We start from the raw sequence: 72,089 nt of genomic DNA on the forward strand, positions 1-72,089 counted from the left end.
TGGGCCTGGGGTGGCTGGAGTCGATGGCGGCGAGCTCAGTTGTGGCCGCCGGAGTTCGGGCGTGGGTGCGGGCAGCGTTGCGGTGTGCGAGCAAGCGAGCTGGGGCGCTAGTGGTGGCCTACGTGATGCGGTGAATACGTTGGTCGCATGCCCGAGACCAAATGGTCACCGGAGCATCACCGGTGGTGAGCGTGGGCGGTGGCGTGTTCGGTTGCAGGCGAGGCGATGGCTACGGCACACGAGGGGAAAAACGGAGAGGGGGAGCAGGAGCAGGGGCTCACGGCGGATCCAGCAGAGGCGATGGCGAGGCCGGGGAGAGGCTGGAGCTCGCGAATCCCCGACGAGTCCGCCGGCGGTCAGAGGTTGAAGACGAGGCTGGGGACGACGCTGCAGGGCTTCCGGAGGGGCCTGGATCCATGGAGAGGGAGAGCGGGTGGAAGCGGAGCTCCTGAGCTCAGCGGCAGGGCGAGGGGAGCTCGGTGGACGCGGCGGCAGTGGACGGCGGCGACGGGTCGCTCGGGAAGAGAGCAGAGAGGGGAGGGGCGAGAGCTGCGAGGAGGGGAGAAGTGCAGAGGGTCGAGGGGAGTGCGTGGCGACGTCCAGAGCGTCCGGGCGTCGAGGGGGAGAGGCAGGCAGGGTGGTGGCGTGGCGAGCTCGGCGGCGTCGCGGTGTCCCTTCTCTGTGCCTGCCTGGTGAGGAAGAAGCAGCTGGCTGGCATGGGCCAGCACCGTGTTGGGCCTGCCAGGTGGGCCGGCCAGGTAAGTGGCCCAGGTAGGTGTCTTCTCTCTCTCTTTCTTTTATTTTCTGTTTTCTATTTTCTATCTTTGTTTCTTGATTTAGTAAAAATACTAAACCTTATCTAAAAAACCTGAAATAAATTGTGGGAAATGTTGAAATGGTTTTCAACAGCCCTCAACCATTATCAGAATTATTTGGGCAAATAAAATATTTATTACATTTAAATGCCCAAATTCAAATACTTTATGATTTAATTCAAAAATCCAAAGTGGCCTAGAAAAAAATGTGCACCATTTTTGGCAGGGGTTCTAGACCAATTCAAAAATGATGAACTTTTCCAAAGGTACTTTGGGTTCATTGAAAATGATTTTTTTTGAACCTAGTTGATTTCATTAGCTGCTAGGGTTTATCAGCCCCCATTTCAAGTTTCATAAAATTTAAACATGATGCATGGATGCTAAAGCAAAAACAAGCAAGGCCTGAACTGGGGATGTGACAACTCACCCCCACTAAACAAGAATCTCGTCTCGAGATTCAAGCGTAGGGTAAGATGAAGGGGAAACGCAAACTAGTATAATCTTCACGATCCAGGGTGCACTTCATAAGAGTGTTGATTTGATCACCATCATTGTCTCGAAGTCTTGCTCTGAGAACTCCAACTAACATGACAAGAAGAGGGAAGGAAAACTCTAGAAGAATTAATCTTCTCGAAGATCGAACAACTCAGGATCAACTCATGGGATGAGACATAGCAGCATCCCCGAGCTGAGACACGAAGCACACATCTAGAGGGATGGAGTGGAACAGATGACGAGGGTTCACTAGGTAGACAACAATTCCACACCTAAGAGGGTGGTGAACGGTTGTCAACATAGCGAGGAGTTGAGTTGCCATGATACCATAACGAGACACCTTAGGGATGGTGACTCGTAGATATATCCCCTTAGGTGGCAAAAAGAATTACCTTTGATTCAGAGATCATTGAAACTCTTTATACCAGCCTAAGGCAATTCTCGAGCAACCATTTGGAGGGGTTCGGTAGAATGGCATACCCGGATTAGAATGGATGATGTGGATTACCTTGTTGAAAACAACACAAGGGATGATTTTAGTAACTAGGGAGAAGCTCAACAGTAGAGAGTGAGTCCATTGTTTGAAAGGTTGTAGCATAACCGAGGAAACTGAGAGCGCTATGCAATTAATGCCGACGATCAAACCTAGCACTTGCGTGTGCTCTCAAGAACTTGAGCATTTCCATATTCATCAAGGTTTTACCAACATCCGTGTCAAGGATCCTGGCAACACAACATGCTACCATGATGGATAGAGATGGACGATGCAGATGCATAGGAAGATAACAGCTTCTCAGATTTCACCTTAGCGAGGCCAAGGAAACAAAATCTGGATGATCGACCGAGAGACATTTAGCACTCCGCCTCTAATGTTCTCCTTGATGTGCTAGCGTAATCCATAGATAATTATGGTTTGATATCTAGAACACCAAGTAAAAGGTCGGACTTCGGGAACACAAAATACATAAGGAATAACTACGGAGGTAAATCCTGCGAAATCCTTATGGGAAGGTGGCCAACTTCTTCAATCAAGATACTGCAATAGTAGGTCTTCCGGCTGGGTGTATTGGCCACGACTTCCACTTTACCGGTTATCAAGAGACCAATATTATAGTTCATGAGAAATGTTCCAACCATCATATCTGCCTGAGATTCAGATCTGGTTGGTGTCAGAATATTCCATACTCATCAAGTCTAGAAAGAAAAATGAAAGTTTGCAACACAAATCGACGAGATGATGTTGTGAGATTCTCAGGAAATGAACTACGATAACAAGCTCCAAAACATGAGTTGGTTCTGCTACATACATGTGAACACGTTGTCCAAGACAAGCATGACCACGTAGTAGTCTTATAATGAAACACTACCGAGTTCAGGTGGGGAACCATCATCAAGGATTTCCAAGTCTTTACGCGCGCTAGACTTCTTTTCCTTGAACAAATCAATCAGTGGCTTGGCGTGCTAGGGACACATATAGAATGGAGGTAGCGAGCCTATCAAACCATAGCATACTTCGCACATGCATGACTGACTTGCGATGATTCCAGAGGAAGCAACACTCACTTTCTCTAATTCACGGCGGCAACTTGCATTAAATGCACATGATCTAGAGGAAGTCACTTCTTTCATCCGAACATATGCTTCATGAACGAAGCACGAAAGCATTGCTCACAAAGTTTCCAACACTAGCTGGATGTTCAACACGAATCATGGGAAAGATAAAAATGTTGCTGATGGGCTCAATAACAATTCATCCAGGTTTCCATATAAATGGAATTCCACGATTATGTGAACAAGGTGGTAGTATTGGTCAGACCAAAAGATATAATGGTGTATGCTCAAGGGATCAACCACGAGTAAGACAACATTACGAATATCATTGGTTCTAACTTGATTTGACGATGGCCCACACTCAAATCAAGGTTTGGACAAGACGATAGGTTCAACAGCTGATCACGAGGACCAATCAATGAAGAAATCATCTTTCTACGACAAACACACATACACAAGATATCCCTTTGGAAATGAACTAGGTTAGACAAGCTTTTATCATACAACTCTCCAAGTTGTTGTTTGGTGTGACTAACTAGCTCAGGGGTATCCAACACAGATTCTTGGAGAAAGGGTGGTTTACAGAAAACCCAACTTGATCACGAACTCAACATAGCGGTCAGGTGACGACCTGGTGATACTTCCGAGAAGATATTCAGAAAATCACGAACCACCGATATGTCACTAGGCTCGAGAACAATCTTGCTTTTCAGGGCAAGATGAAATGATCAAATAAGCAAGGGATTGGCACAATCCTAACCCATTGATCGAAGTGTGCACCAGAAATATGGACTAGGTAGCACGATCAATCTTAGAATGACGATTCCATAACCAACACGCTAAGAATGAGAGTATTGTCCATTAACTACCAAGCAACCAAGTTGCTAGGAGTATAAATTTCACACATCACGATTCAGTTGTCGGCGTTCCGGTTATAATAACACGGGAACCAAGGAATGAATATCGATGGCGAGAAGTATCACTGTATCAAGAGTTCATCGGACGGTGTGCAATTCCCATGATAACCTTAATATAAAGATGGTGATACTCCAAGGTAGAACAGAACAAAAGCTGGATTAGTATTTGATCTGCGGAACACAACTGCTTTGACCCAATCCTGGATATGGATGAGGTACTGGAGTTTGTTTCTCCTAGTTATTCCGGAATAGAATGGCTTGACGGACCACAAGAGTAGTGGCATCGATGAACACAGATGCATAAGTACTCCTGACTATCAATTGATAGATGAGGTCAGAAGACAACTAAAGAGGGACAACCCAAAGGAACATATGTTTTTCTGAGTTGTGGATGCATGGATTAGTATGCCGAACAAATTCAGCATATTTCTTCCGGATAACCCATGCTGAAGAGGAAGGACTGGCAGAGTATCAACATAGAATCGAGAACTCATCGAGAGCATTCTTGTTGTGATCTCTTGGTTCAAGGAACTTCTGCCATAAGCGGTTCATAGTATTTGGAAGAAGGAAATACCATGTACCTCGAGGACTAACGCAAAGGTTACTAGTATCCTAAAGGAACTAGCAATCACTATCACGGGTTCAAAACCCAGAAGTAGAATACCTACTAACTAGTTGGCATCACAGGATGCTTTCGAGAATGATGGCCAGAATCATCACACTGGAAACACGAACATGGCTAGATTACTAGATGATCCCCTAAGACACCTAGGGTCATAATACTAGATCCAACATATATGTCAAGGCAATAAAGTACCTCAACTCATTGATTTGTGTGATTAAACTGACCAAAGGCACATCGGGAATAGGTGGAAGGGATTTGCAAATGCATCAGACTATTTAGACACCTGGGATGACTCGGACAACATAACGGCTGTAAATGCTCAAAAAGATTTGGGACATGGTACAAAAATGGTGGCATAACCACTTAGAAGCACAATATCAAGATTCCGGGATCAACAGTTAACATACAGAAGTAGTAGGAACTGGACTGAGGCTTAAATCCAACAATCTTATAGGTCTACGGATTAGTAACACGTGATCCTGATAGAAAGAAGAGATAGCCTAGTTCCTTAACCCCGTAGGAAAGATAAGATGACTCGGCTCAGAAGGCATAAGGTATAAGGAGTAAAAAGAGCCTTACGTTTCATCCCACAATCAATTCCCTTATATAACTAAAGAATTTCTAGACTCAACTTCGACCAGTTGGCTTGGTAATCCTACAGGCAGTCAGGCTCTGATACCAAAGCTGTCAGGACCCCGATCCTAAGTCACACCGATCTAGCATGTAACACATCATATCACTTTGCGGCCTCACGCACGGTATTCCCACGGGTGCCACCTTACCTGGCCCGGGACCGTTTGCGCCTTTTGGCTCACGTATATGATAGTGCCGCTAGCATCCATATGACAAGGAACCCGGGCTGACATGGCTAGTCGTAAACCCAAAGTGGCACTAACTTACAGGGACAGGCATCCATGACCCAACATCGAACGTGTCGGTCATCAGCGAGTGAATCCAGGCTGTAGCACTGGGCTAGCAGGACTCCGGTGAACCGGGCTGTAGCGGGCTAACAGGACTCCGGAATTCATCGCGTGACATTTCCCCGAAGGGACAGACACAGGAACGAAGAAGGACACATGCCGGCCAGCCTAAGTGTTCCGGAGCAGTAGCAAGCTACCATGGCTCAGTGGAAACACTAGGAGACATTTCCCGGTAAGAGAGGCTACTAAGGATAAACAACTAGATAGTCAGATCCCACACATACCAAGCATTTCAATAACATACACACAATATGCTCGATATGTGCAAATACAACATGGCATCACAACATGACTCTACAACTCAAGTATTTATTCAATAGGCTCCGAGGAGCGAGATATTACAATCATGGGTCTCATGACCCAACAATCAGAGCATACAAGTCAAAGCACAAACGGAAGCTTAACATGTCTGAGTACAGACATCTACAAATGAAAAAGGCTGAGAAGCCTGACTATCTACCAGATCCTGCCGAGGGCACAAGATCGTAGCTGAGGTAACAAGCTAAACGTCGAAGTCCACGTGGAACTACTAGCGAGACTGAAGTCTCTCTGCAAAAACATAAATTAAGCAACGTGAGTACAAATGTACCCAGCAAGACTTACATCAGATCTAACTACATATGCATCATTATCAACAAAGGGGTGGTGGGGTTTAACTGCAGCAAGCCAGCTTTGACTCGGTGGCTATCCTGAACTACGACTGCAAGTAACTCTTTTGAGGTGGCGCACACGAGTCCACATATTCACCATATCAATACACCACTATGGATCCGCTCCCGTCTCCCTACGAGAACGCCATCCATAGCACTCACGCTTATCTTGCGTATTTTAGAGTATCCACTTTCACTTGTCTATGAACTGTACAGGCAACCCAGAAGTCCTTTACCGCGGACACGGCTATTCGAATAGATCATATTAACCCTGCAGGGGTGTACTTCTTCACACACGCTCTCACCACTTACCGCCGTTTACACGACATGTACTCGGCAACCTTCAAGCGGAAGCCCAGCGAGGGTGTCGGCCACGACCTGACTAACCACACAAGTCTCTCGTCCAGGTTTATCGCCTATTCGGGTTCCATCCGCAAGGAGATCCGGCCGGGGTGTCGCTCACGGCCCCAAACGATGTGTGCAGGGTTCCCAAGCCCACCATCCGGGTGCCACTTGGTACACCGGGCCACTGTGCCTAGTCTGTCCCAAGCCCACCTGTACCGGGTGCCACTTGGTAGACTACTAACACTACCTACAAACACCAGAAACTAGTTGCAACTCCTGGACAGAGATCGAGTTGATTAATAAGTCGAGAGGGGCACTTAAGCGATCCCAATGTGTGGTAGTAACTGGTCATGGATCACAAACACAGAACTCAGTTCCTGAGGACGGCTGCAATGAGACAACCCACCATGTACTCCTACATGGCCTCTCACCGCTACCTTTACCAAATCGTGTTCACACACTTAGCTCACACACAGTAGGACATGTTCACACACCTCTGATTCATCCCCGATGAATCAGACCTGACTCAACTCTAAGCAGTAGCAGGCATGACAAACAAGCATGAATGAGTAGGCACAATCAGGGCTCAAACAACTCCTACTCATGCTAGTGGGTTTCATCTATTTACTGTGGCAATGACAGGTCATGCAGAGGATAAAGGGGTTCAGCTACCGCGGCAAGTAACAAATGTGTCGTTGTTGTCCTAATGCAGTAAAAGAGAGCAGGAGCGAGAGAGTGGGATTTTATCGGAATGAACAAGGGGGTTTTGCTTGCCTGGCACTTCTGAAGATAATATAGTTCTTCATCGGTGTCATCGATCACATCGTCGGTACACGTCTACTGAGAGGGGACAAGCACCGACAAACAAAGAAGAAACACAATCAATGCAATGCAACAATACGATGCATGAATGTGACATGGCAATATGCTATGGTTTGTGCTAATGCAACTAAAACCAGATTAAATGAAGTTGGTTTGAATCCCAGATTCAAATTCAAACTCCACATGTGGTTATTTAAATGCCATTTAATTGAATTGTCCTAAACAGTAGTCATAAGTTGTTCTAACATGCATGAAAATAGTACAGATGGAAAGATTGGATTTTTCTGATCATTTTTCATATATAATTTATTTCATTCTGAGTTACGGTTGATTTTATATGAATTTTAGAAGTTTTTGACATTTTTTGAAAATAATAAATCATTTAAGATTTATTTAAATTCCAGAAAGGAATTATTGCATCAGCATGACCTCATAGTGACGTCAGCAGGTCAACGCGCGGCCCAGGTCAAACCTGACCAGTGGGTCCCGCGTGTCAGTGTCATTAGTCTAACTAATTAAATTAGTACTAACCCTAGATTAATTAGCAGTGCTAGGACCCACCTGTCATTGACCCGGGTGGTCAAACTGGGCCCCACCCGTGGTCAAATAGGGTCAGTGGGGTCAAACTCGCCGGCGACTCGACGCCGGCGAGGCCCGAGACGGCGGCGCGGCTCGGAAATCGCCCACAGGGAACCATTCAACGCGCCGTTGGGCTCTACGGAAAGCTGGCGCAACGGCGCATCCGTTGGCAGCCGTGGTTGGGCCTGGGGTGGCTGGAGTCGACAGCGGCGAGCTCGGTTGCGGCCGCCGGAGTTCGGGCGTGGGTGCGGGCAGCGTTGCGGTGTGCGAGCAAGCGAGCTGGGGCGCTAGTGGTGGCCTACGTGATGCGGTGAATACATTGGTCGCATGCCCGAGACCAAATGGTCACCGGAGCATCACCGGTGGCAAGCGCGGGCGGCGGCGCATTCGGTTGCAGGCGACGCGATGGCTACGGCACACGAGGGAAAAAACGGAGAGGGGGAGCAGGAGCAGGGGCTCACGGCGGATCCACCAGAGGCGACAGCGAGGCCGGGGAGAGGCTGGAGCTCGCGAATCCCCGACGAGTCCGCTGGCAGTCAGAGGTTGAAGACGAGGTTGGGGACGACGCTGCAGGGCTTCCGGAGGGGCCTGGATCCGTGGAGAGGGAGAGCGGGTCGAAGCGGAGCTCCTGAGCTCAGCGGCAGGGCGAGGGGAGCTCGGTGGACACGGCGGCAGTGGACGGCGGCGACGGGTCGCTCGGGAAGAGAGCAGAGAGGGGAGGGGCGAGAGCTGCGAGGAGGGGAGAAGTGCAGAGGGTCGAGGGGAGTGCATGGCGACATCCAGAGCGTCCGGGCATCGAGGGGGAGAGGCAGGCAGGGTGGTGGCCTGGCGAGCTCGGCGGCGTCGCGGTGTCCCTCCTCTGTGCCTGCCTGGTGAGGAAGAAGCAGCTGGCTGGCATGGGCCAGCACAGTGCTGGGCCTGCCAGGTGGGCCGGCCAGGTAAGTGGCCCAGGTAGGTGTCTTCTCTCTCTCTTTCTTTTATTTTCTGTTTTCTATTTTCTATCTTTGTTTCTGGATTTAGTAAAAATACTAAACCTTATCTAAAAATCCTGAAATAAATTGTGGGAAATGTTGAAATGGTTTTCAACAGCCCTCAACCATTATCAGAATTATTTGGGCAAATAAAATATTTATAACATTTAAATGCCCAAATTCAAATACTTTATGATTTAATTCAAAAATCCAAAGTGGCCTAGAAAAAAATGTGCACCATTTTTGGCAGGGGTTCTAGACCAATTCAAAAATGATGAACTTTTCCAAAGGCATTTTGGGTTCATTGAAAATGATTTTTTTTGAACCTAGTTGATTTCATTAGCTGCTAGGGTTTATCAGCCCCCATTTCAAGTTTCATAAAATTTAAACATGATGCATGGATGCTAAAGCAAAAACAAGCAAGGCCTGAACTGGGGATGTGACACATTGGCTTGGTCAGCCTTTACCTGACCAACTACCTAATACTACGCAGGCTCATCAAACAGCGCTTTTGAGCTTTCTTGAGGATTTGGCCCGAACTGTTCAGCAGATTCCCACGCGTTACACACCCGTTTGCCAGTTTGTTCTCAACTATTCCGATTCCAGCAAATGGAGGCTGTTAGGTCAAAGCCGTAGCGCGCGCCCTGTAGTTTTGAAGCAGGGCGAGACAACTTTAGCTAGGAGCCTCTTTTCCTTCTGCCCAGCTCCCCGAAAACAACGTTCGACTTGCATGTGTTAAGCATATATCTAGCGTTCCTTCTGAGCCAGGATCAAACTCAGATTTTGACTATGATTAGGCAGGGACAGGATTCGAACCTGCAGTCTTCAGGTCATGAGCCTGATGAGTTGACCAATTCCTCTACCCCGCTTCTTCCCCTGATCTTTCTTTCCCTCTTCCCATAAACATTGATTCTCTCTCCTAACCACTCTTAAATATGTGAAATACACGGAATCGATCCAAAACTACAAGCAAGGGAATCAACTCTTATTGCCGTAAAGGAAAAATAACCCCTTTCCTTTATATATATACAAGGAACAAGTAGCCTTCGCCACCTATTCCTGAATTAAGGGAGCGCGAGAAATATTTCTCTATGTCAATTCAAAACAAAACAAACGGACGACTGAATCAAAAGTCTACTAGAGAGAAGATTGGCTCGAACGTCAACTACAGATTGCTCTATCCAACCAGCATAAAGTCTACCGTTTGTTATGATATTGTTTTGCTCATATTGTTTTATTGCCCGGGCATTGCTGTGGAAGAGTGAAATGAAAAACTCTTCTTGAAGAAGAGGACTCTTCTGCTTGATCTTTTCATATGGTGAGGGAACAGGTTTTATGCGTTCTTTGAGAAAATGGGGAAACAAACTGCTGATACAGAAATCTTTCACTTTTACTGCCGAAGGCACAAGAGAGACTATAGCTAGGAAGGATAAGCAAAGGAATCCAGATTCAATCGATTGTTTGAAGCCAAGGTCTCGAGCTAGTCCATCTTTCTATACGAATTTCTTTAAAGAATACTTCTCTTATGATATGATCTACTACGAGAGTGTCAAGCGGTGATGGAAGTTGAGTAACTGTCTTGGAAATAGGTAAGTCGGGCACATATTCTAGTTCCGATTCTAGGCTATCTATAGAAGAATGGAGTGTTATAAATTCTACTATTTAATTGGTGCAGAGGTAAGCAAGTCAGTCTCGGGTGGGAAGTAAGCACTATCAACTCAGGCGGGTCTTCAGTCCAAAGAAAAAGAAAGCGGTGGTCTGTACTTGAAAATAGGACTCTACTTTTTGATTGAAATAGGACTGTACTAGCATCTGCAAAAGGCAAAGCATGACCTATCGTGTAGTACTTCGGGTGTCGATCCACAGGGAAAAAAGGGGAGAACTGGTTGGTTTGCACAAGTTCAAATATCTTGGCCTAACCTAATTTGTAGAAACCTGCGGCCTAAATTAAAGACTAATTATAAACTAAAGAAAATAGAAATCGCCTAAGGCGCGTGCGGCCAAGGTCTTCCATAGGAGCTCGAAGGAAGAGGTTCTGAATAACTATACAATTTATAAGATGCAGTGGATTAGCTAGACATTGAAAAGCTGCCACTCTGAGGGAATTTGTTTGCATAAGCTACAGGTGCTATAAAGCAATCATGTACTGAGTACAAAGCTATTCCATTACAGTGAGCAGTATCAAATACGTAACAAGCAATAGAAGCATCCTGGCAGGTGTATAGAACTAGCAAAGTGGTTTAGGAAAGGGCATATGAATAGGCAGTTTGGCAAGTGAGTAGTTTAGGTCCTTTAGACCAAAGAAAAGGCCGGGAGCATTTAGGTAGGCCTATCACTCAACCGGCGGCAGCCGATCGACTTATACTAACCGCGTTCGCATAGCTACTCAATGACTCATTAGATCCACGAATTTCCCCATCTGCGCAGGGCTTCCGCAAGGTTCTCGGCCCTTCTTCCGTGCATTAACTCAATGGCCGTCTATGGATTCTATGGTTCAGGTGGACGTGGTCAAGTGTTTCGATAGCATAGACCATCGGTTACTACTTGAACATTTGTCTAAGCTCTTAGGTACAGATAACGCTCCTCTCATTGACCTCATCAGTTGCTTTCTCAAGACACCGAGACTTTCTAAGAAAGGGAATGACTACTCAAACAGTGAAGTCGGCCTTCCACAAGGATCACCGATCTCGCCTGTTTTGATTCAATCATTCCTTCATCAACTCGACTTGCAATTCGATGCTATGGCCCAAGAGGAGAATGGGGATTCTACCAAGTACGTCTATTTCGCTCGCTACACAGACGATATACTATTCGGCATTCCTATCGTAGGTGTTGGCGTCATGTCTAAAGTCTTCTTTCGAAGGCTGCAAGAAGTTCTTGACCGTATGTCCAGTAAGCTATGCTTGAAATTAACGTCTATTGTACTGCAACGTTGGAGGGATCCCGCGGTCGAGGAGGGCAAAGATAGGTTTGCAAACCAGATTATTGGCGGTTACATTCAGACACATGAAATGCTAGATGTTATATGCAGCAAGGTCAAAACTGGGCTTTTATTTGTCCCTATAGAAAGATTATTCACCAAGCGCCAGGAAAGCTTTAGCTTTGCCATAGAGTGACAGTCGGGGGGGGAGCAGGAGAGAGGGAAAGAGGCAAATGAGAAAGAAGAAGGAGCAGGGTCGAGTGAAAGAATTGGTACATTGGGTTCCCCCCTGAGGGAGTCCTGGATTAGGGGGTGTCCGGATAGCCGGACTACCGTCATCAGCCGAACTATCATCGGCCGGACTATCATCATTGACCGGACTCCAAGACTATGAAGATACAAGATTGAAGACTTCGTCCCGTGTCCGGATGGGACTTTCCTTGGCGTGGAAGGCAAGCTTGGCGATACGGATACATAGATTTCCTACCATTGTAACCGACTCTATGTAACCCTAGCCCTCTCCGGTGTCTATATAAACCGGATGGCTCTAGTCCGTAGGACAACAACAACAACCATTACAATCATACCATAGGCTAGCTTCTAGGGTTTAGCCTCCTTGATCTCGTGGTAGATCCACTCTTGTAAACATCCACAATATCAATATCAATCAAGCAGGACGTAGGGTTTTACCTCCATCAAGAGGGCCCGAACCTGGGTAAAACATCGTGTCCCTTGTCTCCCGTTACCATCCGCCTAGACGCACAGTTCAGGACCCCCTACCCGAGATCCGCCGGTTTTGACACCGACATTGGTGCTTTCATTGAGAGTTCCTCTGTGTCGTCACCGATAGGCTTGATGGCCTCTTCAATCGACAACGACGCAGTCCTGGGTGAGACTTTTCTTCCCGGACAGATCTTCGTATTCGGCGGCTTCGCACTGCGGGCCAACTCACTTGGCCATCTGGAGCAGATCGAAAGCTACGCCCCTGGCCGTCAGGTCAGGTTTGGAAGCCTAAACTTCACGGCCGATATCCGCGGGGACTTGATCTTCGATGGATCTGAGCCACAACCGAGCGTGCCGTGCTGTCACGATGGGCACGACCTAACTCTGCCGCCGGACAGCACCTTGGAGGCCGCACACGAATCCGCTCCGACCCATAGTCCGGAGCCAATCGCTCAGATCGAGGACGGATGGCTGGACACCGCCTCGGGAGCTGCAACTTCTACGGCGATGGAGCTGAACACTTACCTTGTCCCGCATAAAGCTCATGACTCCAAGGTGTCGGACTCTCTGCCGGACTCCGAACCTCCTGCGCCCCTTCCAGTCGAATCCGATTGGGCGCCGATCATGGAATTCACCGCTGCGGACATCTTTCAGCACTCACCCTTCGATGATATCTTAAATTCGCTGAAGCATCTCTCGCTATCCGGAGAGCCCTGGCCGAACTACGGCCAGGATGGTTGGGACGCGGACGACGAAGAAATTCAGAGCCCACCCACCACCCACTTCGTAGCCACCGTCGACGATCTAACCGACGTACTCGACTACGACCCCGAAGACATCGACGGTATGGACGACGATGCCGGAGACTATCAAGAACCAGTGCCTACAATACACTGGAAGACCACCTCGTCATACGACATATACATGGTGGACACCCCAAAAGATGGGGACGGCGAAGAAGCAACGGAGGCCGATTCCTTAAAGAAACAGCCCAAGCGCCGACGTCAGCGGCGCCGCTCTAAATCCCGCCACAGCAAGAATGGAGATTCCGGCACAGGAGATAATAACACCCCAGAAAGTGCCGAAGACAACCCCTTCCAGCACGATCCAGCGCAGGAGGAGGCAGAAGCAAGCCCTCACGAGAGGGCGGCAGACGAAGAGGTCGAGGATGATAATTACTTACCTCCCTCCGGAGATGAGGCAAGCCTCGACGACGACGAATTCGTCGTGCCTGAGGATCCCGTCGAACAAGAGCGTTTCAGACGCAGGCTAATGGCCACGGCAAACAGCCTAAAGAAAAAGCAGCAACAGCTTCAAGCTGATCAAGACCTACTGGCCGACAGATGGACCGAGGTCCTCGCGGCCGAAGAGTATGAACTCAAATGCCCCTCCAAAAGTTACCCAAAACGCAAGTTGCTCCCCCGACTAGAGGAGAAAGCGTACAAACCTGCATCACCAACACACAATACGACAGACCGGCCACCTCGTGGCCGCGACAGAGAGGCATGCAAGCCCTCCACCAAAACCGTACCCCGGCATCGCTCAAAAAGCATGAAGCCACGGGGAACGGGCCAGACTTGCGGAATATATTGGAGGACAAGGCAAGACAATCCAGATCTATCTATGGATCACGTGGGTGCCCCAAGACACATGACGAATACCGTCGCGCCGGATACAACTACTCCGGCCGGGCCGAACACAGCAGACAATGCCCTCTCGAGCTACATCGCGATATTGCTCAATACAGAGGCGCCGCGCACCCACTATGCTTCACTGACGAAGTAATGGATCATCAAATCCCTGAAGGCTTTAAACCCATTAATATCGAATCCTACGATGGCACAACAGACCCCGCGGTTTGGATTGAGGATTATCTCCTCCATATACATATGGCCCGCGGCGACGATCTTCACGCCATCAAATATCTCCCGCTCAAGCTTAAAGGACCAGCTCGGCATTGGCTTAACAGCCTGCCCGCAGAGTCAATTGGATGCTGGGAAGACCGGGAAGCCGCATTCCTCGACAACTTCCAGGGCACGTATGTGCGACCACCGGACGCAGATGACCTAAGCCACATAATCCAGCAGCCAGACGAATCGGCCAGGCAATTCTGGACACGATTCTTAACAAAGAAAAATCAAATCGTCGACTGTCCGGATGCAGAGGCCCTCGCTGCCTTCAAACATAACATCCGCGACGAGTGGCTGGCCCGGCACCTAGGACAGGAAAAGCCGAAATCCATGGCAGCCCTCACATCACTCATGACCCGCTTCTGTGCGGGAGAGGATAGCTGGCTAGCTCACAGCAACAACCTCAGCAAAAACGCTGGCAGTCCGGATACCAAGGACCGCAATGGCAGGTCGCGTCGAAACAAAAACAAACGCCGCATTAACAGCGACAGCAATGAGGATACGGCAGTCAACGCCGGATTCCGAGGCTCCAAGCTCGGTCAACGGAAGAAGCCATTCAAAAGAAGCACTCCGGGCCCGTCCAATTTGGACCGAATACTCGACTGCTCCTGTCAAATACATGGAACCCCCGAAAAGCCAGCTAACCACACCAACAGAGATTGTTAGGTATTCAAGCAGGCAGGCAAATTAATCGCCAAAAACAATGACAAGGGGCTACACAGCGATGACGAGGAAGAGACCCGGCCACCGAACAACAGAGGACAAAAGGGATTCCCCCCTCAAGTTCAGACGGTAAACATGATATACGCAACGCATATACCCAAGAGGGAGCGGAAGCGTGCACTAAGGGACGTATACACGATGGAGCCAGTCGCCCCAAAATTCAACCCATGGTCCTCTTGCCCGATCACTTTCGATCGAAGAGACCATCCGACCAGTATCCTCCATGGCGGATTCGCCGCATTGGTCTTAGACCCAATCGTCGATGGATTTCACCTCACGAGAGTCCTGATGGACGGCGGCAGTAGCCTGAACCTGCTTTATCAGGATACAGTGTGCAAGATGGGCATAGACCCTTCAAGGATGAAACCTACAAAGACAACCTTCAAAGGCGTCATACCAGGTGTCGAGGCCAGTTGTACAGGCTCAGTTACACTGGAAGTGGTCTTCGGATCCCCGGATAATTTCCGAAGCGAGGAGTTAATCTTTGACATAGTCCCATTCCGCAGTGACTATCACGCTCTGCTCGGACGAACCGCGTTCGCAAAATTCAACGCGGTGCCGCATTATGCATACCTTAAGCTCAAGAAGCCAGGCCCTCGTGGAGTCATCACGGTCAATGGAAACACGGAACGCTCCCTCCGAACGGAGGAACATACAGCGGCTCTTGCGGCAGAAGTACAGAGCAGCCTTTTAAGGCAATTTTCGAGTCCGGCCGTTCAACGACCGGACACGGCCAAACGCGCCCGGAGCAACATCAACCAAGACCACCTGGCACGTTCCGAGCACGCGTAGCAAGGCGGCCTCAACCCCAGCCCTCGCACAATTGTAAGACAAACTCTCTGCGTACATAATTACGCCCTGGACATACCATGGGCATAGGGGGAGAGGCACAACCACAACAGACCCAGAGTGCGGTTCGACCACACCAGGGGCTCCCAAGTGTGTCGCTCTTTTTATCTTTTATTTCTCTCTTTTTTATACAGAACTCTGTCCGGCGGCAAACCTGCCGAACTCATGATGCAACAGCCAGGGAGGGACAAAGGCTGCGATGAACACTCAGGTGGTCTCCATTACGAGCATTAAATTTGTTAAATACACCATTCCGCGGCCTACCCCTGGAGGGAGACGCCTTTAATTCGTCAAATCCCTTGCTTTCCGCACTATTTGTATCATTCCGCACTCATAGCATATCTTCTCGAATAAAATGCAGCACTTTTTGCCCATAATTGCATTACCTTATATATATATATATATGTTCATTTACGACATGTTGCATCCGTACATTTTGGTACGGCCAAATACACCAGGGGCTTATGTTCCCCGCATTATGGTGTGATAAAGTCCGAACACTTTCACAAGTGTGGCACCCCGAACTTATAGCATTATATGAATCGGCTCCGAATCATGTCTTGGGTCAATAGTTGGGTTTGCCTGGCTCCCATGTTTGGCACCTTACGTTCCGTTCTATCGGCTAAGGTAGCACTGGGTGAACCACTGCGATTGCGCCCCGGTTGAGCCGGGTTAACGCCTCAGTGGAGAAAGCTAAAATTGACTGTCATGATAAGGCGAGAGATTGGTCGCTGTTCGAGAGGTCTTTTCGGGTCCTTAAAGACCTACGCCGCTTCGAGCGAAGTACCGGATAATGTCCGACGAAGGCGTGGATAGCGCCCCGAATTCGGTCTTCCAAATACTAGGGGCTTCGCAGAAATTTAAAAATTATAGAATTCTATGGCTAAGTGAGAGTGTTCAAGCACTATAAGTCCGGTTGCTTTGTTCGTTGTGTTGAGCGCCTCCCTAGATGGACCCAAAAATGGGAACAAGAGGGCTCAAGTTTATCCCGAACACCCCAGCACTCGTGGCATGGGGGCTGAAGCCGACGACTTGCCATCTCTCAGATTTAATAAACGGCCGCACAGAAGGTAATATTTTAAATTAACAAGCGTTGCTTAGCGCATATGAACAAAGTTTTCAGCGCACAGGATAACACATTGCGAATTTACTCAATAATTACATCCCTGGGGCACACATCCGCAATCTTGCGGGCACCCTTCAGGACAGTCTTATAGTACATCTTGGGCGTACGATATTCCTTGCCCGCTGGTGGCGCGTCAGTGATTAGCTTCTCCGCATCCAGCTTGCCCCAATGCACCTTTGCGCGGGCAAGGGCCCGATGAGCACCTTCAATACAGGCGGAGCGCTTGATAACCTCCACCCAGGGGCACGCATCCACCAACCGTCGCACGAGGCCGAAATAGCTCCCAGGCATGGCCTCTCCAGGCCACAGCCGGACTATGAGGCCCTTCATGGCCTGCTCGGCCACCTTGTGGAGCTCGACCAGCTGCTTCAGCTGGTCGCTAGGGGGCACCGGATGGCCGGCCTCAGCATACTGAGACCAGAAGACCTTCTCCGTTGAGCTCCCCTCCTCGGCTCGGTAGAATGCGGCGGCATTAGACATGCTGCGAGGCAGATCTGCAAACGCCCCTGGAGAGCTTCGAATTTGGGTAAGTAACACGTAATTTACATTCACATGCTTGCTTTGCATGAAAAATGCCTTACCCGCCGCTATCTTCCTCACCAACTCAATCTCCTGAAGGGACTTATGGGCATCGCCTTGGCAGTTTTGGCACTTTCGAGAGCCGAGGCAAGCTCGGACTCTCGAGTCTTTGAGTCACGCTCCAAACTCTCATGCTTTTCCATGAGAGCCTGGAGCTCTTGCCGAACCACCGCCACCCGCGCCTCCTGCTTTTCTCGCTCTGCCCGTTCCGCGGCCGCATTGCGTTCGGCCGCGGACACGGCCTCCTTCAGGGTCGCCACCTCGTTCGTGGCCCCTGCAGTACCCATGTTATCCTTGTTATTTTATGTTGCAACCTAAATCCTTTTCTGTAAGGTACAAGTTCAAAGTGGTGTTACTCACCTTCTTTGTCCTGGAGCTGCTTCTTGGCGCGGCCGAGCTCTTGCTCGGACCGCTCGAGCTCCTGCTTCAAAGCACCGACCTCCGCAGTCAGTGCGGCAGAGGTCAGCAGCGCAGCCTGCAACCCATATTGACATAATTTTTTAGCAACCCTGCGTATATCTTCTTTTTTTTCAGATCCTCAGTCCGACTTTTCTTTCCGAACACCGAACCGAGCATCAGGGGCTACTGTCTATGCGGTATTACATTGCATATTTTTAACTTTTTACCTCAAAGCCTGATAGAAGGCTACTGCAGGCTTCGGTCAGCCCGCTCTTGGCAAGCTATACCTTCTGAATCACCGCACTCATAATAGTGCGGTGTTCTTCCTTGATGGAAGCGCTCTGCAGCGCCTCCAACAAATTGTCCGACGCCTCCGGTTGGACGGAAGCTGCCGGCGTCACAGTCTTGCCCTTCATGCGAAGGGGCCGCCGGCCGGACTCCGGAACCACTGCGGGTTCTGATGTGGAGTCCGGCGCAAAGTCCGGGAGGCCGCCTTGTGGCGCCTCCGGAGCCTCCCCCTGATGGGTCCCTTCTTGGGATCCCACCTCGACATCCTCGGTGTCGCGAGGGGTGGAGGCGGTCGGGATGGAGTCTACATCCGACGGAGCCAACGACCCGCTCAATGAAGCGGGGAGATCATCACTGGCCGGACTACAGGCAGCATGCGGCATCAGAATGACACTATGTGACGCAGAAAAAGAAATTATAAATCATTCAGGAATCCGGATACTTACGATCTCGCCGGAGGCCTGGCCCTTGAAGGCCATTCTTCCTCGCCAACGTTGATGTTGGCGGAGCTGTCCGGGGGAATAGTCCTTCCCCTCTTGGACCCTTCGGCCTCCCCTGTTGGGGAAGCCTTCCTCTTCCTCTCTCCCTCCTCTGGGAGAGAGTCCTCTTTCTCCTCCTCGTTTTTGGGGGAGGAGTCCGCCCCAGAGTCGTCGGACACCTGAAAACGGGAACTCTTTCGAGCACCCGTGGCCTCCTTCTTGGCCTTCTTCTCCGGCACCACGTGCGGTGCCGGAACCACCAGCCTCGCTAGATGGGCATCTACTGGGTTTTCTGGCATAGGAGCCGGGCAGATAATCTGCTCCGCCTTCCTCATCCAGTCCTGTCAAAGGAAAAGGGGAAATTAAAACCCGCATAGAGTCAAACTATGAAAAGCAAGTGTCCCGTAAAGGGGTAGAATCACTTACCTCATCGGCTTGGCGCTGCGAGCGAAATCCGCGATCTTCAGTCGCGGATGCGGGGGCTTCGGCACCCTTGAATAGCACCCTCCAGGCGCCTTCGTACGTCGTGTCGAAGAGCCCGCTCAGCGCCTGGTGCTGTTCCGGATTGAACTCCCACAGATTGAATGCCCGCTCCTGGCATGGGAGAATCCGGCAGACGAGCATGACTTGGACCATGTTAACCAGCCTGAGCTTCTTCACCAGCTTCTGGATACAGGCTTGGAGTCCCGTCGGCTCCTCCGAACTACCCCACAGCAAGCCCTTCTCTTTCCAGGAGGTGAGCTGCGTGGGGATACCAGATCTGAACTCGGGGGCCACCGCCCACGTAGGGTCGCGCGGCTTGGTGATATAGAACCACCCCGATTGCCACCCCTTGACAGATTCCACGAAGGCCCCTTCGAACCAAAGGACATTGGGCATCTTGCCCAACATGGCACCTCCGCACTCCGCTTGAGTGCCCTTCACTACCTTCGGCTTGACATTGAAGGTCTTGAGCCACAAGCCGAAGTGGGGCTGGATGCAGAGGAAGGCCTCGCACACGATGATAAACGCCGAGATGTTGAGGATGAAGTTCGGCGCCAGATCATGGAAATCCAGGCCGTAGTAGAACATGAGCCCCCGGACAAAGGGGTGAAGTGGAAATCCCAGTCCGTGGAGGAAGTGGGGAAGAAAAACGACCCTCTCATGGGACCTGGGGGTGGGGATGAGCTGCCCCTCGTCGGGCAGCCGGTGCGCAATGTCGCCAGACAGGTAGCCGGCGCTGTGCAGTCTTTCGATGTGCTCCTCCGTAACGGAGGAGGTCATCCACTTGCCTCCCGCTCCATACATGACTGGGAAGGTTGAGATGAGATGTGCTGGCTTGGGCGCTGGAGCTCGAGTGCGCGGAGATGGATAAGCAAAGGAGGAAGAAGGCATAGGTGAAAAGGTGAATCCTTATCCCTTATATGGGCGGGCAAAGTCTACGCGTCCCCCACCGGCCTGGTAAAACTCGCTTATCCCCCAAGCATCACCATCAATGGAGCGGTTGGGTTACCCATGTCCGTATTGATGAGAATCCCGGATTAAGGGGGAACACGATCTCTGCTTCGACAAGACGTGCCAAGGAAACCGCTTCGCTAAATGCGCTGAGGAGGTAGAGTAAAAAATGATTCAAGTAATGGCTTGGTAGTGGCGTCACGTCATGCCGCAAAAAACGTCAGCAGATTGAACTTGTGTATATATTATTCTCTCTACGATGGAATGTGGAATTTATTTTGCAGAGCCAGACACTATCCTGGTGTTCACAATCTTCTATCATTCGGAGGAGGAACCCGCCTTGCAATGCCAAGCAATATACGTGTCGGACTTATCGTCATTGAAGCCTGGTTCAGGGGCTACTGAGGGAGTCCTGGATTAGGGGGTGTCCGGATAGCCAGACTACCGTCATCAACCGAACTATCATCGGCCGGACTATCATCATTGACCAGACTCCAAGACTATGAAGATACAAGATTGAAGACTTCGTCCCGTGTCCGGATGGGACTTTCCTTTGCGTGGAAGGCAAGCTTGGCGATACGGATGCGTAGATCTCCTACCATTGTAACCGACTCTATGTAACCCTAGCCCTCTCCGGTGTCTATATAAACCGGATGGGTCTAGTCCGTAGGACAACAACAACAACCATTACAATCATACCATAGGCTAGCTTCTAGGGTTTAGCCTCCCTGATCTCGTGGTAGATCCACTCTTGTAAACATCCACAATATCAATATCAATCAAGCAGGACGTAGGGTTTTACCTCCATCAAGAGGGCCCGAACCTGGGTAAAACATCATGTCCCTTGTCTCCTGTTACCATCCGCCTAGACGCACAGTTCGGGACCCCCTACCCGAGATCCACCGGTTTTGACACCGACACCCCCACCAAGCGGAGCCAAAGGAAAGACAAGGGTTGAGGTAATCGCTATGAGTGTTCAGGCTATTCCGCTTATGCTCACGGATGCGGATAAGAAGCTATCAAAAGGGGATGATAGCAGCCACCCATATGGGCAGCTAGAAAGAGAACGAGGAAATGTGAATCACGATCCTTATTCGGTAGAGGAGTCGGGGGACATTGGTTCGAATCCAATTCGTGAATATCAGAAAGCATTGTTTCTCATTGAACTATATATGACACGCGCACACGAGGAAGGGATAAATTGATTGCGTTGCAGTCATTTTCCATCAGATTCTTACGGATGTAGTGCAAAGTAAATGTTTCAGTCAAAAGTAAGTTGCCGACTATGATGAATACCAGCCCGATCTGTAGCTGATCTTTGATCCCGAGCTTGAGCTTCTCTTTGATGTCGGGTGAATTGAATTTCATATATGGAGAAATGTGTCGCTAGTCCAAGTCCGCTATAGAATTGTTTGTCTATCACTTCGGCAACGAAGGTCATTTCTTTAGAAGGTCGATACTGGTAGTTGCTTGCGGTGTCTGAACAAGTTTCAAAAAAACTACTGTGTCTGCATTTTCCTAAAGATTGTTGTGAGGCTGATAGTGATATCTTTCCAATAACTGACTCAGCAGGTTCAATTGAGGTATCATTCGATTGAGATTTCGAACCGTGTAGTGGTTAGGATCCTCTTATTGCCGTCAAGGGCTATTTTGGTCGATTCCAGCCAGAGAGTTATGAATAGAAATAGCAGACCTGATTCGAGACAACAGGAAGTTCCCGTTTGCAGATATACATTCCTCAGGTTCAGGCTATTCGTGGAGTCGATCACCACCACTTGAGATAGACGATCAACTTCATTAAAGAAGCAGTCATCTCTATACAGGAAGCAGCATGTTTTCTATGGTCCTATGAAAAGGTTCCAGTGGGTTTCTCTTGCTGAATGGTGGTAAAACACCAGCTTTCATTCCTCACTGCAAGCTACTCCTTTTGCTGCTTTTTCTCACTCTTTGCCTGGGCCAACGATAGATTAGTCTCTGGGTCAGTCAAGTGATAAATTGGCGAGATTAGTTAAGGAAACTGGGACTTCTGATTGTTCACGAGGGATGGCTGAATAACCTACTTTGCTTTCCATTTAGGGTAATAGGATGCCACTACTTGACCTTGCTTGCCCAGACACAAGATAACCTATAGTTTGGGTACTGCCCTTCGTGGTGCTTGCTTTCCTATAATCTGTAAAGCTTTAGCTTTCAGAGAAGAGATTTCAGTATCCGATTGCTTTTCTGACTGGAATTCTCTAGTTCACTTCACTTCTACGCAATGTTATTTCTTGATTCAAAGTACTTATTTTCTGATTGGAATTTCGATCTCTTGGTAACAGGTTTCGCTTCTGCTGAGGACAAATTGAACAAGCTACTTCTCAAGTCCGGGTGGGCTTTTGAATTCAGAGAAGGGAATTCCAGTTCTGATTCTAGTCTTTGTGCTCTGTTCAGTTCAGTTCAAGATGGGAAAGTATTGCTTGTTTCCTAGAATCCTAAAAGGGGTGCTTGTTTTCCTCGTCCGGGCTCTCCTCTCCCCTTTCTGTCCCAACCTTCATTCCTGCTTTTCCGCCGATTCACTAATTGAAATAGTTCAGATCCAGCACTTATATCCCTTTTATATATATATATAGAATCAGGTATCTGCTTTCCATGGTTCCTGATTTCGGTATCTTTCTTGTCTGCACTTGATGAAATCCCTTTCTTTTCTTCTTGGCATACAGATTGGATTATTGTTGATCCAATCGGAACTCTTGAATTGAGGGGTGGCCGTGAAAGAATCACTGTTTTGATGATATGAATGAAAACAAGAGATTTCATTCTTCATCGCATATTTCAAGACTAGGGTACCTGCATTCTAGGTCTAGGACTTGTTGCTTCGGATCAGTTCCCTTTAGAAGCAGTTTTCCTCTTCTTCAATCTTGAATCCCGAAGGGGAGGCTCTAGTTGCCAAGTAAGAAAAGATCTCGGTAGTTCAATTCATGCATGTGAAAGCTTATCTGCCAGATACAGATGATATTTGCCACTACTTGACCGAAATTGGGACTTGAGGAGGAATGAAATTCTAAGGGAAACCAATCAACTAATTGAAATAGTGATATCGGTATCGGAACTCTGGAGAAGGGCCCGGCCTAAGCGCCCTCTTGAGACTTGGACTCGAAAGAGGGAAAGATTAGTGGGTCAATAACCAAGTTCCCCGATTGGATTCCAGTATCTGATCAAGCCGAAGTAAGCAAGTTCCGGATTCGAGTTTCCTTTTCTGACTTGAATTCAAGTAGGATTCCACATCCACTCGGTATTCTAGCTGTACCAAGTCTTTTTCTTCACTCTTTAGAGGGAAAGTATGCTTTGGATTTGCTCAGTGATACAGGTATGCTTGCCAACCCTGCTGCATTGTCTTGATCTCTCCCTGGGATTCGGAACTTGGATCTGGGAAAGGAGGCTTAAGAATAATATGACTCCATATTAGTAGTAGTATGTTGCACTAGACTCATATGATTACGAAGCGATAGAAGTTATCGAAAGCAAAAAGGATAGGGGCAAGAAAAGGGTTTGAAAGTTCATTCTCACCCCTACAAACTTTCTTTTCTTCTTGGCGTACAGAATTCTCTGCCTTTAGTCACCCTTAGCGCGAACCATCTTCTTTTCGAAGGACGGAGTCGAGACTCCTATCTATTCGTAACACTTGCACGATGAACTATTCGTCCCACTATCTCCCTTTCCATGAGACCTACTATACCCCTTTTCTACCTATACCTGGCTAGACTCGTGTACCTCGATTTACGTACATTCACCTAATTTACTAACGTTATTGCCTGCAATCGAGCAAATACCAATAAGACATTGATCTCTAAGGAGCTGTTACGAAGTGTCGCAGTCGCTGCTAACGGTAGGATTTTCTATCACGTTTTTTTTCATTAACGTGCTTGCACCCACTAGTTTACTGCTTGCTTTAGCTTAGCTTTCCCGAAACCATCAACTCTAGCTTTTTGAGCAGGTTTTTACCAATCTGGTATCCGCTGCTGATCCATATTCTCAGATACCCGCTTTCTTTACGACAGTATAGTATCCTGTATGCTGACAAGATCCATGAAGTAAAAAGGAGGGATATGGACTCCATCCTATAAACTCAATATATAGAGGCTACTCCGGAAACAGGAAGAAACCACACTCAGCATACAACACCGACTCGTCTTAGACAGGCTTTTCTAAATACTCAATTAGACTATTATGTACTTGACTTGCTAGGAATTGGATGAAACTATTAATGCATCCCATTATCTATTTCTTCATTCAGCTATGAGAGCTAGAAATTGATAGAATTTATCCATTCTACTTCCTCCACTTCTTTAAAAGCTTCTCCAATCACACTTATTACAATCTCACACACTTCTTCTTCTTCCTGACCTTGAGCGCAGCGCTGAAAATCCAGTATAGATTTCGTGATATATCAGGTATAGTGGTTTGAACCAGCTCATGCTTCAGTCCAAGTGTTTGCCGTACGCCTTCCTTAAAGGGCTTAGTTTAATCAGTAGTGGTCCTATCACGGGTGTCACATTCATTTTGACCTATCCGGGAGACCCTATTTGATTAAGAGATCCATGCGATGCCAGAATCCGTCACTAAAGCACCGTATTGAGAAATAGATACCCAGCTGAGGAGTAGATGAGGGGCAGTGAAATCCATCTAAAGAATGCCGTGGAAATGCTACTTGTTGAATATCAAAAATATAGGATATCGAAAGGTGATGCGAGCGCTAGCTCATCTTAGAAGTGAGGTGAAAGATTTCTTTGATTTCGCGATCGATCCTATTTTGCTGGTGAGAAAGCAGAAAGGATTGGAAAAAGTACCAACTTCTTGTAATTCTGTATGCCAGCTCCTATCATATGTGCTAAGAGGGCGTTAAGCGGCCTGGGACTCTTATTTATGATCTTGTTTAGGATTGGAAGAGCGGAAAAGCTAAGGTACATCAGCATGGGTTCTATTCTCGTCTTTCAAGTACCTACCCTGGTATCACCTATGTAGATTGGTGGGGCTTTAGGACGGACTCCAAAGTTGACTGTTGAATCTCAGTATGTATGGCCAAGGCTCACTCATTCAACCCGCGAGAAAAGCGAGTCTTGAACGAAGGAAGAATAGTTGCAGGATCCTGGGTTCGGTATGATCGTTCTTCCAATTCATACTAGCTACGATCTTTCCCTGCTTAGAGGATCCAGCAGTAAGGGACCTACCTATGGCCAGTAAAGAACCCACCTATGGCTGGCTCCTCGGACAGCTTTCGGAGCTTCTGCTTCACCGGTGTAACACAAGTGGTTCCTGGGCTTTAACTAACTAAGTGCTGGCAGTGATTTTAGGTTGGTTTCATGGTTTCTTCATTCTTGTACCCTGTGTTAAGCATATAGCTAGCGTTTCTGGTGAACTTCACTTCACACCTAAAAAATCCCGATTGGAAAGAGAGAAACTTGACACGCTATAGTGACAGGCGAGGGCGAGCGAACCCCGTTAGCTACAATTCTATATCTTCTTTTTTGACCCCTTTGATTTGCCTTATCACTACAGCCACGGATTGAGCGAAAGCCGCCCAAATGAAGATCAGATCACGAAATCATTCTACGATCGATCGAGTTATTCTCTATATCTTTATATAAAATAAGAAGACAGAGAGACTCGGCTTCAAGATGGAGATTGACCATCTGCACCTGCTCATTCAATTATTCTATTCCGAGAAATCCGGACTACAATCTTCAGACAGAGGGTCCCTTCGATAAACTACTTGTCTCATTGGGAATACCCTCTTATGGAGAGCTAGATTCCGTAGTGGAGTTGACTTAGCTAAATTAGCAACTTATCGATCTGCTGTAGCTTTTCAAATCCACTCTAACCGAACTATGTTAATTATGGAATACCGCCTATCCTTAGAAAATAAGATTGTCCTTGTACTTGCTCTCTCATTCCTGGGAGTCCTTCAAGGGTATCAGATCTTGCTTGAAACAGGTTTTTCTTTCGCGCTTCCCCTAGCGCAGGCAGTAGTTTGATAGCGAGTTCACCTTCCTAGTAACGTTTGCTCATTTCATTCATTCTCATTCAAATCTACTTCTAAGGCATGTGAAGTACCAGTTGTGGACAGATCCCTTGGCAGAGTATCAACTTGAGATTCTTCTTTCACCCTCCAGGAGTTCGGTTCTTTTCTTTCTATATCAGAATACGACGTAGAGGCTGAGCCTGCCGATTGATCAGACTAGCCAACTAAGGGGCCATTCACTTCTATAGAAAAATAGGTGTACTGCGCGAAAGCTTCTCTTTATGAAAACCCCTCTGAGTCGTCTATAGCCGCCAAATCCCTTTTGATTCTGTTGTCAGAGGTGCCTTTCAATTTCATTGACCTTGGTACTGCATTTCATAGATACCTTCGCTATTACAGTAACGCAATTCTCCACTGAACCCATTGACCTAGGTACCGAGTCTGTTATGCGTACGTCTTTTCGGACTCTTTATTTGTTTGTGGACAACAAAAATGCAAACATGAGAAAAGGGGATCATTCCATTTTGAACACACCCATCTATCTCATCTGACCTCTCCGAATTCCCGAGTAACAAACCATGGGCTATAGATGGTTGGGACATATCATCATCTGGAGGGAGTGGTCTTAATACCAATGTCTTTCTTTAACCTTTGGGAGGTCGAACCACTGAACCTATTTCTTTGACCTTGGGACCGATAGATAAGAAGGCAAGGCAGAAGAACCAATTGAATCGCGGAGAACAGGTAGCTCCGGCATGTGAACTTGTCGAACCATTCAACTATACTGTATATCGATTGGCCACATCAGCGCGTTTCACCTCGGAACTTGTACTTGGAATAGAGCCAGCCTTGAGATCTGCCACATCTTCCTTCAAGTCAGAGAGTTGAGATAGAACAGCTTTGCCTTTGACCGGTTTGCTGCTTTCCTTTATACACAAGCCCCTATTATTAAGGTATGGAGGTTTTTTCTGGAATGACCAAAGAACAAGAGAAGTTCAATGAGGTGCAAACACAAGAATTAAAGCAACGAGGACAAGTGCTAGGATAGGATCCCGAAGGATGGCATGCCTATTCAGCAACGTGCAGAAAGGATGGCTTCACACAAGAATCTTGATGAACCAGGTATGTCTTCTACTAACATATATGCTATTTGCAATTCCATTGATTCTCTAGTCTAGTAAAATCTGCTGTAGATAGTGGTCTAGTGTTGGGCAGTACACAGGAGGAAATTGACAGGTCTATAAATTCTATTAAAGCAAGAGAACTTGCTCAAGCATTGCTTTATGAAGCTGCTCAGAAAAAGAAGTTAGCTGCTCATGAGAAGGAGCAGTCTTCTAGTGTCGAGTTAAGCTCTGATTCAGAGAATGAGGATATTACTCAGATTGTTGAAGAGTTAGATAATCACAGTACTTGTATACCACAATAGAAAGATAATGGAAGTGATTGAATAAGTTGGGTCATGAGAATGGAAGTTGGGTCATGTTGATACTAGATCCATGTCTTGATTATTCGACTTTTCCATTCCAATGCACAATACTATGCATTCCATTCCAAAGAGCGGTTTCGGTGGGTTGATACAATTTCCACTTTGACAGTCCTAAGTTGGCATTCTTTGCAGATAACTTCCATCTCACCATAGACGAAAAGTACCCAATTTCATGCCAAGAGACCATGTAAGGGTTGCACGACCCATCCATATGATAAAAAGACTCACAAGCCTAAGAGCAATTCCTTCCTTCCCTATCATTAATTAAGGACTGGCTTGCTTCGAGAGAAAGGAAATCTGAATTCCATAGTTGTCTTCCTCACGAGCTGGAACAACTAAAGGTGTAGGTTGGAAACATACTTTTTTCCGTTGGATTGTGCTCCAGAGAATGGAATAGTAACACGCGCTCCCGAGAGGCGGCATTAGTTTATGGTTCGAAAGCACGAGTCACTCCATCTAGCTATACTTGCATTGATATAGACGATTTGAGCCTTTGAATTTACTTACTACAAAACAAGATATGTTCTCCTATATATTTCCTTGGGCTCGCTTTACAAAAGAAAAACAAACTACTCCTCTTGATGTGGTAAAAGCAAAGTACTAATAGGCACAGAAACAGCAGGAATATCTTTCATTCATTTCATCTGTATGGTATGACACGACCTCTTTTTGCTCCCCCTTTCATTGGAACTGAGGCCTCTGTCTACCGGCCCGAAAGGAGGGTCTCATGCTTGTAAACTAGCATATATCTTGCACAGAATGAACCTTCCTTCAGTCACAACGAGAAGCACTATCGGGGTCAGAATGAATAGAAACCACAATCAACACTTCATATCAAAGTCAACCAACGTTTATCATATAGAGCGGAATCTTCATTCTAATTTGATTAGCCAACCCTCCCTCGAGTCGTATGCTTTCTGATCACTCTCCTATGCTGGTTACTTTTCTTTCAAACGTTACGTCGTTGCAGGTCCTCGCCCTTCAGGTTGAAGGAGATGTGTACTCGACTTCCTTTAAGTAAGTGTTGGCCCATAATAGTAGAGATGTATAACAACAGTAGCTTAACCAAAGGGATAGACTTGAACTCTTCCACACCCCCTTGCCAGAGGTTTTAAGAGAACAACCTTTTGGGGATACCAATTCCACCCATTCGCAGCAAAGGAACTAGCACTTTCTTAAGCTTTCCACCGTTCTTGCTTATTCCCCTTACTTACCCAATGAAAGATATAGATTGGAAATTGGAAGATGGTCGTCCATAGTTATCTTGTTGAAAATACCCTCCCTTACTCATCAAAACGTTGGAAGCGACTTGAGATATCTTTTGGGAAGAGAGAATAACTATAGATGCTCGATATGCATATTGATCAATCGATCTCCGCGTCCTGCCAGTTCGCTAAGTAGACTCACTCTACCGAGGGGAAGAAGAAGATCAAGCCGATAAGGGGAAGTGCTGAGAAAAATCTCTCTCTTATCTAAATATAAGAGCATGCTTTATCTCTATGCACACAGAAAAAGGGGATCTTGTGATGATGGAAATGGTACGTATGTGGACCACTTTGGCTCCGCCCAAAAGCCCCTGAGCCGACTATCTCCTGGCACAGCCAAAGCATTTCCTCGCCCGAGGCCTGCTCAAAGCTAACTTGAATTCGAACAGCTTGCTGCTTCTCCGAAACCTTCACCAGCTTGTGTATCCTTGTAAGGTCGCGGACCCGGCATAAGAACGAGAAACGTGAGTCTAGCATGACATAAACCCAAACCCCGACACTTTTGATACTTCTCATCTCAGGACAAGTCACAGAAGAGGTAAGGCGCTATAGCCAGTGAAGGAACGGGAAAGAAAATCAGTGGAATTGACCAATAATTTATACCATTACGACTTTGAATAATCGCTAATAGCTGACACCAATGGAATATTTTTGGACCCTAAGGCTCACGTTGACTCCGTCCTTTATTGAATAGCCAAGTCGTCGTGAGTAAGCGTACGATCCATCACACAAACGTCCCTAAACCTCAGTAAGCCTTTCTAGATGATGCATTTCCCTTCTTATCTATCGATGTATTCATCTGAGGCCACAGGCAGGTATATATCTACGAGTGGTTTATATAAAGGAGGGTCCTGATAAGAATGCTGTTCGGAAAAGGCGAAACAAGTTGTGTTGACTGAGGCTCAGAATACGTTCTTGCACCACTCCTTTCAAACACACATACCCTTTCTTCTCACAAATGTGAAATTCCGAAACTCTGTGTGTAATTGTTGCAACAACGATAGGGACTCTGCCGAGGGCTCCCCGATAGGTTCTAGTCTCTCTTTATACTGCGACTGGAGCAAGGCGTAATGGGTTGTGTTGTATGTTGATCAAGGAAGTGCTGCATTGGCTGTAGCTGCAAGAGGTCTTGAGACAGAAATTATGCCATTATTGCTTCTTTCATTTAAAAGCTTGAGTCGGTTCTATCTAGCTAAGTTATTCAATAAAGTAGATTGAAGTGTGTGATGCTTGTGAGTTTGGCAACTACTATATACGATATTTATAACAATACTTGATACTTGATTTATGACTTCCTCTATCTAGACCCACACCTACTTTGAATTTCACTTAACGGAGCGGCGGATCCAATAAAAAGGGACTACATTCCAATCCTACTTACCAGAATAAATAGTTGTATGGCATTCCAACCCCACCTTCATGGTTGTATTCTAATTAGCTGGAAATGTATGACCTAAGCTTCTCAACAGGCATTCACTCAACAGAGCACTTAATGAGTTTTCTAATGGCTTGAAAGACTACTATGTTTCTTTTAAGCTTAGTTGCAAAAGAAAAGCAAAGAGGAATGCGGGTCCATTTCTTAACGCTTACGGTGATAAAGAAAAGTAACTCCCATCCGCGTGAGAGGCATCGCTACCGGGTCGGGACTCGATTCCTTTCCTTGTCTCCATTCTGATTGATTCGCTTCTTCGCGCAAGCACTTGGTTCGCCCCTTACTATAACCATCCCACTCAATCTTTTACACCGATGTTTCGTACTCTCTCGACCAGGTCATCATAAGAAAATACTGCCAAATCTTCCCGAAATGAGAGAAGGAGGGAAGGCGCGCTACAACTAACTACTGAAAACGCAAGATTAGCGCTAAGAAGCAACCCTAGTTTAAGTACTAGCGTCCCACCCCAACGTTCTTGTACTTCAAAATACTCTCCCCCGCTTGCTGCTCGCCTCAGCCAGATGTGGATTATGTAGTGGTCGGCATTCCTACGTGCTCCGACTGATCCCCACTGGAGATTATATGAGGGGTCTTGGAAACTGTCGTGACGCTTTGGTGACGAAGGTCACCGGGGTGACTATGGAAGGATTCCGTGGTAGTCTCTGACTCCCTCCAACTCAATCAATATCAAGAACATGTCGTGAGCATGGGGTTTGGTTAGGCTTGGTTGAGTTTGTAAGAAAAGATAGTAGGTTGAGGGGCTTCATTGATTAGTAAACCTACGGTGCTGGTAAGGTCGGGACCGTGGTCGTCCGTCTCCGCTTTGCCGGCCGATAAGATCACTGAGATTGACCAGCCAGCTGGGTAGGTTTGGCTATTCCTTTCTATTGAAAAGGAGTCAGTTGTCTGTGCGAGTCACCTTCCTTAGGCTCCGAGTCACCTTCTTCTAAGCTCCGCTGGACGACACGGCATTCTCGTTCTATAGGCCGGCCGTACTTGTGATGGTTCCCCAGGATCCAATAAATCCACTTAGGTCTACGTTGCCACGATATTGTTCTATGGAAGCGGGTGGGCTGCTTTTTAGAAGTTCGGCCTGGTTTTTCATTAAAAAAATCAAAAAGGGGGGAGCGATTGACCTTTCTAACGCATATTCTGTCGTACCGGCATGGCCCCACTGATTTATTTTCGATCGGAGCATCAAGCAGCACAACCCGGTTTTACTTGACTAAGCCCCGTGCTCATCCAAGGAGGGAGTTTGCTTTACCCAACTCCCCTTTTTGATAACAAGGCAAAAACCTCCGACCCGACATTCATGAGTTTCGAATGAAGAATGAAGAGTGCCCTGCCCCTCTTTTTTTCCCTAAATCTTGGATTTGGAAGTTGGTAAAGACCCACCCCTTGTTTAAGTCAGAATGAGTCCCCGAGACATTGGCTTCCGCCAACAGTGAACTATTAAGGATCGCATCCCGCACATATTCTACATTATAGCCTGCAACTAATTCAGCTTCCACTTCTGGGAGATCAGACGGAGCTCGATTAGTTTCTGCTAGACGAGGAATAAGGAACATAACCAATACGGGGAACAAGGGAATACCGGACCATATCTGCTTTTGCGCCATGACAATCTCACTTGAATTACAGGGACCTACACATATTAGTACAGTATACCGGGGTCCCCGGCCAGAACCACACGTGCAAGTTTCCCTGCATGTGGCTCGTCCGTGCTTTTATCCGAGGCGCTGCCTGCGACTCTGCATGGGAGAAGAGGGCTGAACTGCAAACTTTCGTGTTCAGAGCATTGCATTGTCTAAGGGAGTAGGGTGAGTAAGCTGCGCCTACCAAGCTAAGCTTTCGTCGAAAAGGCATCATTGCTTCCTTTTCGGCGCCCGCCCTTTATTTAGATGTTGGGGCAAGGCAAGCCCAAGGAAAGTCTAGGTTGGCGCTCCATCTCGGCCAGCATCCTGCTCTCGAGAGGGTGTGGTCCTTGAGCGAACTAGTCATGTGCTGTGTTGCCCCAACGCAGGGGCATTTGGTGAGGAGCTACGGTCCGGTGGTTGACAAGCCACTGATCGGAGGCGACTGGACTGGAGTGCTTTCATCAAATGATGCATGTGGGCTGAGCCATTCCCATCCCAAGTGGTGGCCCGATTCGGCCTGGCCTGGTCGGAAAGAGATTCTAAATCTCGAATATGCACACCGAGAATAGATATCTATGTTAGCTAACGGGGGCGGGCTTTCCCCTGGTAGTCCCGCTGCGTCCTCTGACAGTCTGTCTCGTCTCATCTTTCTTTGGCTATACTTGTAGCCAGCCATATTAGCTCCACATTCCACCCTTTTTGATTTCTGACGAAAAAGGCAGTCATCAGTCGCCCCCTTTCCTATTTAGCTTTGCTTGCTGCCTATTATGAGAATAGGTCCCGGTTCAAGCGGCCCGCCTTTCATCATCATCTATACCAGCTGCCACGTACGATCCCATAGGAACGATTTCATCGCCCTAAGAAGCAGAACGCGCCATCACCTACAGCCCTTTCCTCTGTCGGGGACTTTCACGAAATGAAAACGGGCGGCATCATCATATGCTCGACATTAGTTGCCCTGGTGTATATCCCGGAGTACTCCTATGGCCGATCTGTCACCCATACATGAAGGCCTTGGCCCCGTCCCGCGTGGAGAATGCCCCCCTTACGGCACGGCTTAGTCTGTTATTTTATTTTGTCAGAGTGGATTCGGACCGCCACTTCTATGAAAGCATGGTTCTTGCCTCCCTCTATCCTCCCTCCTTGGAGCTCGTCCATTCGTTGGGTGATCCCTTGCTCTCACGTTCGAGTGTTTGCTCGTCGTTTAGGCCGGTGAGTGACATTTTTGCTCATTGCAGCCGCCTCCGGGGTTCTTCGCACCTGGGTAGTACCAGGACCCTTGTGCCCCGGACTGCACTGCCCGCCCTATGACCCAAAACTCAAAATGAGCCTTGCGACGAGACGCGGACATTCCTCATGCTGCGGTTCCCTCCGGTCGGTTCCCGGGTTGGGTTAGGGGAAGATCCGAGCGATTGCCTTCGCGGATCCAAACGTGCTCACAAGGCGCACAATAAGAATAAGACCAATAGAGACTTCATAAGGGACCATTTGAGCTGCAGATCGTAATGCTCCTAGAAAGGCATATTTTGAATATAGAGGACGTTCCCAACAATCCACGAGAATATCATACCCAACTATGAACCGTACGAGCACATCCTCTGTCACCCCCACCGCGCTTACGGCTCTATACCCCAACCCTACTTGCTCTGGCCCTGGGTCCTCCCGCATCTCTTCCTCGGTTAGCGGACCGTGGAAGCTGGGGAGTATCCGCTTGGGACTGATAGAAAACAGCATATCTTTTCCCTCCTGACCCCTATAAAAATCTAGTGGGAGTCCGGTCGCGTCGGAGACATCTTTATCTGATTTTGAGGCTTCGTCGTCCGGCTACTCCAAAATTATGTTAGGATCGGCTGGCTCATCCTCATCATCCGAAAAGAAAACAGAGACAAAACAGATTTGTTTCAATGACATATCTAATCAGACTGAAATTGATGTCGAAGACACGATCATTCACATCAATTGAAGCAGGCAGGAAGGGCGCGGAAGCTACCGTTTAACGAATGCAATGCAAGCAAGGTAGCTTGCTTACTCTCCATCTAGCGTGCGTTGGCGGCAAGGAAGGAGGCATTGGAAAGACTAGACCATACACATTAATTAGTACAAGAAAGAGGCATTCAGGAAGCGACTAGTCGCTTCTGGCGAAGCTTAACAAAGGCCGACTACTACATAGAGTACTACCAGTCATGAGCTATGGTGAAGCCGTCAGAGGCAGAAGCTGTCGCTTGACGGACGAAGCCGAGCCGATATGATAGGCGGGCGAAGTGAGCGAGACCAAGACAGGCCAGACGTGGAGTGGCGAAGGGGGCCTACTATACGTATACGTGATTAGTAAGTGGTTCAAGACATCGAACGAAAAATCAAGTGAACTAATGAACAATGTGATTGATCAGACAAGTACCAAGGAGCAAGAAAACATATGCGCTTTAGCAAGGGATGAGCGCGAAATCCGTTGCTTGTTCTTTCGGTAGCCTTCTTTCATTTCCGAATTTGCTTGCGAGCAGTCCTTGCATTAGTATGAGTTCGTTGACCGCGTAAGGGCGATCCATCTTGATGACGAATTCCACGATAACGAGAAATAGAAATTAATCGTTCGATGTCTACTCGTTCTCCCCTCTTCAATTCCCAATGAACAACATGATCTTGAGCTATCATTTGTTCAATTTGGTCGATCTGATACTTAGTTAACTCATTCATCTTGATGTTCCCACTGATACCTAATCGATAACGAAGCTGAATGGCTTTTTTCGGTCCAATTCCATCCATTTTTGTTGAGGCAATTCTTACTTGTTCATCGGGAAGTGATCTAGCTCCTGAGATATATGACATTCTTTATCCTTATCTTTTCCTGGTCTTCTCGGCTGGAATCTACAATCTACACCTCTCCAAACACAAACGCAATATCTTGAGTACCCAGAACCATGTTCAGTGCTGCAAAAGTGCAGCTGTAGCCCCCTAGAATCTTTGGCTCCTCGTTTTTATTCAATTATGAAATGACTCATTTTGATGGAGATTTGTAGCATCATTCAAGTAAATACAAATTGAGATCGTAGAAACATGAGCTTGTGATATAGCTACACCTAATTCCAGACCGGTTAATGCTAGAACTATAAATAAGGGACCAAGATCTCCTATGAAATAGAAAATATTATTCAGAAATAGCATAGTCCAAGCAAACCCACTTAAAATCTTTACTAAACTATGACCGGCCATCATATTAGCAAATAAACATATTCCTAAGCTTAATGCACGAAAACAATAAGAGATTAGCTCAGGGAGTACTAAGAAAGGTGCTAACGGCAGTGGGACTCCCGCAGGTAATAAGAAGCTAAAAAAATGAAGCCCATGTCTTTGAAATCCAACGATCGTAATGCCTATAAAAATGGAAAATGAAAGAGCCAAACTAATGAGAAAATGACTTGTCACTGTGAAGCTAAAGGGTATCTTACCCTGGGGATTACGAAATAACGAAAAAGTAAAAGTGACCGAGATGCGAGGGAAAAACTTTTGTTTCACATTTCCAGAAATACCACCTATTTGTTCGTTTACCAGGTTCAGCACGAAATCATAAATAAGCTCGACCAAGGATTGCCATGCATTTGGCACTGACTTTCCACCTCCCTTTTTCGTAACAAAAAAAAAGAAAAACGACCAAAACGACAATGAGCAGCATATACAAGACTTCATTTGTAAATGATAAATAAAAGTTGCCCACATGAAGATCAATTATTGGGATAATGGCAAATTGATCCAATGGGGTTTCCAAAAAAAGCTGATTCGAAGCACTTACAGCGCTACCCGGCGGGGAGTCTTGGGCCCTCCATATTTCGTTATAAAAATTAACAAAGCCCGTGTTCCAAGTGAAGCTTTCGCGCCCCTTGAAATGTAAATCTACAAAAGTATCCCTTAGACTCTCAGCAGGATCCACGCCCACAAACTGGTTACAAAACCAGGTCACATCGTATGCAGGTGGCAAAACCATTTTTGCCTGCCGCATGTATGATTCTACCATTTTTGTGATTTCAAAAAGCAAAGCCTGTTGATACTTTCTTGTTGACCTGGACTTTCGGTGCGAATTGAGCTAGATACGCAAAATGACCCGAAGACTCTATTAACGTGTGGATCTAGTAGTAACAAACTTATCGAACTAGTGTAAACTATAGAGTCTCCTGACCTCGTTAACCAATTGAAGTTTCCTAAAACCACCATTATGAAATCTCCGACGAAAAGTTACGTTGCGATTACTACTAGATCCTATTCGAGAGAGAGAGAAAATAAGTCGGTAATAGTTCATAATTTATCGTATTCATCTATACTTACTCTTGGTAAGTTGGCCGGTTTCTTCCCATTCTTTCTTCTTTCCACTAATCTAATGGTTTCATTCTCCCATCGAGAGGTTATGATACTAGCAAGAGTCCTATTCTTCTCCTCTCGATCCTACCTTGGGTTATGTTTGACAGGGATGGTTAGTGAACTTCTATTGGTTTCAAAGGAGGATAGAGATCCATTGGGGAAGGCTCGAAAGGTTATTCGATATCAAAGGTTGACCCTCGACGCGCCGCAGCCACTATTTTTACTCCTTTTATGCAATTATGAACGAAACTTTCTCGATTCCAATGCAACTTATCCTTTTGGAGTTGACGTAACAAACTACGCGAGCCTCCCGATGAAGCCAACAGAAATCCCATCTGAATACTAAAAATAAAAGGCAATTTCATTATGGTGGTATACCAGCCGCCAGTTCTGGAACTTTCAGTTCCAATCGGAGCATATAGATCCGTAAATGGATTTGTATGTATAGCCACTTCAGTCGTGCTCCTCGTTTCTCGAATGGAAAAAGAAGTATCTTCTTTCTGGGAACATGCTAAACTAGAAATTCTTATGTTCGTGATTCTTCATCCACCGATGCAGAAAATCTTCCAGTTTTCCATTCTCATATGAGGCAGGAAAGTTTATGGGCAACAGGTCGGCACGAAGTGATTCATCATGTTCAAACATGAACCTTTCGCTCGTTGGGGACGGTTTATAAATCATCAAATTCCCACAAATGGAATGAGAAGTGGGTCCATGTAAATGATCGAGACCTCGCAAACAACAACGTTCCTTCCCCATATGGAGTTCGGGACCCAAGGGCAATCGTTGAGTGAACTGTATCTTATTCGTATTAGTTGACCTAAGCCGCACCATTATTGCAGGGGTGGGGCTCGGCCTCCGAACCGTACGTGGGACGAGTTTCTGCCTCATACAGCTCGGGCCGAAGACCGGGGAAGTTGAGGAGAGATGGGGAGACCCAACTGCTGCCGGTCGGGACGGACAGGAAAGGGGGCGGGGATAAGCCTATGAAGAAGCAAGCTTATTGCCCCACCCCCCAAAAACAAACTGACCCAGCAAGAAAACGTATGCGCTTTAGCAACAAAGTGCTCATCCCTTGCTTGCTGCTTCGCGTTCTTTCTATTCCATCCCAGTCCATTCCAGGATAGGCGGCTAATAGAATCTAATATGTGCAGTAGTCGTCGTCTGACCAATCGGCTCGGACACCAGACCACTTGTGCCCCCCATTCTGTCTCGCCCTAAATGGAATGGCTCTCTTAGTTACGTTGTGCCCCGACCCGAGTCCCCACGTCCGCTTTTATCCGCCCGCAACCCGGCCAACACAACATTAGGGCCGTCCCCCCCATTCTATGCTGACCCAGGCCGGGGCTCGCATTTTGGGAAGCCCGTTCCCACCGCGCTCACGGCCCGGCTGGCCTGCCAGCGGTAGTGGGAATTCTCCCGTTCCCTGGTCAAAAAAGGGTTGGTTGGATGCGGGATCTACTCCATGAGGAGCGGTACGGACGTAGATGATATCATCACGACCTCTCTTTGCGTACCGCTAGGGATGCTTAACGCCACTTCGCCAACTGGCATTACCTGCGCTTTCATGTCTCTCAGTGTGGTCAGCACTGGGTGTTTCCGAGCAGCGAGGCTTACACCCATTCGCATTAATTCATCCAAAGTTCCTTACCCTTATGCACGAATTTTGGAATAAGCCATCTTCCTATCAAGGTTAAGGAGTCAACTGAGCATCTCAGCGGCGGGATTGAATACCCGGATCGAATCAGAGTTCACGCCGCCCGCCCTGAATAAATAGAATAGGAGGTGTGGGCCACAGGTCGCACATAAGCCATCGGGTCGCACGACAGAAGAACACCCAACATAAAGATGCACACTCCTCCATGTGAAATAGAAAGATTCATCTTCACTTTTTTGTAGTAGTCGTGACCAACAGCCATCAGCAGTCGGCTCGTTGGTAAGGCGAGAGCTTCAAGCCCGCTCTCTGGTGGCACACCCCCCAAACAAGCACCACTCGACGAGGGGGGGCGGGGAAAGCTACAGGCCCAAAACCTTCGACCCTTCTTTCTATATGGGGGTGCCCGGGGCACCTCATCTTGTCATTTTGTTGCTCATTCCCCTTAGGCTGAAGTGTTTGGCCTTTACTTCAGAGCGCCCGCTCACGCTTCGCTGACCTATCACGTGGTAAAGAGAAGAGAGTACGAAAGAATTGTAAACAGAGCAGACCGCAGAAAGATTCTAAATATGAGAAGTCCCCCATGGATTCGATAATAAGGAAATGAAGAACGGGAACGAAACGAAATAAAGCATTTCTAGCGGATGAGCTTCTCTCCATTTTGTCTGGTAATAGAATAGGGTGGCTTGCTTTGACCAACACTCCACTTTTTGCTCTGTCCATGGAGCGTATGAATTTCCTTAAATGTAGATAGACCAAAAAAGGGAATAAAGGGATAGGAATAGGAATTATAGTACCATTGGAAGAAGAGGCACCAGTGGGAACATCTGTACTGACGAACCATTTCAATAGTACGGGTGCTGCCGTGCCACGGGGCACGACCATGGAAGTAATGAAAAAGAAGAAGTTCTGTAGTTGGACCATCTGCTCTATCCGTTCGATTTGAGCTTCTCCAGAGAAGATGAGACGCTAAAAATGAAAGTGTTCGCAACGCATACCGAAAAAGGGTACCTATGTTGCCGACCATTAATGACTAGTTCGAAGACCAGGAGCAGGGGCACGTGCCAAGAAAGATTTGTTACTTTCCCTATGGTTTTCGAACGTTTTCAATAAAACCTTCTCGTAGAAGTATTTTCACAAAGTTTTCGGTAATATTAGTAGATGCTATTCGAACCCTTCCTTTTATTAAGATTCGAATTCTTATTCTTATTATTATCTAATTATTCTTTTTTTCATGTATATGCGTCAGACACAATCTACTAATTGATCTATATTCTGATACCCTACTATATCATAGTCTCTACTACTACTATTTTTAATACCTCGGGAGCTCATGAGACTCTTTTAGTGAAATTCATAAGTCTCAATTCCCGAGCAATCACACCAAAAACTCGAGTTACTTTTGGATTTCCTTCTTGATCAATGACAACCGTCATCATATCGTATTATCATACCGTTGTCACGTTTGAGTTCTTTACATGTACGTACAATTACAGCTCGTCTTACTTCTGTCTGATCTTTCTAGAGGCATTTTGGGCACTGCTTCTTTGATTACAACAACAATAACGTCACCAATATGAGCATATCAGTGATTACCAGCTCCTAAGATTCGAATACATATCAATTCGATAGCCCCACTCCGTTGTTATCCGCTACATTCAAAAGGGTCTGAGTGAGATGGATCTTGGAAGTCTGGTTTTTTATTGGATAGTGATCTCGGGCACGAGTGGTTGATCTTCGCGGGCCGTGAATGGCCATGGAAAGGAGTATTGATGTCAATATGTTCGATCGAGAAGATTGGACGATGAAAGACGGATCCTTTGTGGTTTGAATAATAGGTTGTGGTCTTGATATTGGGCTATGGGCTGATTGCTTTCTGTATGAGCCTCTTGTGATTGGGCTCTTGTGGGCGGATTACCCGATGTGTACTCATCTTCCAACAAAGAGGAGAAGACATAACTAGAAGAATTGTGAGAAATAAGTTAATTTATCAAGTTGAGGCATTTTGATTTGGATTTCAAATAAGAAAGAAAAGACTCCTGCGCCCTCGAGAGCATTCTCTTTCACTTGCATTTCTTCCTGAAGTTGGCTCGAAGACCTGTCCAGCCTTGATTTTCCCAGTTATTACTCGAGCGCGCTGAGGCAACTCTGAACTAAGCTCAGGGGAGGGGTAGTAGGTATGCTTCAAACCCTCCGGCACCTTGAAGAACGATGGCACTAGATCGGGAAAGATGAATGACCAATGAGGACAGGACAATGGGGGAAGTTGGTAATAGAGAATCCTCCCTTCTTCTTTGCTTTCTTGCCTGAAAAAATCCAAAAGTAACCATTGGAACCTCATGGGCTACCGAGTTAGGAGATTCATTTTCTTTATTACTTTTACTTTTTTTACTAAGTTATTCTAAAAGATAAGAGCTAACCGACCATCCTGATTGAATGTTTGAGTACTCGGAGTCTCTCATAAGTATGGAAAGAAAGTCTCTTCTTTCCACAACTCCTAAATTTCCCATCAGCCTATCCAATCTAATTCCAGACAGAGTCAGTAGACCTTACTTTAGTGTAGGTAGTGTCAGATAATTAGGAAGTCTTGATAGTCTTTCGTATAATCTCTTCTTTAATCCTAGGAGCAAAAAAGGAATGTCCTTTAGGGACCTTTGGATAAAAAGATTTCCGACCTCTTACTTTCGTAGTTATGAATTGCGGAATAGAATCAATTATGAAATTCATAAGTATATATCCCTCATCCCTGTTGGTATCGGTTTGGGCCACTACCTAGAACCCTGCCAGAGCCCTATTTTTAAGAAGAAATTCACAGTCTTTTTTAGAACTAGAACTATGGTAAAATCCAGTATCGACAGGCCTAGTTCTTTTCCTTTTCTTATGCAGGGCAAGAATTTGTCGAGTTCAATCAGTACAATAAGAAATCCTAAGTATTTTTTTGGTCAGGCGACACCCAGATTTGAACTGGGATAAAGGATTTGCAGTCCCCTGCCTTACCGCTTGGCCATGCCGCCAAATCCGATCCAAAATAGAGCAAAATCTTATTCATCCACATTATTTTACTAATTTTTATTCGTAGGAGGGGATTATTAAACCCTTTTTGATTTTTTTTAGATCGTTGAATCCCTTTGTATTTATCCCTTTCCAATCCCTTTTAATAAATTCATTCCTGTTTTTTATTGGACCCAGTTTTATTCTCTTCGATTGATTGTATCTCAAAACACACATTGCTTAAATACCTTCTCTTTCTATTGAAAAGAGAAAGGATTTCCAGTCACAGCAAATTTAGGAAAAATTGGAACCATTAACTATATTATTTGTTATTATTTGTTATTTTTATAAATTCTATTTGTTAGTAGTGAACGGTTCTAAAATGGGTATTGTATCCCAAATACTGTTTCCTTAATGGCATAACAAAATCAAATTGATTTACGGCTAATCAGTATCAATTAAAAGAAGAGAATTATGATATTGATATACTGTGACCTGACCCTTGTTGCTCCAAGTGAAATTCTTTCTAGGGTTCTTAAAGATATTCTCCATTTTTTCCCTTTCCCTACAATAAAGTATAGTCTGAAGGCTAGCACGCACCATTCCTCGCTTATGATAATCTAAGGCCAAAAAGAAAGAAGGCTCACACCATAATAATACATACCCTTTTTCCTCGATCGTCAAGGTCGTGGATTTGGATCGATTTCGGTTTTACGGGCTTCATACATTGTTAAGAAAAGTACTCGGCATTGGAAAGCATCACGTTCTGGCCACACACAAAATAAGTCGGTGGAAGGTATGGAATTTCTCGGCTGAAGGTCAGAAAGAAAGCAATCGCCAGTGCTCTCAGTTCCAGCAATGAGTCTTTTCTCTGGGAATTATGGAAAACAAACTAACCTTGTTTGTCTATGTTCACCTTGACATGAAAGACTCTTTTCCTAACCTGACTGTTCTACCTGGCTAGTTCACTTCACTTTTTGAGGGATCCTGGATTGGAGTTCACTTGTCTATGAGTGTCCAAACAGCTTCAGATCCTTCCAAGGCGCAGGGGTTCTCTCTCCATTCACTTTGAGCTGGGTTTCTTGTGATCTTTTTAGTAGTTTTTCCGTCCCATTTTTTGGTAAATTAAGTCTTACACAGCTGTCCCCACGGATGTCCATTCCATTCGGCAGGGACTCCATCTCGCATTCGATCTCCCTCCTTTCCCTGAAAGAGTCGAGGTCTCTCTGGACTTCTCTTTTGCCTCTCTACCAGATTCAGAAAAAGGGAGGAAGAGAACCTCTCGACGGGAGTGATTCCCCGAAAAGAGATCGTTCCCAGCATCCTCGAGTTTGTAGTCAAACTCACCTTCATCCACCTTTCATGGACTGGCGCGGGCAAGCGCCGATGTCTGGAGCAGGAGATGGAAGCTTGGGTTGAGGAGGCTGTCAACGAGTCATCAAAGGCGATAGATTGGTTATATTCGGATTCGTTTGATTTTGATTTTCTTTTTTTTGGTTGTGAGAGGTCTGAGTCCACAGCTGGGGTAGAGGCGTCAGATGACAATTGAAGTAGGGGTCTGCCTCTTTCAAAGGGAAGCAAGAGTCTCATAGGGAAGGAGATCCTGCACAGACCAATCCCAATCAGGAAGAGAGTCTTGTTGTCAATGAAAGCATTTTTTCTATGTCACATATCTGCCTATCTCGTGTTGTGAGCTATAAAGTACCCACCAGGGGGGTGGACCGAGAAAGAGGCAGGCGATTGGGTCCTTCCCATCCTCTGTGATGTCAATCTCTTTGTCATTCTTTCACCCTTGCTGAGTAGCGAAGTGAGCATACTCAAGATCCAATTCATCAATCATTTGAGTTGGTACGAACATAGGAATCCAGACTCCGCTTGATTCGATCTTCAGTTTCGACCTTCATCAGTCAGGAAAAAGAAGAAGGACCCACTTATTCCACTCGGAGAGACCGAACCAGGCAACAACAAAAAAGAAAAACTGAAGGAAGTTCTCTTTCCATTCCAACTAAACTAAGTGAAAAAAGGGGGAGAGCAAAATAGAAACACAGGAACAAAGAAACTATGTCCAAACCAACGAGTCCTTTGGTCGACTCTAAAGAATGTATCGGGAGTTGGGAGTTAGCCGTCTCATAGGAGTGATAGCTGGGTTTTTCACGGAGTTTCTTCATACGATTGAAAAAAAGAGTGCTCTAGGTCGGAGAAAACAAGAAGAAGATTGTTCACCACTCTGTCTCCCAACCTCTTTAAAGCAGCTACCTACTGTGATCTGGTCTTGGGACAGCATTGGCACCCCCGTTGAACTTAAGGTATAAACGTAGTTGTAGGGAGCTCACTCTCAACAACTACCGATGTAAACTATATCGGACCTATAGAGTCTATGGCTATAGTGTCTTCTCATGAGCGTTGGGGAGCTGACTCTCAACGCTTCTTTTGTTTTCATTATCGAATATCGTGTAGAACTCACTTGCCCTACCTTTTGCTAGGAGAGTGTAGTTCGAGCATTCTATTGTGTGCTCGATCCGTGATACGCAAAGCAATCTCCTGTTTACTATTGATCTAATGACAGTTGATTGAGACTTGCCATTGTCGTCTTTCGAAAGCGAACTCTTATCTGGTTGCACTCGGGTTCTCCTGTCGACTTGTTTTTCAATAGTAAATCACAGGCAGTATGCCCAATTTGAAAACATGCAATGAGGGTATGAGCAACACTCCCCAAACTTGGCATGACTCATCGCCATCTTGTATTCATGATCTTACCTCTATTTGTCACAAATGCATAGCATAGGATCGAGTGGATCGGCACCCAATAGGCCAGATTTTCCTATCTTTGATGTTAGAAGTGATTCCAATCTATTTTTCTATAGTGATAGTTCACACATTAGCAATTAGCACTGCCTCAAAGCAAACATAGGAACTAGGGAGTTCATCGAGAGAAAGTCCCTTTAGTTTCGTACTTCCCTGTTTCGGATTTGCATATGTCTTTAATCGCAATAGTTGTAGAGAAATCCCTCAATCACGGGACAATCCTCCAGGGCAAAGGTACTTCAAAAGCTTAGAAGGTTCATCTATGCATGAAAGGAATGAAACAAATTCCATAGAAAAAATAGGAAAATCCCCACCGAGATCGGTACCTATCTAGATCCCCAGCTTCGACAACAAAACTCCTTCGCATTTTGCGACCATTCCCGCGAGGACTACGATTCGGATTATCTAATGTCATCCCCAAACAGAATTACACCTCTTAAGAGGAAGGGACGGCCCTCTATCCGGTGTGGGTTCCTACGAATTATTGTATGGTTCCGGATCCAGGTCCCTCTGCCCTTGCTTTTTGTTATTCCATAGGGGTATGGATTGAAGTAATCACTAATCCAGGAAAGATGGATCTTTAGCTAGAAAAACGAAAAGCCAATACGCCATGTATCAAAACAATAGGGATAGGGGTAGTTGTATACCACCTACGAATAGGAAGATCCTGGGTTTTGTAAGAAAACTACGAATAGGAAGATCCTGGGTTTTGTAAGAAATCCAATTTCATCAATTCTAAGCACGGTAACGGCAGTGCTCCTATCCAACGGCCGGGGATCTATTCGATTTCTCAATTTGCTAATGCCGATAAGCTTAGGTTGTTATTTCATCGTCTTGCGCTAAAAAGGCACCCTCCTATTATGCTAACAAAGGGACGGATAACGGCAAAGCGGAACAGCAATAGCGAAAGCAGGTACAGTAACGGCGCAATCCCTAAAAAAAGAATCAAAATAGAGAAATTTAGAGCGCTGCGAATTTCCTTCTTTTGATAATGCTACCCACACAGTCACGGCTCCTATCCGGTCACCGGGTTAAACAATTGATTCCTCTCAACGCATCCCCGCGGTAAAGAGCTAGTCGTATTCTTTTGATAATTCTCTAGTTGTATTCAAGCAAGAGTCCTCGGCATCCTACGAAAACAAGCGCTAGGAATATCAATAGCGTTAGCGTTAGCGTCCTGGCCTTTGCTTGGGGATTCCTCTATGGAATTCCAAACATGCCTTTGCTCGTCCCTTTGATTCAATCCTTCTTCTCCTCGAAAGCTACAACTAGAAAATATATTCTTCTTTGCCGGTGCGAACCCTTCTTTTGAATAACAACCATTGGCAAGACCAGCGAAATCCGAATACTAATCCGAGGAAAGCCCATCCCTACTTCCCTTTGCTGTTGTTCCTCGAAATCCTCTACTAGTCATTGGTTTCAAAGCAAAGGTATCCGGTATAGGGGGTCGTGGGCAGGTTAGTGTTTCATTTCGATAGGTGATAGTGGTATACCAAACCATATGGTATAGGTCTTGGAAAGGAAAGTAAATCAAGTCCATCTTACAGGATTTCTTCACTTGCTTGGGCTTAAGCGGTACCAGTACCCGGAGAATAGTTCCATTCTCTTTCTCCACATGACACCCTTGTGTTGTCAAACTAATGAATCCCTCTCCGCCCCTGCTCCGACAAAGCAATAAGCACTAGGGTATCCACCCACCCGCCAGTTCGAATAGCCGGTTTCCTCCCCTTCCGCTCAAGCTAAAGGTTCTGGGCTACGGCTTCCGGTTCCGTATTCCGATTCGTCTTCGGATAGCATTAGAAAATCCCTTTCATGCCTTGCCAATACAACTATTATTTTTCTTAGCCGAGGAGCCTTTGGAAGTACCGTTGTTGGATCGGATTGAGCCATTATAGGATCGGATAAAGATTCACTCTTTGCCAATGCCTGCTTCCTTGGTTTCCTACTTTCTGCATCGAAAGTGACTTTTTGCTCAGTATCGAGAACCACTTCTTCTCCTTTTCGAGGCGTAGATCGCCCGTCATCTGATTTGCTTCGTCAAAGCGGATAGCATTATGGAATTGATTATATTCGTAGAAAAAGCACCCCTATTTAATAAGTCCTCGGAAATGATCTCATCCAGTACTTCTCTCAGCCTATTTGCCAAGACTTTGGAGCATAGCTTGTAAATGACATTGCACAAAGATATCGGCCTATACTGTGAGATTTCTTGGGGGTTCTACTGTCAGCAAGTGCACTATTATTTACTTCACCGCGTACTTAAAGAATTGTTGGTAGCAAAGAACAGCACCTGATAGAAAGGATGCTAACCAAGCCTCTTCTGTTTAAGCAAGGCTAAGCCAGAATAAGGGGTACAGTAGGCTGGTGACCCTGACGATAGCACTAAGACTGCCTCGGGAATCTCCTCAATCGTTGAAGAGTGCCTCGGGAATTGAATAAAAGCACTGATATCCATATAATCCTACAATTATGCTCTATTCTCTTGAAGAGAAGACACTTGAACTTCGTCATGTGCTATTGATCCTTTTGAACCTAAATTCACATTGGCTCTTTTTGGCATACAGCTTTTGTTTTTCTGTGAAAGTCCTCCTTCCTCTGGACAAAGATTACATTAGAGGTGCCTCGACCCGAAAGAGCATGATACAATCAATTAGGACGTAGCTCTGCTACAAGAAAGGATAGGACTTTTGCCAAGTCTAGAGTTCGACTTCTAAAAAGAGAAAGCCACTAACAAAAAGAAAGAAAAGAGGAGGAAGCTGGACTTACCTCTGTTCGAGATACAATGAATCGAATAAATAAGTCTTATGGATGAATGTTGAAGACGGACGATACAACCCTACTAAAAGTCACAAAGCTCACTTCGCTATCAGGCCTAGCAGCTGCTTCATAATATAGGTGAGATAGATTAATTGATTGTTTCTTTTTTTTGTTATAGAATTCTAAATCGAGCATTAGTTTGAACGACATAGAAAACTCTTTTCCAACTAAGCACTCTTGAGCATCAAGCAATTATATGGCTTGGATTCGGTCTGTTCCATCTTTTACCTTTGGAAAAATAAAGGGATTGGAGCCGCAAATCCTTGTTGAAGAGGATATCGAGCACAAGAGTGAAGAGTGAAGAGTAGAGGGCGCATTGGATGTGCGCTCCCTATGAACGATGTCCCACTAGAAATGGATCTTCGGAAAGAAGAGTGTTTCTCTTGATATTTCTATTCTATTCTATTTCTATAAGTGAATTATTGATCAAGATCAAATGGAGAAAATGTAGATGTGAAACTATGTTCTTTGAACACCTTCTTCCATGCTATTGAAGCTGGCAAACAGGGGAGTGAGTGAAGAGAGAAGCCATGCCTCTTTCGATGTGAGGCAAGCGATGAACGAGTAGATGCTGCCCTTAGACCAATTTTCTCTTTCGGTAGCTGACACCGAGATGGGCTAGGCTAGGAAACCTTATTCGAGACGATAGGGATGGTAAACAAAGCGATGGGGTATACGTACGAATTGGAATACAAATGAAATCATTGCCTATAAAGATGAACCCGTTAGCGTATAGGAACAACAGCATATGAAAGTTGGGTGGATACTCCTATTTAATTGGTTTAACCAGAAACAGAGGATAGGATTCGAAAAGTCAACCGGAAACCGAGCCCTAACCTTTAATTGATGAGAATTTCCATACCCCTACTACTCGTATGTATTGGCGTGGGTTCGTATGTAAACATTCGTATTGGCTTAGCAGAGCACTTCGTATCCCGCCACAACCGATCCTTTGCTTCCTTCTCACTCAGCTTTTTGACTCAACAGTCGTTCCCCCTGTTACACAAAGCTACGTATACAGGGGTAGTTGTTCATCCCTTTTGCTCGTGACATATCCCCTCGCTCTGTCTTCTATTCCTTCTGTGCGTTACGTTACTAAGGCCATCGGTCTTATGGAAAGAGAAGGCATATAATCGATTCTTTGACCGGCTTTGCTTCTTTCGTGATTCACGTAGATTGGAATTCACTTTCTTTAGGGCATGGCTAGTTTCGGGTTTTCTAAAACCATCGCCCAACTCTTTCTTATTCAGACACGCCAACTGATATGTTGGATTAACAAGCTAGGGAATAATTGGGGCTTATGTGGACCCCTTCCCTTTAATTTAAGAAAGAGGTCTTCCTAGCTGACTTGAAACTAGATCTTCTTCCGAGTTTCGTTCTCTATGGCTTGTGAATTGCTGTACTGCCTGTTTCACTCTCTTCTAAGGGATCTCCTCCTATGGAGGTATGTAAAGTGGGTTCTATCGCATTTTCCATCTTAGGGCGAGCAATATAAGCAATTCTGGTATCAACAGATACATTGTTTGGGAAAGAAAGTGAAAACAATAGATCCAATTCTGGGTTTTGGGGATGGATTTCTCACAACCCTGAGGTGCTTGCTAATCTCTCGGACGAGTCGATGTCAATAGCAATTCTGATGAAACATCTTAAACATCTTTAGTGCCTTTTGCCTTTGAGCTCAATCGATCAGAAGAAAGGGAATATAACCTGCCCCTCATTGTCCTTCAATCATGGTGCAATGAATATCGTAGATAGAGTGATTTCGATCTCATATAGCTAGCTTTCCTTTCAAAGTGAAACGATTTTCCTTTTACGTTGAGATATTTGAATTGGATTTTCTTTCACCACTACTATCGTAACGCACAGAAAACACTGACGTTTCCGCTCGCTTTCAACCACTGCCACTTTACCTGAGCACTGTGACGCAGTCGGTCAAGTATTGAGTTTCTGCTAGTATATCAAGGACTTATGAGAACTGAAAAGAAAAAAACGAAAAAAGGAATTCTCATAGTTCATTGAATTAAGGGAGGGCCATTCGTGGGGGGTTCGTGGAAGAGTTGGGTTCGATTCCCTTTATACGCGATGTGGCGAAAAAGACTGATTCAACGAAATATGCCATGCCAGCATTAAGATTTAAAACGTGTCGTCTACTTCCAGGAAATGTTCGGAACAGAGAACTTTCTCTAATCCAACGCCGTATTCTCCGAAGATTGAGGAACAAGAGGAGATCCATTAAAAGAAATCTTTCTCGGAGAGAAAATCGAAACAGTAACATCAAATCACAAACTACACGAAAGTTGTCTCTTTATTATGGGGATTTACCCATAAGGGAGATGCACAGAGGAAGAGAACTAACTTCATATATCCCTTTTTTACTCAATCAAGAAACAAGATCGGACGTGATTCCGGTTCGTCTCCATTTTAGTGACACTCTTCCTCAAGCAAGGCAGCCGATAAGTCATCGAAGGGTTTGTTTGAATAATGGACTGGTAACCATTACTCATTTGAAAGTTTCCCACGGTGATCTAATATCTTTTAAAGAAAATGACGCGAGAACCCGCGGTTTTGAAATAAGGAGATCTTTCTATATCGACATATCAGTTGGAAAAATCATAGGCAAATTCCTATCGGCCATATCAGTTGGAAAAAGAAGAGGCAAATTCCTACCGGCCAGAATCTGGAGAAGAACAAAAAAAGAATGGTTCCGCTTACTCACAACTCAGAGGGGATGCCGCTTACTACTCAAATCCAAGGAATTGCAAAAGTTGCGTTCTTATATGCAAGAAGAAGACTTTGAAAGAACAAAGAAGTTTGGATCCGCAAAAGTATGCTTAGGCAGTTCCTTCGCTGAGCACAACAGAATGAAGAGGAATTTGTTTCATTTCAAATACTTCTTCTTATTGAAAAGAGGGAAGGAGAAAAACCGAAATCTTCCTACTCGAACAATAAGTCCTTTTGTAGAAAAGTCTTCTTTATATAGTAATTCGACCTATTGCTCCGGATCCCCGTTTACTAGGAAGATAAGAATCAAAAGGATCGAACTACCTACTCATTATTCGGAGGTGAATCATAGAACACTAAAAGCTGTGGTATCTTATGGACCTAACATAGGTCACATCCCTCACGACATAAGATTGAAAGATCCAAACCTTCCTCTTCGGAGCGGAAACGGACGTGGCCAAAACATATAAAAAAAGATCGGCCTAGTCGCTCATAGGGACATATCTATCCGGATAGAGGATAGTCTAGATCAATTTTGAGAAAAATCTCTCTCTATATAGATAGGTATCTCTGTGGATAGAGATAAAGATAGGGATCCCTATAAATCGAAATATATGGAAAAAGTGCACTTTTTGACTACTACTACTATTTCTTAGACTTTTTCAAGGAAACATCGTTTTTTCGATTTTGACTGAATTGGTCGGAGCGTAGACGAGCAAGCAGAGCCCAGGAAAGAGGTCAGATCGTCATAGAGCAGTCGACTATAAGTATAAGACTGCTGGCCTGAGAGAAGGCAGTCTCTCTCGGGAAACATGGCCCAATTTCTCTTCTTTCTTTTCACACGGGCAACAATTGGGAATAAAACAGACCATGAACATGAGTTTAAAATGTAAAAAAAGGGAAGAGTGCATTCTCCACTTTCTTATCTCGAAAATGCGTAATATAGTGATGTCATGTGTCTGTTTCTCTGAAAAGGTGGGTCGGCCCTTAGGGCAAACAGTAGTGCCAGGTTCCATTGTGGAACGGTCGTTTGCCGGTGACCTTTGTCCGCTGTAGTACGAGTGACTGGCGCATCGCATCCAATCTCTCATGTCAATGAGTCAGTTAGAAAACAGCTCCAAATGAATCAGTGATTTCCCCTTTATTTCCCTCGGAGCGCAAGGGGAAACAAGATTGAGAATGAATTAAAACACACCAAATGTTTCATTTTGCCTATTATCAGTGGTCAGCTCTGATACAAACCAGGGGAAAAAGAACCTGGAACGCCTTCTTTAAGGCGCTACTATTTCTAGCGGCATAGGTGCTTTATCACAATACGAAAGATGTACATACGAGGACTACGATTCCTATTTAGAGATATTCCTACGAGCGATAGACGTAGTAAGGAAATTACGTACGCCAATAACAAATATGAATACGAATTACGCCTACGAGCCTACGCAATGGCATGTTTCGGCGTATAAAGCTAAGAACGAGAATAGCCTACTGCCTCCACTCGGAAAAGGCAAAGGTATCCAGTATAGGATATCGATGAACGGAGGACAAGGGAAGAAGGCAAGGTGAACCTCCTTTGCCAAAGCCCTTTTGAAATACCTTCTTTTTGAACCTTTAGAAAATACCTGCTAGCTATCCCTAGTTTTGTTTAACCAGCTTTCCCCCAAAAAGGGGAGATTTGCTGCTTACTACTCACGGAAACATCCAACCTTATGGTCAAGTCGTCCGCCTATCTTTCTGATCTCATTCATTTTCCGATCGCATAAAAAGTCATGAGATTAAAAAAGAAATGTGAGTATGTAGTTACAGATGTAAAAAAAATAAATATCTCGTTCTCTTGTTCTTAAATCATGAATTGGATGATGTGCGTTTCATCAAGTATGAACATATTGCATTTTTTGCTATGCAATTTCAGTACCGGATCGACGTCCATTTATTTCTATGTCCTCATCCTCGTGTATGTCTGTGTTAGATAGGCTCTGGAAGGCCTTACTTTACTAACAGGTAGGGCGCGTTACTTTTATTATTTTTTTGCTGCTTACCCGCATGTTTAGATTATTTACTTGCCCTTTCACTTTTTCTTCGGCTGTCACCAACTGTGTTCAATGCTAGTCCCTAACCCATGAATAAGGGCTCCGCTGGCTACCGGGTTCAGAGAAGTTTGTAAGCTCCTTCTCTTTTTTCATTTTTCGCATCCTCCTGTGTCTTTCCGTTTAAGGTCTTTAATTCGGCATTAGCTTCGTTAGAGAAAGCCATGCGTGAACTACAAAGCATGGGATCCTGAACACCACGAAAGAAAGCGTACTACTTTTCAATAAGGTCCGACTTCAGAGAGGAGAGACATGAACTTGTTTTAGGCATATAAAAGGCATACGGTATGAAAGATTGATTGAAAAGAGGTGGGGACTGGTCTCGCTGCTAAGGGAGAAGGAGACCTCTGTCGGAGCAAGCTAAAGAGCCCACTTTATATCGTCGATTTTAGGTAAGGCACTCGATCAAGCCTATACATCCGGGAATTTCGCTCCAAACCAAAGACGACTTGCTTTGCTGCATTTCTTGGGCTGGGGCTTTACTTGATTTTGGTGAAAGAAAGGCCATATGATCTACTTTCTGGTGCCGGTCCCTTCACAAAGATAGCCCCTTCTTGCTCTTATTCTGTAACATCCCAAATTTTCAATTTGGAATTTTATACATAGATCATCATTGCATATCATATTTTGTTCCATCTTAGGCTCGATCCTAGAAATTCTATGCAACTCAAGGACCCTCGGAGAGAGTTGGGGATTTCGTTATTTTCTTATTTGAGTTTTTCTCAAATTTTGAAAATAGGATCATTGATTTTATTTATTTTATCTTCAATTATTTCTACTACCAAATATTCAGAGAGGGAATAAAATGACTTTCCCAAAATAAAGAAATAATGAAGATTTAATAAAAAAATCAAATAAGTTTTATTTTGGAAGTTTTTCGCCTTTTATTTGAATTTAGGAAAAATGTGTGTTTTTCAAAATTGCACTTAGGCCCCAAATAAATGTTCATCTTGTCCGGCTTGATTTTAGAAGCCGGGGAAAATTTATTTCGGGATTTTTGGAGTCTGTTTAGTATTTCTTTTTATTTTTCTTCTGTGCGGAATTATTTAAAAAAAACGCAACCGACCTACGGGTCGTGCCCGAGCGGGACTCTGCCCGGGGGCGCCTTTAAATAGCGCCGCCCCGAGCCCCCCAGGCCCAGCCGCCCGCCCCGCCAGCCCGCAGCCGCCGCCAGCCCACTTCGTCGGAACCCTAGCTGCCAGCCGCGCCACGCCGCCGCGCCGCGCCGCCGCCAGCCGCCGCCGCCGGAGCCGCCGACTTCGCCGGAGCCGCCGCCACCGCCAGCCGACCCCACCGCCCGAGGTTCACCGCCGCCTCGATTCGCGTGTCGCCGGTTTTTTTATATATAAAAAAACCGAACGGGTTTTTCTTCATTTTTTTTTCTTTTTTTCGGTTTATTTTTTTTAGATCTGTTTTATTTTTCGGTTCGGTTAAATAGCGAGCGTTCGCTCGTTCGTTCATTTTAACGAACATATTCGTCAGATCTGTTTAGTCAACGAACGTTCGTTCGTCAGCCTGTTCGTCGTTTTTCTTTTTCTCGGATTTAATCCGCGATTTTTCTGATCGCGATTCCAGATCCGATTTTCGTTTTAGTATAACTTTTCGCTCGTTTATCGGAATCAGGCGATTCAAGCGCCTGGAGTTTCGTCTCGAAACCTTCTTTCCAAATAATCAACTTAAACAAGTTTTTGCTTCTGTAAAATTTGACTTAGATCCAGATTAGTAAAACAAAGTTGTTTTCTTTCGCCGTTTGACTTTCGTTGCTTTGTTTGATTCGGTTCTTTTTGCAAACCGGAGTTCTTAAGTTGAACAATCTGGTTGGATCTTTTATTCGAGTTTTACCAGTGCATTAGATGAGTACTTATTGTATGTTTGTTTGTTTGTTTGTCTGTGATAGAATACCCAGAGTGCGCCGCCTGTTACTTCGAGTCTCTAGGTTTTGCGGATCATCAACAAGGCAAGTAACACTTTGATCATACCTTTTCTCATACCCAGTTTTTATGCATTAGACCAATCCTCAAACAATTGCATGATTAGGATCTAATTAAATTGTGGGATGGGAAGTAGATGAGGTAGTACCTATTACCTGTTTTATTTTCAAACCCCTGGGAGTTACTTCTACGTTTGCTTTTTATGCCATGCTATGCTAGTAGAAGTGGATTGGGTGAGTGTATCCATGACAGATGTGAGATTGTTAATCAATGGTTTATTTAAGGTGGCAACTTAAACACACATCTGAGTGGATTGAGGCACCTGGTTTCTATCAGGACTTGCCTGTATTTCTTCGGACCACCACCCAGGCTCAAAGGGATCATGAGATTATTCAAACTAGAAACATCCGTGTGCAGCCACAAGCCATTATGGGCTCTGGCATAGTTGACTAAGTCGTGGAACTCTTACGGGTAGACTAGCAGATGTAGGGGAAAGTAGGTGTACCGGTCTACCCACATGTAAGGTGCTAGTGCTTCCGAAAGACTATGTCTCGGTCATCCGTTTCTCAAACACCATGTAGTGCGAGGAATCAAATGGAGGCGATTGAGTCTTGTGGGGAAAAGTGCGCAAACCTGTGCAGAGTGTACAAACTAATCATGGTTAGTCGTGTCCCCGGTTATGGACGTTTTGAGTATCTAGTACCTGGATATCATGTGAATCTCATCATGTGGTTCTATACTCAGTGATGCCGTTGGAGTTGATGGACTCGCTTATCTTCCAATCCTTCCGCTGTTATCGTTTTTAGATGGCCTTAAGCCGTATTTATTTCAATAAGTTCTCTTTTGAGACATTCGATGTAATAAGTGTGTGGTTGCTACTCTGTTATAAATCCTCCAAGTACTGTGTGGTGTCAGCATTACTGATCCAGGGATAATACTAAGCACAGAGATCAGACTGGTTGAGGTCTGGTCGCTACATATTCTTATTCTTATTCTTATTCGGTGGAATACAAGAGTTCTGAAGCTCCTTTATTTCAAGTGAAAGTTGCCTATCTTTCTTGGTTCAGAATCCAATCCAGTTGAAAACAAACAATTGCCCGATGGCAAAGTCAGATGAAAGGCTAGGAGTGTAAACCACGTACGAGCGTGGCGCAGAAAGCGAAATGTTTTGCAGCGAGTCAAGCGTAATATGATCAAAAGGAAATGGGGTCGATGCATAAACGTTGGAGTGTGAAGGCATAAACGTTAATAGAGTCAAAAGGAATTATGTCAAAGCCTCAGAGAAACCCAGGCCCTCTCTGTTGCTTGTTCGTTACGAACAAAAGAAGCTGATACCAGTTCTGGTGTTTATCCAGCGGAGGCTCATATCTCTTCCATGTGAGACCAGCGACCTCAGATCATCCCGGACTTATGTGCTGGAATAGCTTCGTTATGAGTTGAAGCAGCCTCAGCTACTATTCCTACTAAGGAGGAGTCGCCTTTTTCAATTCCCTCCCTTTTGCAATCCCATGTTGATGTAAGGAAGCTGCTTTAGAGTATTGGCAAAAAAACATTACATGCAGGTCCAGATCTCCTTGCGTTCGTTGGTGGTTGACTACCGGGAAAGGGCAGAATAGCAACAGTGAGGAAGCATACCACCCAAAGCAAGACGTGAAAACCTTCTTCGTATCCAAAAGCCCCTTTTAGTCTGTCTGGCCTTAGTATTTATGATACATAATCGCATCTTCTCCCCCTTTCTCGTATCTCCACGGAAGTAAGTACTGGTACGATCGGAACTAGTATTTAGATATATGTGACCCTCTAGCGGTTTGACCCGTTGATGGTATACGGAACTTCCTTCCTGTGAAAGGTCGAGTTCGTAAATCAAGCTTGTAGAAAAAGCAGTACCGGTATTTGATGGTGATGGTGAGGATGACTAACCTCGCTCTTGCAACCATGAATATTTTCTAGATACTACGGGCATATACCTTCTTCCGAAGGGTCCCCGTCCTATCTTTTTCGCCTTCCACTCTGGAATCGACTATTGGTGGGTTGTAACGTGAACCTATGGATCTCAATGAACAGCTTCGATACCACAAAAGGATGGGCAAGAAAGACAGCAGGTGTTGAGCCAAAGCCCTAGTTCATACACAATCATAATGTTGGTCAACCATCCGAACCGGGATTCCTGTTATTCATACGAAGGAACAAGAAAAGAAGAAGTATGGGATAAATTGTTTTTGAGTTGGGCATAATGAAAGCGGGTACAATGGCATTACTTAGAAGCTATTATGTCCTGTCTTGGCTTTAGCAATAAGCTTGTGCGACTGATGACTCCCTCCATCCGTGGCATCTCCAAGACTAATGGGTAAGGTTTTGTCGCATCTTAATCGAACCGCATACGGAGCTCAGCTCCTAAGAAAATAATAAGAAATATCTAGTTTTGTTTCATAAGTGGCGAGCCAAGGAATAAGAATACCGCCCCCTGATCTGTATTTCAAAAGTGGATTCAGCGCTGCAAGAAATAGAATTATGCATAGATTGACTTGTAAAGAAAGACGAACCGAACAGTGCTAAGCAAAACTCTCTTATTTCTATGCTCGATTCAATCTCTACTCATCTGCTTTTAGTTCTACTTTCTGTATACGAAGTCCGAGCTTTTCGAGCTGCTCAGTTCTCGCTATGTCATTTCTTGGTTTTTAGTGCATTCACTCAATTCTCTGTGAAGTCCATGGACATGTTGTGGTTCATTGCAGAGAACAGCCATCACATGGATCAAGCTATAAGGAATCACCCGCGAGCGAGGGCAAGTCTCAATTACGGTAGGAATGGAATACACCAATCATAACTCTGGTCTGGTCCCTAGTTCCCTAAGTAGTTAGTGAAACTTCCAGCTGGACTGACTGGATTTAGAGCTTAATGCTCCTATCTTTGAACTAGAATCTTAGCGCTTATTTCATGAAGATAGCTACTTTAATTGATACAAGAATGCCTACTTTGGACCAATAGGATCTACTCCTACTTGAATGCCAATCCAATCTCTTTCCCAATAAGAATTCCTAATCCCTAAATCCAAGCAAGGCATGATTGTTAGTCAGGATAACTAGCTTACGTACCGCATTAAGAAGTACCGACTATGCTTTTTTCCATACTTTTCTTGCAGTACTTCAGTAAAGCTACCCCATTTTAATAAGATAGGGATTCGAGATATCAGCATTTTCACAGGTCCTTGTCAAGCTGCAGCAGAATTAGATTCGAGTATAGCATCACTCAGTTGGAGTTCAGAAATAATCTGGATCCCCTTTGCTATTTTAGCAATCTTTGCTGCTCAGTTTCATCCCTTTCTAAGGTAGAAAACCCATCCATATATGTACGAGTGAGAGATGTCTTCCGTCTCTAGGTAGAGGAGGTAGAAAATAATAGATACCGTCTATTCTATTAACTAGTCATCAAAAAGCAACCTATATCGAGGTCAAGTTTGATAGGGTGAAGTGGACTATTAGATCCCCGGCTTACCATTAGAAATAAAGCTTAGCCGCCAACGTCAATGTGTTAAGCACATAGGATATATTCGGCGAAAGTTAGTAAGAAGTAGAGTGAATTCTGAAACTCCAGCATTTAGGCCCAGATAGAATGGGTCCTCAAGCTTAGAATCATTTGGCCTAACCTTTAAGAAAAGTCAACATCTTTTCATCCGGGTCGTACTAAAGGCAGGTAGACCGAACACACGGCACCTGTCCCAATGATTGGTACACTGACGGTGGCTTATTGGTTCCTTCCTCCCTTCCATCCTCAAGTCTTACTTTCCTTGATGCCTTAGTTTACTTGATGCCCAATTCATTCCTCCCTATATTCAATCTCTCGTGCCATATTCTTTTTTAGGTTTGACATTACTTCCCTTTCCTATCTTTTTACTTTTCTCAAGGACGTAAGATTCTTCAAAATGCCTTTCGCAGATCCCTTTGATTCCAGGTTCAGATCCATCTATCTCTTCTCTCCCTTTCTTGGAACCTTACTTCACAAAGTAGGATATGCCCCCGGGGATACTCATCATTATTATGAATAGGTTACTCTATCCAATTCCCCGGAATCATTCACTATCATAGTCAGTCTCACCTTTGCTTAGTTGAGGGATACTAACATCACCATCTGCACTGAGGAATATCTGAGATTTCTCAGAGTTCATGTGCATGCCCCCGCCACCACGTTCGATCACGGAAATAAATCCACTTAGATTTACGTGCCTTAAGATGTCTAGAATTTGTGGACGGTCAAGATGATATGGGTCATACCGTGTTGAAGCTAGAAGGACATTGGTGTCCCATCTTGTATAAAGAACACCTTCATACCGGCCTAGGACCTCCCTATTGAATTGATGCTGCAAAAAGAGATGTAAGAGCACGTCACTCAATTCACCTATTAATGGTATACAATTGTCATGATGAATTTGGAGGTTAGTGTTGGCATTATATATCGGGAGAGATAGAAATTCCTTTAAGATGTGGGAAATCACTCCCAGATTGTGTAGACACTTTAATGTATTCCATAGATGTTCCGTAGAAACATAGCGGATACTGTGACTCAAATCCACGCAGACTATTTTCTCTACTCCACTTTGACCATCCCAGAACCTCTCGTGGTAATCCAACATTTCATTATAATAATTGAGTCTAGACGGGAGATTGTTTCTTATCACTAGAAACTCCCGCATTAAGATATTAGCTAATGCTTTAAAAAGTAGCGCATCTGCTGAAAGGGATGGGGCAGCCATACAAGGCCAATCACCAGCATTGATGAGTGGGCGCCTGGCACTTAAATACCCAACCTCATCTTGCCTTTCCAAAGTGAAACGTTCCTGCAAAGTCATACCTTTCTTATAGGCTTTGTATACCAATTTGGGATGAAATGCAGAATAACCTTCATGTATAAGTAACACCATGGTATCGATTTCTTCGGCTAAGACGCCCCGATCCCTCCACATATCGTTCAAGTAACATTATAGGTGTGGATTGCAAACTATATCTGGCCTATCGGGCCTATCTACTGGTGGTACTAGTTCCGCGGGAGGGGCAGGATTTCGGTGCCGTCGGCATGGGTCCGGCTATCGATCACAAGGGTCTAGATATGGGTCTCGAACGGAAAAGTATGCTACATATTGCTCTGCTCCAGTTCCCTCTTCTTACACCTGGTCAATTCGTTGATCGCCCCTTTTATTTCTGATTTTCAAAAGGGCCCCGCTCTCGTCTCTACTGACGAAGCCTTTATCTCTGTCTCTGTTATCCTCGTACCTGCTGATCTCTTCGACTGATAGAGTCTATGCTATTGGTGAAGCTGGTTCTACCTCAACAACAGGATCTGCAAATGGATTTTCAACTAACAGCCTATGCTTCAATTTGTGATGAAAGGTCGACTAGTTTTCATCGAATCTTCAATTATGCACTGGTAACTTTTTTCCATTTCTGAGGTCCAGAGGGGAAGACGAAGTACAGCCTAGTTCAGAGAGTCACGATTGAATCAAGGTTAATTCAGCAGCAGCTAGAGCAATACTCCGATATTGATTTGATTCTCCGCTACCCACCAAGGTAGAAGACTGCTTGATCCGCAAAAGAAGTATGCTTTATTTGCTTATAGAACAAAAGTATACGCTTTTTCAGGGAAAGATAGATGGAATAGGGCATTCAGCAGTTTGAAGAGGTAGCCTTTTTCAGTAGCAGTCTTGTAAGCAAGCGTCGTACGTTCAATCTATACTGGCGAGAGTCTTTCCTCTTATAAAGCCTGAGCGCGTTGCATGACTTAATGCCAGCTCTTTATCATACATCTTCTGTAGAACCAATAAATATAAGGGATATGTGTTAGCACATCTTGTTCATGCTCTGCACCACGTTTTTCCTGTATACCGGCAGCTAGCATCCCATCAGTAACCTACGGGCGAGATTTCTTGAGGGGGGCTGGCCATGGTTTTTTAACCCACCCTTTCATTCACTTAAGACCCAAAGCAGAAAAGGTTTGCAATCCATATACAGGAATTTGGTTCCACCAAAGTACAAGGACTAAACTGGTCGACTCCACCGCAAGGTGCGAGATGTTGAGCTTCCTCGACGCCTACTCTGGGTATCAGCAAGTCTATATGGCTGAGGAAGACAAAGAAGAAACGAGTTTGATCGCCCCTTCCTTCTGCTACAAGCGAATGCCCTTCGATTTGATAAATGTCGGCGCCACATTTAAGCGCCTAATGAGCCTCATCCTCAGGTCTCAGTTGGGTCGTAATACAGAAGTGTACGTTGACGACGCCGTCATCAAAAGCCGCTTGGCAGGGACTCACCCCAAAAACACCTCTTTTTTTGCATCTGCTGAGCAGAACCAATTACCAGATCCTACTTCTAAGCTCTATGCTCTACTTCGGCCTTGCTCTCACTTATGGGTAGGAAGGACAATAAGCAGGAATTCATGTTGGCTAACTATTCTATCCAGGCGGAAGTTGTTTTCATAGGAAAGATGGAAGGTTTTGCGTGTTGGTTGTATCGAATTTCCCTTTCTAATAGCATATACAAATAGATAAGAAAGTTACGACGATGATAAGGTAAATGAAAACCTTTGATTTACCTTACCATCAGTTCTGTCTTATCTCTGTGCCTCCTCTAGCCATTCATAATTGGATATCGTCATTCAAATCTGTTATGACAACTGTTTGGTAAGCAGGGATTCGAATCAAACAATAAATACCAACTCTAAGTGTGATGGATAGTACCTGGTGCCTAATTTCATGGTATCTTTCTTGGCGCCTACCACAGGAAAACCCCTCCTTCTTTTGGGAGGAAATCAAATGAGTAAAGGTTTCTGCCGACTCCCCTCAAGGAAACACTCACTACTCAACTTGAAACCACGGACCTACCTCCTGCTTTTTACTTTCTTCTTTGTCCCAATTCATATCGAGCATGTCTTTCTCCATCTATAGATAGAGAGAATATAGGATAGGGGCACTCAAAGCAAATAGGATTCTGTATCTAATACTAATAGGTACTAACCGCATTCAAGATTGACTTGACCTCTTATTTTGGATAGGCAGAAATGCTTACGCCCTAGGGGTTTAAAGGGCCCACTCCCTTTGGTTGACTCATCAGGCTCACCACCTTTTGGAGCTCATCCAACAGTCAGTCTACTTAATCATAATCATAATCATAATCAATCTGTTGCTATTGCTATCTATCGCCATACCCACAAGAGGGTAATTTATCCAACTCCCCGTGCGAAAGCAAGTCCCGCATCAGCAGTGATTCGAGTTGTTCCTTGAGAGCAGGCTTATGGCATTCCAGGTAAACATAACAATATGAGAGAGAACTCCGTTCGGCTTATAAGTACTCGATTGAACCAATTGTTTTTTCATTTCCCAGTAGGTCACCTTGGGCCAGCTGCTGACTTTCTAGAAAGAGACAAGGAAGTCGATTCAACATAAGGGAAGAAAGCATATTTTAGGTTTACTCCTTCCATGTCTAGTAGGAGTGCGTGCTTCTTATTGCCTTTTGAGCAGTAGTTGTATACATTCCTCACTCAGTCTAATTAATTATCTTTCTCCCTACCCAAATACCAAGGGAAGTTTATGAGTCGTATCCTCCTTACGAGATAGCGGAAGTAGCATTAGCGGGAAAAGTAAGTTCCTTTTCAAGCCTTCTCTTTCGTAACCTTTGATTAGTTCCTTAGATGCCCTTAGCAAGAATGATGCAGGAGCAAGAAAGTCTATTTCCTCTACCTTTCCAGAATCTAGCTATTCAAATAGCACAGTATAAAATGCAATCCATAAGTCATGTTGGTCAATCAATGACAATGATAAGCTCTATAAAAAAAAGAGTCTATTGCTCTTCGACACATTTTATATCTACTTCAGTCATGCTTTATTGGAGTTATCTGACGCCAAGGAGGAAGGAATAGAGATTAGGATCCTAGCCTTGTTCCGTTTGAAGTTCCTAAGAGAGGTTACAAAAGAAAGGGATGCTCAAACCAAGGATTCGGAGTCTTATTAGTGCATCAATCTACAGAAAGGTAGGGGGCATAACTGTGTGAAAATGGAGTGTAAAGCATATTCTAGATATTTCACTTCGAATTTCTTCCTCTTAAAAGAGTCAAGTCCGCAGGGTTCCCTAAATTCCCCAGGAATCAAGTGGGGCCAGGAGATCATTGTTCATTCGGTGGTTGGCCCTCCCCCTAATAAGTACCTACCAAGAATTGGGCCAGTTAGTTCAAGCGGTACTGAATCACAAAGAACAGTTGAGTTTTCTAATTCATCTATTATTCTATTTTTTGCATCTCTAGAATAGCGTTGGAGCCGGGACACACATTTCTGCCCGAGTTCCAACAGCAAACCAAATACGTTATCGTGGAAAACAAGTTTCGCCAACACATAAGAGTTTGTGTGCTTTTTATTTTCACATGAGTTTCACATATGTGATGGTTGGTTGGGAGGGTACGGCAAATGACTCTAGAATCTTTCTGGATACAACCACTGAACTGGATCGTCACCGAGAAAATACTATCTTGTGGACTCAGGCTCTACGTTTAAGCCTTAAGGTCTTTCTCCTTACCGTGGGGAGCGGTACCACTTGCGTGATTCTAGAGAAGAAGGCGGTGTCCCGACCACAAGGCGGTTAAATTCCACTGGTGCTTGCTAGCCAGTCAAGAACGACTCGAAGACCGAGGGAAGGTCTTCACGCTACGCCGAAGACGACGATGGCTCCATACCGGGTGGTAATACACAGGTATAGGATTTCCTGTAATGATGTGAAACTGTATATTTTAGAGAAATAGCTCAGTTCGAGAGGAAGGCGGAAACAGTTTCGGTTTTATTAACCTGATTCCTATTCATTTACCGATAAAGGAAGGAATTCTTATCTATTTCTCGAGGCAATTAGACTCATATCGACAATATGAACTGCATGAGAATTAGCATATAGAAAGAAAGCTTTACTGAATACAGGTCTAGTAGGTATAGAGCCGTAAGCGTGGTGGGGGTGTCGGTGCTTAGGCAGATGCCCCATTGTTCATGATGTTGCAATGAATCCAGTGGATCATCCTCATGGAGGAGGTGAGGGGCGCACGAAAGGAGGTAGACCTTCGGTGTCACCTTGGGGAAAGCTCACCAAAGCAGGATTTCGGGCAGTAGTAGGGGTGGTGAAACTTTAGATGTCAAATGCCACCAATTTTTCTGCTCAAGTTAGAACGTAGTTTTTCGAAGTGAATTGGCCAGTTCCTTTTAAAAGGAGACTGGTTTCTTTTTACAAGCGATTGGCTTCACTTTAGATTTTTTATCGTAATTTCTCTTTGATTTATGGGTTGTTATTTATTATTTCGATTTTTGATAAACGAAACGAATCCAAGACCGACAAGTAGAATTCCATTCGGTACCTTTGGGGTTTTTCTTTTTCCTTCTGGATGACGACGTCACCGCGTCTCCTTATTGTTATTGCGATGGTGATGAGGAACAAAGGGCCGGGGAGATCATCGAAATTACCTCTAGCCCGGAGCCAGAGGGGGTCGTCGACACAACGCCAACCCTGGTGGTGGGGCACTTCGAAGGTCTGGAGACCCTCCTTGAGATTCTTCCTTTACCGGAAACACCACCCGCAGGTCCTTCCTTAGCTCCAGGAGAAAGGGAGCAAGCCCCCTCTGTTGGCCTAAACCTTGATCCATCCCAGAGTAGCCGCCGGCTGGACGGCGGCAAATGGGGGGCAAACTCCTCAAAACGAAGTTCTACTTTGTCTTTGGAAGAATTGGAAGAATAGGACTCTAAGTTTAAAGTAGGAGTAGAGTCTTTAGAGGCTCGCTTAGAAGGAATAAAGAGAAAAAAGCAACTGCAAGCGTTCGGGGCTTCTCCTTTTGAGACCGCGAAAGCAGAGCTGGTTACGTCCATTGGGGAAAATTCCCAGTTTCGTGTGGGACTGCTTTTGTCTCTGGATGTCAAATGCCCCTTGACGGGCAAACGGGAGGCTCTCGAAAAGACGATAGAGGCCATCTTGAAATGCCAAGGGAAGCCCACAGACTCCCTAGCATCTCTACTCGACCTAAAATGCGATCTCGAGGACCCCGAAAAACTCGAGACCGCTCTCCGTCCATATTTAGGACGGTTAGGGCGATTTTTTAAGAAATAAAAACCTTCTGTCGATTTATCCACACTTCCATGACTTCTAGAGGAAAGCTAACTGCTTGCTGGCTGGGAGCTGTATGAGCGGTAACGTCCACGTACGGCTCCGTGAGAAGGTGGACGGAAATGGCCTTGTTGTACCTCACTCCCGTCTTCAATGGGGTCTGCTCTTTTTTTAGGAGAGTATGCCAATATGATCTTAATGAGGTGCGGGGCTTTGCATCTGACATTCGTTGGGCTTTCCTCTGCGGGAGCCCGCGTCCCGGCCTTTTTGTGCAATAAACCCCTCCGGCCGAAGACTAGTGATAGGTGGTCCCGCGGAGCTTTCGGAGAAGGGTAGCCTAGTGTGTAAGCACAGCAATGAACCACGGCAGACCCTCAGACGACCCTTCTAAGATAAGGGGGGAGATCCTCAGTAGTGGTGACCCTTTGACTCTTCCACTGACTTATATATGTACCGAATGCTCATACGGGAAAGTGAACTCCTGGGTCTGAAACCTGGGGGGGTTGCTCCGATAAAAAATCCTTTCTTTCTCGTCCACTCTAGGGGGTGCGGACACACCTGCGTGGATTACAGGTGACGGTTACAAGAATGGCGGGGAAGTGAAGAGTAACCGACGACATTCAAGGATGAATGTAGACCCATCGGGCGGGGATAATCATTCCGGTCCTAGGAGAGGTGGCGACACCAGTCTGAGCTCAGGGAAGCCAGCTAATTGAGTCACTAAAATGACCGCAGGAGGCGCACCCTAAGCCCAGCTTCTCAGAGCTGCTATTGTGAAATATGGCTTCCTTAATATCCAAATTTCAACAAGGGGCTGGGCTGCTCGCCTTCATAGAAAGGCGACCGGGCCTAGATTAGATGTTCGCCTTTTTATAGAATAGAAAGAGAAGGTAAAGGGGGGGTTGGAGATTCTTTCAAGAATGCATGGCTTCCTCCTATTCCGCTTCAACAGAAGCCCTTAAAATCCTACTGCTATGGCAGCAAGGGTTATCCATTTCATAGGCGAGGGTGGGGGAGAAGCAAGACGAACCTCTGATCGACCCGGACACGTCAAAAATTCTCGGCGCCGAGAGAAAGATGAGATTCAGTAAGTAATTCAGTGAGTGCTTTCTTTTATAAGAAGAGCGTCGGCTTGGAAAAAGAAAATGAAATACGAACAACCGCGCTGGTTGTAATAGATCGACTTGAATGCGTCTTCTTGCTCCAGCATTCAAGTTCCATTTCAAGGGAGGACGACGTACCATGATACTTTCTGTTTTGTCGAGCCCTGCTTTGGTCTCTGGTTTGATGGTTGTACGTGCTAAAAATCCGGTACATTCCGTTTTGTTTCCCATCCTAGTCTTTTGCGACACTTCTGGTTTACTTATTTTGTTAGGTCTCGACTTCTCCGCTATGATATCCCCAGTAGTTCATATAGGAGCTATTGCCGTTTCATTCCTATTCGTGGTTATGATGTTCAATATTCAAATAGCGGAGATTCACGAAGAAGTATTGCGCTATTTACTAGTGAGTGGTATTATTGGACTGATCTTTTGGTGGGAAATGTTCTTCATTTTAGATAATGAAACCATTCCATTATTACCAACCCACAGAAATACGACCTCTCTGAGATATACGGTTTATGCCGGAAAGGTACGAAGTTGGACTAATTTGGAAACATTGGGCAATTTACTTTATACCTACTATTCCGTCTGGTTTTTGGTTTCTAGTCTGATTTTATTAGTTGCTATGATTGGGGCTATAGTACTTACTATGCATAGGACTACAAAGGTGAAAAGACAGGATGTATTCCGACGAAATGCCTTGGATTCTAGGAGCCATATAATGAACAGGACTATTTCTCCTTTTGGCCATAGCCATAGAAGAAGCTTCTCCTCTGGAGCGGGGGGGCGCTTGACAATTACAAAGAAACCTTTAAAATGTGGATTTAGTGCTCAGAATATAAGGATTTCCCTGGCTTAAAATGCAAGATAGACAGACTTCTTGCATTCCTTGAGCCTGGGGAGATCCTATTCATGGTAAACACGTTCCCCCGGGACTTTCCTCTGCTCGAGATCTTAGAACCCCAGGATATCCGAAATATAATTGCTCACTCGCACAAGCAGTGGAAGCCACCCAAAAAGGGAGGCTAGTAATTTTTTTGGTAGGTTTGTATTGTTTCTCGAATTGGTAGGTTTCTCGAAGTAGTTTTAGTAGGTTTCTCAGGAAATAGAGATGCCGAGGCCCCTACTTACCTTATGGGTAGGTAGGGGGAAGGAAGAGTGGGTCAGAGGGCTTCCTTCACAGTGCATACCTCTCTTTCTCTTTTGAGTTTTTCTGGTCGCGCAAGATCTTTGGTCTTCCCCCGGAACCGATGAAAAAGCGGGTCGCTTCTTATGGACTCGCTCAGAATGATTCTTTTATATCTAAGGAAAGGGGATGACATTATCGCCATTGATTGAATTCGTACGTCTATCGCTATCCCGGGCCGAGGAGAGGGGGTTTCGGAAGGAGGAAGGCTCGTTTCATTATCGAATATCGTGTAGAACTCACTTGCCCTGCCTTTTGCTAGGAGACTGTAGTTCGAGCATTCTATTGTGTGCTCGATCCGTGATACGCAAAGCAATCTCTTGTTTACTATTGATCTAATGATAGTTGATTGAGACTTGCCATTGTCGTCTTTCAAAAGTGAACTCTTATCTGGTTGCACTCGGGTTCTCCTGTCGACTTGTTTTTCAATAGTAAATCACAGGCAGTATGCCCTATTTGAAAACATGCAATGAGGGTACGAGCAACACTCCCCAAACTTGGCATGACTCATCACCATCTTGTATTCATGATCTTACCTCTATTGGTCACAAATGCATAGCATAGGATCGAGTGGATCGGCACCCAATAGGCCAGATTTTCCTATCTTTGATGTTAGAAGTGATTCCAATATATTTTTCTATAGTGATAGTTCACACATTAGCAATTAGCACTGCCTCAAAGCAAACATAGGAACTAGGGAGTTCATCGAGAGAAAGTCCCTTTAGTTTCGTACTTCCCTGTTTCGGATTTGCATATGTCTTTAATCGCAATAGTTGTAGAGAAATCCCTCAATCACGGGACAATCCTCCAGGGCAAAGGTACTTCCAAAGCTCAGAAGGTTCATCTGTGCATGAAAGGAATGAAACAAATTCCATAGAAAAAATAGGAAAATCCCCACCGAGATCGGTACCTATCTAGATCCCCAGCTTCGACAACAAAACTCCTTCGCATTTTGCGACCATTCCCGCGAGGACTACGATTCGGATTATCTAATGTCATCCCCAAACAGAATTACACCTCTTAAGAGGAAGGGACGGCCCTCTATCCGGTGTGGGTTCCTACGAATTATTGTATGGTTCCGGATCCAGGTCCCTCTGCCCTTGCTTTTTGTTATTCCATAGGGGTATGGATTGAAGTAATCACTAATCCAGGAAAGATGGATCTTTAGCTAGAAAAACGAAAAGCCAATACGCCATGTATCAAAACAATAGGGATAGGGGTAGTTGTATACCACCTACGAATAGGAAGATCCTGGGTTTTGTAAGAAAACTACGAATAGGAAGATCCTGGGTTTTGTAAGAAATCCAATTTCATCAATTCTAAGCACGGTAACGGCAGTGCTCCTATCCAACGGCCGGGGATCTATTCAATTTCTCAATTTGCTAATGCCGATAAGCTTAGGTTGTTATTTCATCATCTTGCGCTAAAAAAGCACCCTCCTATTAAGCTAACAAAGGGACGGATAACGGCAAAGTGGAACAGCAATAGCGAAAGCAGGTACAGTAACGGCGCAATCCCTAAAAAAGAATCAAAATAGAGAAATTTAGAGCGCTGCGAATTTCCTTCTTTTGATAATGCTACCCACACAGTCACGGCTCCTATCCGGTCACCGGGTTAAACAATTGATTCCTCTCAACGCATCCCCGTGGTAAAGAGCTAGTCGTATTCTTTTGATAATTCTCTAGTTGTATTCAAGAAAGAGTCCTCGGCATCCTACGAAAACAAGCGCTAGGAATATCAATAGCGTTAGCGTTAGCGTCCTGGCCTTTGCTTGGGGATTCCTCTATGGAATTCCAAACATGCCTTTGCTCGTCCCTTTGATTCAATCCTTCTTATCCTCGAAAGCTACAACTAGAAAATATATTCTTCTTTGCCGGTGCGAACCCTTCTTTTAAATAACAACCATTGGCAAGACCAGCGAAATCCGAATACTAATCCGAGGAAAGCCCATCCCTACTTCCCTTTGCTGTTGTTCCTCGAAGTCCTCTACTAGTCATTGGTTTCAAAGCAAAGGTATCCGGTATAGGGGGTCGTGGGTAGGTTAGTGTTTCATTTCGATAGGTGATAGTGGTATACCCAAACCATATGGTATAGGTCTTGGAAAGAAAATTAAATCAAGTCCATCTTACAGGATTTCTTCACTTGCTTGGGCTTAAGCGGTACCAGTACCCGGAGAATAGTTCCATTCTCTTTCTCCACATGACACCCTTGTGTTGTCAAACTAATGAATCCCTCTCCGCCCCTGCTCCGACAAAGCAATAAGCACTAGGGTATCCACCCACCCGCCAGTTCGAATAGCCGGTTTCCTCCCCTTCCGCTCAAGCTAAAGGTTCTGGGCTACGGCTTCCGGTTCCGTATTCTGATTCGTCTTCGGATAGCATTAGAAAATCCCTTTCATGCCTTGCCAATACAACTATTATTTTTCTTAGCCGAGGAGCCTTTGGAAGTACCGTTGTTGGATCGGATTGAGCCATTATAGGATCGGATAAAGATTCACTCTTTGCCAATGCCTGCTTCCTTGGTTTCCTACTTTCTGCATCGAAAGTGACTTTTTGCTCAGTATCGAGAACCACTTCTTCTCCTTTTCGAGGCGTAGATCGCCCGTCATCTGATTTGCTTCGTCAAAGCGGATAGCATTATGGAATTGATTATATTCGTAGAAAAAACACCCCTATTTAATAAGTCCTCGGAAATTATCTCATCCAGTACTTCTCTCAGCCTATTTGCCAAGACTTTGGAGCATAGCTTGTAAATGACATTGCACAAAGATATCGGCCTATACTGTAAGATTTCTTGGGGGTTCTATTGTCAGCAAGTGCACTATTATTTACTTCACCGCGTACTTAAAGAATTGTTGGTAGCAAAGAACAGCACCTGATAGAAAGGATGCTAACCAAGCCTCTTCTGTTTAAGCAAGGCTAAGCCAGAATAAGGGGTACAGTAGGCTGGTGACCCTGACGATAGCACTAAGACTGCCTCGGGAATCTCCTCAATCATTGAAGAGTGCCTCGGGAATTGAATAAAAGCACTGATATCCATATAACCGTACAATTATGCTCTATTCTCTTGAAGAGAAGACACTTGAACTTCGTCATGTGCTATTGATCCTTTTGAACCTAAATTCACATTGGCTCTTTTTGGCATACAGCTTTTGTTTTTCTGTGAAAGTCCTCCTTCCTCTGGACAAAGATTACATTAGAGGTGCCTCGACCCGAAAGAGCATGATACAATCAATTAGGACGTAGCTCTGCTACAAGAAAGGATAGGACTTTTGCCAAGTCTAGAGTTCGACTTCTAAAAAGAGAAAGCCACTAACAAAAAGAAAGAAAAGAGGAGGAAGCTGGACTTACCTCTGTTCGAGATACAATGAATCGAATAAATAAGTCTTATGGATGAATGTTGAAGACGGACGATACAACCCTACTAAAACTCACAAAGCTCACTTCGCTATCAGGCCTAGCAGCTGCTTCATAATATAGGTGAGATAGATTAATTGATTGTTTCTTTTTTTTGTTATAGAATTCTAAATCGAGCATTAGTTTGAACGACATAGAAAACTCTTTTCCAACTAAGCACTCTTGAGCATCAAGCAATTATATGGCTTGGATTCGGTCTGTTCCATCTTTTACCTTTGGAAAAATAAAGGGATTAGAGCCGCAAATCCTTGTTGAAGAGGATATCGAGCACAAGAGTGAAGAGTGAAGAGTAGAGGGCGCATTGAATGTGCGCTCCCTATGAATGATGTCCCACTAGAAATGGATCTTCGGAAAGAAGAGTGTTTCTCTTGATATTTCTATTCTATTCTATTTCTATAAGTGAATTATTGATCAAGATCAAATGGAGAAAATGTAGATGTGAAACTATGTTCTTTGAACACCTTCTTCCATGCTATTGAAGCTGGCAAACATGGGAGTGAGTGAAGAGAGAAGCCATGCCTCTTTCGATGTGAGGCAAGCGATGAACGAGTAGATGCTGCCCTTAGACCAATTTTCTCTTTCGGTAGCTGACACCGAGATGGGCTAGGCTAGGAAACCTTATTCGAGACGATAGGGATGGTAAACAAAGTGATGGGGTATACGTACGAATTGGAATACAAATGAAATCATTGCCTATAAAGATGAACCCGTTAGCGTATAGGAACAACAGCATATGAAAGTTGGGTGGGTACTCCTATTTAATTGGTTTAACCAGAAACAGAGGATAGGATTCGAAAAGTCAACCAGAAACCGAGCCCTAACCTTTAATTGATGAGAATTTCCATACCCCTACTACTCGTATGTATTGGCGTGGATTCGTATGTAAACATTCGTATTGGCTTAGCAAAGCACTTCGTATCCCGCCACAACCGATCCTTTGCTTCCTTCTCACTCAGCTTTTTGACTCAACAGTCGTTCCCCTGTTACACAAAGCTACGTACACAGGGGTAGTTGTTCATCCCTTTTGCTCGTGACATATCCCCTCGCTCTGTCTTCTATTCCTTTTGTGCGTTACGTTACTAAGGCCATCGGTCTTATGGAAAGAGAAGGCATATAATCGATTCTTTGACCGGCTTTGCTTCTTTCGTGATTCACATAGATTGGAATTCACTTTCTTTAGGGTATGGCTAGTTTCGGGTTTTCTAAAACCATCGCCCAACTCTTTCTTATTCAGACACGCCAACTGATATGTTGGATTAACAAGCTAGGGAATAATTGGGGCTTATGTGGACCCCTTCCCTTTAATTTAAGAAAGAGGTCTTCCTAGCTGACTTGAAACTAGATCTTCTTCCGAGTTTCGTTCTCTATGGCTTGTGAATTGCTGTACTGCCTGTTTCACTCTCTTCTAAGGGATCTCCTCCTATGGAGGTATGTAAAGTGGGTTCTATCGCATTTTCCATCTTAGGGCGAGCAATATAAGCAATTCTGGTATCAACAGATACATTGTTTGGGAAAGAAAGTGAAAACAATAGATCCAATTCTGGGTTTTGGGGATGGATTTCTCATAACCCTGAGGTGCTTGCTAATCTCTCGGACGAGTCGATGTCAATAGCAATTCTGATGAAACATCTTAAACATCTTTAGTGCCTTTTGCCTTTGAGCTCAATCGATCAGAAGAAAGGGAATATAACCTGCCCCTCATTGTCCTTCAATCATGGTGCAATGAATATCGTAGATAGAGTGATTTCGATCTCATATAGCTAGCTTTCCTTTCAAAGTGAAACGATTTTCCTTTTACGTTGAGATATTTGAATTGGATTTTCTTTCACCACTACTATCGTAACGCACAGAAAACACTGACGTTTCCGCTCGCTTTCAACCACTGCCACTTTACCTGAGCACTGTGACGCAGTCGGTCAAGTATTGAGTTTCTGCTAGTATATCAAGGACTTATGAGAACTGAAAAGAAAAAAACGAAAAAATGAATTCTCATAGTTCATTGAATTAAGGGAGGGCCATTCGTGGGGGGTTCGTGGAAGAGTTGGGTTCGATTCCCTTTATACGCGATGTGGCGAAAAAGACTGATTCAACGAAATATGCCATGCCAGCATTAAGATTTAAAACGTGTCGTCTACTTCCAGGAAATGTTCGAAACAGAGAACTTTCTCTAATCCAACGCCGTATTCTCCGAAGATTGAGGAACAAGAGGAGATCCATTAAAAGAAATCTTTCTCGAAGAGAAAATCGAAACAGTAACATCAAATCACAAACTACACAAAAGTTGTCTCTTTATTATGGGGATTTACCCATAAGGGAGATGCACAGAGGAAGAGAACGAACTTCATATATCCCTTTTTTACTCAATCAAGAAACAAGATCGGACGTGATTCCGGTTTGTCTCCATTTTAGTGACACTCTTCCTCAAGCAAGGTAGCCGATAAGTCATCGAAGGGTTTGTTTGAATAATGGACTGGTAACCATTACTCATTTGAAAGTTTTCCACGGTGATCTAATATCTTTTAAAGAAAATGACGTGAGAACCCGCGGTTTTGAAATAAGGAGATCTTTCTATATCGACATATCAGTTGGAAAAATCATAGGCAAATTCCTATCGGCCATATCAGTTGCAAAAAGAAGAGGCAAATTCCTACCGGCCAGAATCTGGAGAAGAACAAAAAAAGAATGGTTCCGCTTACTCACAACTCAGAGGGGATGCCGCTTACTACTCAAATCCAAGGAATTGCAAAAGTTGCGTTCTTATATGCAAGAAGAAGACTTTGAAAGAACAAAGAAGTTTGGATCCGCAAAAGTATGCTTAGGCAGTTCCTTCGCTGAGCACAACAGAATGAAGAGGAATTTGTTTCATTTCAAATACTTCTTCTTATTGAAAAGAGGGAAGGAGAAAAACCGAAATCTTC

At 45.1% G+C, this 72,089-nt stretch overlaps 1 protein-coding gene, 2 non-coding genes and 5 pseudogenes across 3 annotated transcripts; 3 read left to right on the top strand and 5 right to left on the bottom strand.

Annotated features, from left to right (window-relative positions):
- Positions 1-9,545: 9,545 nt before the first annotated feature.
- On the bottom strand, positions 9,546-9,619 carry TRNAM-CAU (transfer RNA methionine (anticodon CAU)). Its single transcript has one exon. It is a non-coding gene; the product is annotated as a tRNA-Met (tRNA).
- Positions 9,620-34,958: 25,339 nt separating this feature from the next.
- On the bottom strand, positions 34,959-35,749 carry LOC123095042 (ATP synthase subunit a-like; annotated as a pseudogene).
- Positions 35,750-36,331: 582 nt separating this feature from the next.
- LOC123095044 (cytochrome c biogenesis CcmF C-terminal-like mitochondrial protein) lies at positions 36,332-37,353 on the bottom strand (annotated as a pseudogene).
- A 508-nt stretch (positions 37,354-37,861) lies between these two features.
- On the bottom strand, positions 37,862-39,257 carry LOC123095043 (cytochrome c biogenesis CcmF C-terminal-like mitochondrial protein; annotated as a pseudogene).
- Positions 39,258-40,946: 1,689 nt separating this feature from the next.
- Positions 40,947-41,016, bottom strand: TRNAC-GCA (transfer RNA cysteine (anticodon GCA)). The gene has a single exon. It is a non-coding gene; the product is annotated as a tRNA-Cys (tRNA).
- Positions 41,017-47,167: 6,151 nt separating this feature from the next.
- Positions 47,168-50,178, top strand: LOC123092905 (ribosomal protein S4, mitochondrial-like; annotated as a pseudogene).
- Positions 50,179-64,587: 14,409 nt separating this feature from the next.
- Positions 64,588-65,760, top strand: LOC123095045 (NADH-ubiquinone oxidoreductase chain 6-like). The gene has a single exon (XM_044516877.1). The coding sequence runs from the start codon at positions 64,655-64,657 to the stop codon at positions 65,426-65,428; it is 774 nt and encodes a 257-aa protein (XP_044372812.1). The 5' UTR covers positions 64,588-64,654; the 3' UTR covers positions 65,429-65,760.
- A 5,462-nt stretch (positions 65,761-71,222) lies between these two features.
- Positions 71,223-72,089, top strand: part of LOC123095046 (ribosomal protein S4, mitochondrial-like) — a 1,303-nt pseudogene continuing 436 nt past the window's right edge.

Source organism: Triticum aestivum, chromosome 4B, assembly GCF_018294505.1.
Source record: "Triticum aestivum cultivar Chinese Spring chromosome 4B, IWGSC CS RefSeq v2.1, whole genome shotgun sequence".
Taxonomy (NCBI): Eukaryota; Viridiplantae; Streptophyta; class Magnoliopsida; order Poales; family Poaceae; genus Triticum; species Triticum aestivum.

Bases quoted from the DNA above. Each gene is read 5' to 3' on its own strand.
- LOC123095045 (XM_044516877.1), top strand. From the start codon at position 64,655: ATGCGTCTTCTTGCTCCAGCATTCAAGTTCCATTTCAAGGGAGGACGA.